Consider the following 72089-nt stretch of genomic DNA (forward strand, 5'->3'; position numbering starts at 1 on the left):
ATGGGTGGCCTCCGCACTCGCCGTGCCCCTGGGATCCCTTCTATCTTGCTGGAGCCCTCCTCTCTGCTCCTGTTCCTCTCCTCACTTTCACAACTCAGCTCCTGCTCCAAACACTGGAGCCAGGAAAAATGGACCCTGCTCCCCTGAGCAGAACTCCAACTAGACTCCTTCTAGATCTTTCCAGGCTTCTTTATATACTGCTCTTTCAGTGCTCCCCTGAACTTCTTCCTCCACCCACACCCACTACATGGTTCCCTCTCTTCTGGTCCCCCCCCCCTTCTAGCCAGGGACAGGGCTCAGCAGTGACCAAGTGCATCTTGCCCCGCCTGCTGGTCTGGAGTGGTGTAGTGTTGGATGTAGGTGTGTGGGTCCCAGGTAGTGCTCCCTCCTTACCTGAGAGTGGGGTACCACACCTCTGGATAAGATGCAGTACCTCTGTGGCAACTAGACCCACAGGGTGCCACAGATGCTTTGCCACCTTTACTGCAGCTGACTTCAGTTGTTATTTGTTTGAGTATCTTTCTGTCTTCATTTTTGTCTTAAGCATGTGAAAAGCTGCTCGATGTGGTTGAGATCTGGTGATTGACTTGGCCATTGCAGAACATTCCGCTTCTTTGCCTTAAAAGACTCCTGTTTTTTTCGCAGTATGTTTTGGGTAATCGATCATCCATCTGTACTGTGAAGCGCCGTCCAATCAACCTTGCTGCATTTGATTGAATCTTAGCAGAAAGGATAGCCCTGTACACTAGAGAATTCATCTGGGTGCTTCTGTCTTCAGTCACATCATCAATAACCACTAGTGACCCCGTGCCATTGGAAGCCATGCATGCCCATGCCATCACACTGCCCCCATCATGTTTTACAGAGGATGTGGTGTGCTTAGGATCATGAGCCGTTTTAAGCCTTCTCCATACTTTCTTCTTCCAATCATTCTGGTACAGATTGATCTTAGTTTCATCTGTCGAAAGAATGCATTTCCAGAACTGGTCTGTCTTCTTAAGATGTTTTTTGGCAACATTCAATCTGGCCTGTTTTCAAGGCTGATTAATGGGTTGCACCTTGTGGTAAACCCTCTATATTTGCTCTCATAAAGTCTTCTCTTTATGGTAGACTTAGACACAGAAACACCTACTTCCTGGAGAGTATTCTTCACTTGGGTGGATGTTGTGAAGGGGTTTTTCTTCATCATGTAAAAGATTCATCAATCATCCACCACAGTTGTCTTCCATTGACATCCAGGCCTTTTTGAGCAGCCAAGCTCCCCAGTGCACTCTTTTTTTTTGCAGAATGCACCAAGTCATTGACTTGACCACTGCTAACATTTCTGCTATCTCTCTAATGGATTTCTTCTTTTCTTTCATCCTAACAATGATCCGTTTCTCTTCATTGAGAGCTTATTTGACCTCATATTGTGGGTTCACAGCAACAACTTCAAAATGCAAATACCACACCTGAAATCATCTCCAGACCATTTATCTATTTAAATGATGATGGATTAAAGAGGGAATAGCACATGCAGTTCATTAAAGAGCTTTTGAGATAATTGTCCAACTACTTAAGGTTTCTTTTAAAAAAGGCAGCTATATATTAATCCCTTCATCACATGACAATTTTCCCTTTTTTCATTTTCGTTTTTTCCTCTTCTTCTTCTAAAAGTCTTAACTTTTTTCCTTTTCAATCAATATAGCTGTTTGAGGGCTTGTTTTTTTGTGGGATGAGTTGTACTTTTGAGTTACACCATTCACTCTACTACATAGTGTACTGGAAAAAAAGGAAAAAAAAATACAAGTAAGTTGAAACTGAAAAAAAAAAGTGTAATTTCGCAATTTTTTTTGTTTTTTTATTTACCATATTCACTATATTTTAAAACTGACCTGGTAATGTTTTAATTTTTCTGGGGCTGTGTGAGGGCTTTTTTTTGCCCCCCTGAGCTGATGTTTTTATTGATACCATTTTGGAGTAGATATGATGTCTTGATAGCCTCTTATTGCATTTTATTTCAATGTTGTGGGGTCAAAACAAGTAATTTTGCCATTTTTATTTTTTTTCTTGATACGCCGTTTGAACTTTTGTATTTTTTTTTTCTGATTTTTATAAACTTTTTTTCTTTCATTTTTACTGTATTTAAAAGTCCCCTTAGGGAACTTGAAGCTGCGATCTCTTGATCGCTTATGCTATACTTATGCTATACATAGCAGTACTACAGCAGGACTATTTAACAGTTAAAATCCCGATCTCCTTTGAACGCCAACCATGGGTTGGCTTGCACAACAGTATCGTAATGACATGCACGGGGATCTTCAGCAGACCTTCGGCTGTCATGACAACCCATCGGTACCCTGTGATCATGTTACAGGCTCGCCAAAGGAAATGTGGAATGACGTGTCCTCTGCCGGTGGGTGCTGAATGCCACTATCTGAGGTTGACAACGAGATTTAACAGGTTAACATCAGAAGACGGAACTCCGCTTCACCCGTGGCTGTTAGAGGCACATGATGGCTGATTAAATCAGCCATCATCTGCTGGGAAAGATGTGGGCTCAATGTGCGAGCCTGAATAAAAGCAGGAACACAACATATAACGTAGGTTTACGTCATATGCCATGAACGGGTTAAAGAGCTGTAATTGCTAAACCCTTACTCCAATTATTATGTGGATGCCCTCAAATTAAAGCTGAGAGTCTGCACTTTAAGCTCACAGTGAGTGTATCTTGAATATGTTTTGGTAAACAGCTAAAATGCTAAAACTTGTGTCATTGTCCAAATATTTCTGGATCAAAAGTGCTTATAAGGCTATGTACCCACGTTGCGGAAATGAAGCATATTTTTTACGTTTCTCCCTGGCAGGAAAAACGCATGCGGATTTTACATGCGGTTTTCCCGCCAGGTTGAAGCATTTGTGAAGCGTCTTCACATGCATTTCCGCATGCGGGTTATCAAGCGCTTTTCCAAGCGATTTTAGCATCACTTGGAAAAGTGCTTGACAACTTGTTCACACTATATAAATCCATGCAACCAGCATGGATTTATAGTAGTGTGATCAAGTTAATTACAAAAAAGAATAAGAATGGTGAAAAAAAAAAAAAAAAAAGTTTATACTCACCTTCCGAATCCGATGTCTTCCCGGTGTTTTGTCTGCTCCGTCCGGTGTCTTGCATTGCTTGCGGTAGTGTTAAGGACCTGCGGTGACATCATTGAGCCATGTGATGGGTCACATGACTCAGTGACATCATGGCAGGTCCCTCACATCAACGCGAACATTGCAAGACACCGTCCCTGAGCAGACAAAACACCGGGAAGACATCGGAAGGTGAGTATAAACTTTATTTTTTATTTTAAATTCTTTTTTTACAGTTTTCTATGGTACCCAGGTCTGGATGAGAGTCTTCTCTCCTCCAGACTTGGGTACCATCCGCACATAGAAACGCATATAATCCGTGAGTACAAATGTACTGACATGGATTATATGCGTCTCAATGCAAGTCAATGGCGGCGATTACGCTGCGTGTCCGCAAAATTTATGGACATGCTGCGGATTTTTGAGCGCAGCATAAACGCTGCGGAAAAATCCGCAACATGGGCATTGAAAGTGCGGCTTGTCATTGGGGACGATGGGGGGCGGATTACCAAGCGTTTCCTAAGCGTTTATGCTGCGGAAATTCCGCAGCATAAACGCTTGTAAAACGCTACATGGGCACACAGCCTTATATTAAATGCCACAAAATCATGCCCCCCCAACGCATATATTAAAATAAAGATAATGTGGCCGACCTGGATAACTCATTCAGCAGCCAGCAATACACAGTGTAAAACAACTGCTATAGGAGGCAAAATGTTTAATGAAACCCAAATTAAAAAATGATGCTTAGCCTCAATTACATGCATTTAAGTAAGAAAAAAGATTGTCCCCAAAGGTGGACAACCCCTTTAATTCTCTTGGCATCTATTGTCAGGCTCCACCCATGTGGGCATTTTTATATTTTATTTTTTTTACTAATACTTTCCCTTCATTTATACTGATATCTGCCTGATATCTTTACTACTAGCTGGAAAGTTGTTATTCGAAAACTTATACTCACCTCAGTACTCACATGTTTGGATCCTCCACTGCCCGCTACTCGCTGTCTGGTCCTGAGAACCACCACTTCTTTCCCATGTCGCAAACCACATCTTCTAGCCTGTTCACTCTAGAACGGGACTTCTGGCTGCAACCAGAGGTCATTGCGTCTTACACATTTGTGATATCATGAAGTGCAACGCACAATGACCTTCAAGGCAAGTAGTGTTGGCATGTTCACGCTCGGTTGGAATTTCCATCTGCGGCCTTGCCTTGAATGTTACTGTGTCTTGTTCTTCATGACGTCACAAACGTATTTGACACATGTGGCTCAAGACTGGGAAAAAAAGAGGTGGCTCAGAAGACCAGATGATGGGTGGTGAGCAGCGAAGTGGCCAGACTGGTGAGAGGCAAACTGAGTAAGGGTTCAGCAAAATGGCTGCCAAAAATCTTGTATTTTCAAAAATCCTATTTGTTTCCAAATGACAACGGTAACTATTAAATATTAAATAAAGTTCAAGTGCTAACTTCCTGAAAAATAGTCACATATATTAAATAGTAAAAGTATAAAGTGCAGTACTTACTCATGCTAGCAGTGAGGCCTTGAGAAAGCTGGAAGTGTAACGCGCGTCGGGGTAGAACGAGAGTTATAGCATTTACTGCCAGTATTGGTAAGCATGTATGGAATTTAAGTCTCTGCTGTGATGGCAATTTCCCTCTTTTTTTGTCTTAATACCCTCATTATTGACCGCTCATTATTTTACTTAGCTTTTCTAATTTATTCTAATAAAAAGTATATTATTGTACTAAGTGGTGGGTGGTCTTTGTTACTCCATTTGGTTCTTTATATGTATTCATATTGTTATGGGAGTATTTTACCCAGTTAGGATTTTATGATGTATATTGATAGAAGACTCTTTAATTTATGCTACTGGCCGGGAAAAACAAGTTGCGCTATGTATATTCAGTATGGTACACATTTTTTAGCAGTCACCAGATGATATATCTCTAGTAGGTAGACGACAATAAAAATATTAATGAAATAGAACTTACCATTTTAGCTTTAGATAAATTCAAAAATATTTTTAATCTTGGTATTCTTTGGATGATGTTGAGAAAAATTGATACTACTTTAAAGTATTTTCCTTCCATTAGTTTACCATATGGACTAAATGTGCCTGCACTTTTTCTCCTTTCCTTCTCTCTTTCCTTTCCCAAAGGTACTGCCTTTCTCTCTTCCTCAATTAGCTTTTTTTTTTATAAATTAATCATTTTCTTTCCTAGTCAGGTGCATTTTGTTTTTATATTTTTCTTTCCTATCTTTGATATTTCCATTTTTTTGTGAAAGCAGCTTTTGTTGCTTTAATAGAAGTTTGATGTACCCTAAAATTGAAATAAGCTTTCCAGGGCCCCCATCCCCATTACAGACTCATTTTCCTCTGTATGTATGCTGCAATTACTCGATGATTTCTTTTCTCACTGGTGGTTTTAAACTATATTTTATAATCATTTTGCTTTTACAACTCTTCATGCCCTGACTTTCTAGCGAGCCTGTGACTTGTGTCCAAACACAGAATCCAATCAGAGGAGCCATAGCTGCTACTTGGAGGCAGAGAATGACAAAATGAACCAATAATAAAACAGGAGGTGTGTCTCCGACTACCTCAGACATCCTCTAGGCTCTGCAGCTAATCCATAGCTTCAGATCACAGCTCTGCCCTAATGATTCCATGCTACAACTCCAATGAAACAGTAAGTGCTGAAGGCTATACATAGTAGAAAAACTTCTGCAATAAGTGCAGATTTACATATAGATTTTAAACTCTGGACATTCACTTTAATTCTACAAACTGATTAAAGATTAAAGGAAGTCTCCATAAAACTGAAAAGATAGAAATCTAGATGAAATTATTTATGAGGCAATGAGTGTATAATTGCATTTGGCAATAGAATATAATATATAATAAAACTTCTTAAAAAGTGATGCAGTGTTAATTATATTAAATAAATAAAAAATGCGCCTTTTGATTATTATCGTTGACACGCATTACCTTTCTCTAACGTTTGAATTTAATACTCTTGGAAGTAAAACTTCAAAAATAAATTGAATTTGCAGATTTACATAGATTGTCTTTTTGAAGTGTTCTCCATGATTTTCCAAGATATATGTGTGAAACTTGCCAGTAATATAAAAATGCAGTAGATTAAAACAAGTCTTTCCTCTGTTTCAGTCTTTGAGCAACCTGCTAGGAAAAAAAAAGTCATATACTTGCATGAAATGTAGAAATATAATTAAATTTTAACTACTGGAGAACTTGTCAAATGCTGTGCTGATAAGTAAAATGAGAAAGTAAGCTAAGTACAGAACCCAGATCAAAGAAAAGTTAATAAGTTGTAATATATTATTATAAACTTTATATGTTTCTTTCGTTATATGAAGCAATGATTCATTAAATGCATCTGTTTAAGTGGTTGTAAGGAGAAGACACTGGTATATTAATGCTTGATCATAATCATGAACTTTACTCCAGATAGAAACCACTTTTTTATCCCCATTTATCTTTTTCCTCCATAATTAAATTGATTGGTCAGACTGAACACCCAGGCAGATTTTTGGGGACCGCAGTGTTTTGGCCATCGACCCTTTAATTCTTCCTTAGACTGCAAACAGGCATGCACACTCAGCGTTCACTACTGCATGCAATGAAAGATTACGTCCTGAAACTAGCCAGTGTCAGTGTCAGGACGTTCTTTGTGGGCAGAGTTAGCGAGCTCTGTTCTCCCGCCAGGTTTCTAGTAATGAAGGCAATGATCACAGTGTCTTCTATGTAATGTATACAGCAGTCTTACTGTATGCTTTCTGATGTATGTAAACCAGTCCCAGTGTCTCTCATGTGATATATTTATATGTATATACAGTACAGACCAAAAGTTTGGACACACCTTCTCATTTAAAGATTTTTCTGTATTTTCATGACTATGAAAATTGTACATTCACACTGAAGGCATCAAAACTATGAATTAACACATGTGGAATTATATAATTAACAAAAAAGTGTGAAACAACTGAAAATATGTCTTATATTCTAGGTTCTTCAAAATAGCCACCTTTTGCTTTGAAGACTGCTTTGCACACTCTTGGCATTCTCTTGATGAGCTTCAAGAGGTAGTCACCGGAAATGGTTTTCACTTCACAGGTGTGCCCTGTCAGGTTTAATAAGTGGGATTTCTTGCCTTCTAAATGGGGTTGGGACCATCAGTTGTGTTGTGCAGAAGTCAGGTGGATACACAGCTGATAGTCCTACTGAATAGACTGTTAGAATTTGTATTATGGCAAGAAAAAAGCAGCTAAGTAAAGAAAAACGAGTGGCCATCATTATTTTATGAAATGAAGGTCAGTCAGTCCGAAAAATTGGGCAAACTTTAAAAGTGTCCCCAAGTGCAGTTGCAAAAACCATCAAGCGCTACAATGAAACAGGCTCACATGAGGACCGCCCCAGGAAAGGAAGACCAAGAGTCACCTCTGCTTCTGAGGATAAGTTTATCCGAGTCACCAGCCTCAGAAATCACAGGTTAACAGCAGCTCAGATTAGAGACCAGGTCAATGCCACACAGAGTTCTAGCAGCAAACACATCTCTACAACTGTTAAGAAGAGACTTTGTGCAGCAGGCCTTCATGGTAAAATAGCTGCTAGGAAACCACTGCTAAGGACAGGCAACAAGCAGAAGAGACTTGTTTGGGCTAAAGAACACAAGGAATGGACATTAGACCAGTGGAAATCTGTGCTTTGGTCTGATGAGTCCAAATTTGAGATCTTTGGTTCCAACCACCGTGTCTTTGTGCGACGCAGAAAAGGTGAACGGATGGACTCTACATGCCTGGTATCCACCGTGAAGCCTGGAGGAGGTGTGATGGTGTGGGGGTGCTTTGCTGGTGACACTGTTGGGGATTTATTCAAAATTGAAGGCATACTGAACCAGCATGGCTACCACAGCATCTTGCAGCGGCATGCTCTTCCATCCGGTTTGCGTTTAGATGTACCATCATTTATTTTTCAACTGGACAATGACCCCAAACACACCTCCAGGCTGTGTAAGGGCTATTTGACCAAGAAGGAGAGTGATGGGGTGCTACGCCAGATGACCTGGCCTCCACAGTCACCAGACCTGAACCCAATCGAGATGGTTTGGGGTGAGCTGGACCACAGAGTGAAGGCAAAAGGGCCAACAAGTGCTAAGCATCTCTGGGAACTCCTTCAAGATTGTTGGAAGACTATTTCCGGTGACTACCTCTTGAAGCTCATCAAGAGAATGCCAAGAGTGTGCAAAGCAGTCATCAAAGTAAAAGGTGGCTACTTGGAAGAACCTAGAATATAAGACATATTTTCAGTTGTTTCACACTTTTTTGTTAAGTATATAATTCCACATGTGTTAATTCATAGTTTTGATGCCTTCAGTGTGAATGTACAATTTTCATAGTCATGAAAATACAGAAAAATCTTTAAATGAGAAGGTGTGTCCAAACTTTTGGTCTGTACTGTATATTGTGGCAAGGCGACTCGCTCGGCTCTCCCGGAGGCAGACTCAGGACACACATTCTCAGGTTACCTTTCTGCTGGTTTATTATCTGGCAGAAACTCATGCAGGGTTCCACAGGAAAAATAAACAAGACCCCTCTGGGTTAAACGGGAAAACAAAACAAAATATAGCTCAGTCCATAGGTGAGCGGGTTTCGCCCTCTCTCGGTAGTATAACTGCACAGGCCAAGTCCTTGTAACAAGCTCTGCAGCTTCCACAACACTGTCTGGAGACTTCACTCTCCAGACCACACTCCAGAGGAAAAAAAAAAAGGACTGAGCTTTTACACATTGTTCAGCCACACCATGAGGGGAGGTAGGGGGAATGGCATCCCGCCCTCTTTGCCATTCCCATAAAACCGCACACCCTTTAACAGAGTAAACCCACCAGCATATAACACGCTGGCAGAAACTAAAATAGGTCTTAGTTCACACAGGAGAGCATCCTGAGTGACACATACCTCCCCTCACATATAAAACAAGTGACACTTTCACAATATATATGTATATAAATATATCTAATATATACTTACCTTGTAATATCTTCACATCCGGTTCCGTCCAGAAGTGTCTGGATCCCAGAATTCCAAGCGGCGGAAGTTCGTCAACCGCCAGATTGGGACACCCAAGTGATGGGTGTCTCAATATGAAAACCGCTGGCGGTGCCAGCCTCTTGTGCGGTACCACCAGTGAAACACCATCGCTAACACGCCACACACGCCGCCGCCGCCAGGATCAGTCGAATGATTCACTGACTGCCGCCATCTTTGTACAGAAGGAGCACATGCGCAGTTTTAATGTGACCGCCGCTATCTGCCTGCACAAAGATGGCGGAGGTCTGGGGTGAGAGCACATAGGAAAGAGAGGACAGAGAGGACACACAGGAGGGAGACAGCTCAAATGAGAGAACACATGAGGGAAGAAGACAGCACAGGGGTGGAGAGAGAGCAGACAAGGGGGAGAGCACATAGGGTACACAGGTCAAAGAAGAGATCACATGAGAGGAGAAGATAGCAGATGGGGAGAGAGAAAGCGCACAGGGGGAGAGAGACAGAGCACAGGGGGGAGACAGCTCAAACAGGACAGCACATGAGAGGAGAGCACAGCACAGGAAGGAGAGAGACGGCAGACAAGGGGGATAGCACATGGGGTAGACAGGTCAAAGAAGAGAGCACAGACGGGAGAAGTCACCACATGGGGGAACAAGAGAGTGGATAGGTGGGTGAGCACATGAGGGGGAGAGATTCTCAACGCTGCAAAGCCTGCCCCCATTGTGACATTACCGCCCTCCCAATGCAATAGCATCGGGCCTCCATCTCGTATATATATATTTATATACACTGCTCAAAAAATAAAGGGAACACTTAAACAACAGAATATAACTCCAATTAAATCAAACTTTTGTGAAATCAAACTGTCCACTTAGGAAGCAACACTGATTGACAATCAATTTCACATGCTGTTGTGCAAATGGAATAGACAATAGATGGAAATTATTGGCAATTATCAAGACACACTCAATAAAGGAGTTGTTCTGCAGGTGGGGACCACAGACCACATCTCAGTACCAATGCTTTTTGGCTGATGTTTTGATCACTTTTGAATGTTGGTTGTGCTTTCACACTCGTGGTAGCATGAGACGGACTCTACAACCCACAGAAGTTGCTCAGGTAGTGCAGCTCATCCAGGATGACACATCAAGGCGAGCTGTGGCAAGAAGGTTTGCTGTGTCTGTCAGCGTAGTGTCCAGAGGCTGGGGGCACTACCAGGAGACAGGCCAGTACACCAGGAGATGTGGAGGGGGCTGTAAGAGGTCAACAACCCAGCAGCAAGACCGCTACCTCCGCCTTTGTGCACAGGAGGAGCACTGCCAGAGCCCTGCAAAATGACCTCCAGCAGGCCACAAATGTGCATGTGTCTGCACAAATGTTAGAAATTGACTCTATGAGGGTGGTATGAGGGCCGGACGTCCAGCCCAACACCGTGCAGGACGCTTGGCATTTGCCACAGAACACCAGGATTGGCAAAGTTGCCACTGGCGCCCTGTGCTCTTCACAGACGAAAGCAGGTTAACACTGAGCACATGTGACAGACGTGACAGAGTCTGGAGACGCCGTGGAGAGCGATCTGCTGCCTGCAATATCTTTCAGCATGACCGGTTTGGCAGTGGGTCAGTAATGGTGTGGAGTGGCATTTCTTTGGAGGGCCACACAGCCCTCCATGTGCTCACCAGAGGTAGCCTGACTGCCATTAGGTACCGAGATGAGATCCTCAGACCCCTTGTGAGACCATAAGCTGGTGCGATTGGCCCTGGGATGCTCCTAATGCAGGACAATGCCAGACCTCATGTGGCTGGAGTGTGTCAGCAGTTTCTGCAAGATGAAGGCATTAAAGCTATGGACTGGCCCGCCCGTTCCCCAGACGTGAATCCGATTGAGCACATCTGGAACATCATGTGTCGCTCCATCCACCAATGTCACGTTGCACCACAGACTCTCCAGGAGTTGGAGGATGCTTTAGTCCAGGTCTGGGAGGAGATCCCACAGGAGACCATCTGCAACCTCATCAGGAGCATGCCCAGGCATTGTAGGGAGGTCATACAGGCACGTGGAGGCCACACACAATACTGAGCCTCATTTTGACTTGTTTTAAGGACATTACATCAATGTTGGATCAGCCTGTAGTGTGGTTTTCCACTTTAATTTTGGGGGTGACTCCAAATCCAGGCCTCCATTGGTTAATAAATTTGATTTCCATTGATGATTTTTGTGTGATTTTGTTGTTAGCACATTCAACTTTGTACAGAACAAAGTATTCAATGAGAATATTTCATTTATTCAGATCTAGGATGTGTTATTTGAGTGTTCCCTTTATTTTTTTGAGCAGTGTATATATATATATATATATACATACAGAAGTCTCAGTCTATCCTTTGTTATGTATATACAGCAGTTTCAGTGTCTTCTATGTAATGTATATAGAGAAGACTCAGTGTATTCTATGTAATGTATATACAGAAGTCAAAGTGTCTCCCATGTGATGTATATACAACAGTCATGGTATATACTATGTGATGTGTATACATAAGTTTCAGTGTCTTGTATGTCAGGTATATACAGTAGTCTCAGAGTACCATATGTGATGTACATTCAGTAGTCTCAGTGCCTCTGATGTGGAGTATAAACAGCAGTCTCAATGTCTCCTATGTGATGTATATATAGTAGGCTCTGAGTATCCTATGTGATGTATAATCAGCGCAGTCTCAATGTCTCCTATGTGATGAATATCCAGTAGTCTCAGTGTCTGTAATGTGAAGTATATACAGTAGTCTCCATGTATCCTATGTGATGTATACAGCAGTTTCATTTTATCCTATATGATGTATATTCAGCAGTCTCAATGTGTCCTATGTAATGTATACTGCAGACCGCCTACTGGTTGAGTTTTGTAAATGTTACTTGAGCAGTGATAAATTTATGAAATTTGAGGAGACATGCATTGTAATATGCATCTGTGTTTGGAACAACTTACTGCTTTGAATCATTCTTTTCAAAACTTATATGATAACAAAGAGTTGACTGTGCTCCAGTCCAACCTAAACTGGAAAAGCAGTTGTGCATAGCAACATCATCAATATTACCTAACATCACACATTTCACCAAAGAAAAGCAGTTCAAGCCATCATATTAGGGGTGAGTTAATGAATTGTTTGACCAAATATAGCAGGCTATTTTTTAAGTTGATAATTTTGCATGGCCTACGAATGACAGTATAAATATTCAAATAACCATTAGCCATAAATGGTTGCTTTGTGTGCAATCTTGCATTGTCTTGACCTATAAAGCTTTTTTGATTGAAAGCAATGATGACTGCACGTGTTTCCTTTGAAGTAAGCATGGTTAAAGAGGTTGTCGACCTTCAGGACAGTGGGCCACAACTGTGCAAAATATCAAATTCAGCAAGTACTCATCCTCCCTGGGTCCAGTGCTGTCGCTTCTCTGGTCCTGGTGTTTTGTCTGCAGCGGTGACATGACATCAACAGCATGCGTCGCCACTCTAGCGAGTCACTGGGTTCAGCGACTGGTGCAGTGAGATCAGCAGCTGTCCTGAGGTTGATGGCACATGCTACTTAGCTCACTGCACAGATACTAATCTCAGTGACTGGCTAGAGCGGTGACACATGGGAGCAGTGAGTTTGCTAGTTTAACTATTTTATACAGTTTGGGACCCAATTTCCAGAAAGTGGAGAATCGCTTGAACAGAAGACAAGCACCCACTTTTACAGCAAACAGACTGCTTTTATAATTCAATCAGCATAATAGAGTGTTATCAGCTGCCTTCTCCTCATTAACACTTTCTCCTGAGCTAGCGAAATGATCACTGAAATAATGTAAGTGGGTCATTTAGTGGCAGGACTGAAAGTCAATGGAAATTTTTTTTGTGATTAATTTAAGTTTCATGGCAAGGAATGATTGCATTTTTCTGCAATTCATCTGATCCCTCTTCATAACAATCTAATGTTAAAGGGGTTGTCCACTACTTTAGACTACCCCCCCAATGTATCCCCCCAGGGCCCCTAAGACTTTTTGTAAATAACTTCCATTGCAGACAATGCCTGTGAGCGGCGTTATCATTGGCCGCTCACAGGCATCACGTGACCCCTGGCTGCTGCCGGCTCTGACATCCGCTGATGTCACGACAAGTGCTGGCAGCAGCCGGGGGTCTTTTTCTTCCTGGTTCCATGGAAGATGCCAGGCTGTAGGCGGGGTTACGGGGTTAGCTCTGCATCACACCCGGCATAAACCGCGTACTCTGCCTCTCCCCATTCATTGGGAAAGCGCATGGTCGATGCTGGGTGTGACGCGGGGGGGTAACCCGGCCCACAACCCAGCAGCCACCGTGGGGACCCCAGCGCTGAGTCACGCCTTACAACACAACATAGAAGCCAGCTGTCGGCCCTCACTATTCTTAGAGAGCCATCAGCCGGCTATGCTTTGCTGTTCCCATTACTAAAGAGTGGGTCTCCTATACTGTTATTGCATATGCAGTGAGTGGCAGGGCTGCCCAAAATTTAGATGCACCGCAATACCCCTTTGAAGAGACTTAGAGGAGGGCCTCCTGAAAACAATATTCAACTTATTAGGAAGTGGGTCTCCCATACTGTTTGCCTATGCAGTGAATGCAAGGTCTGCCAAAAATTTGGACCTACTCCAATGCCCCTTGGAAAAGATGTAAAGGAGGGCCTCCTGAAAACAATGTTCCCGTTATTAGGAAGTGGGTCTCCCATTGTATTTGCCTATGCAGTGAATGCAAGGGTTGCCAAAAATTTGGTGGCACTCCAGTGCCCCTTGGAAGAGACATGGAGGTCAGAGGGCCTCTTGAAAACAATATTCCCATCATTAGGAAGTGGGTCTCCCATAGTTTTGGCCTATGCAGTGAATTCAAGAGTTGCCAAAAATTGGGCGGCACTCCAATGCCCCTTGGAAGAGACGTAGAGGGCCTCCTGAAAAATGTTCCCATTATTAGAAAGTGGGTCTCCCATACTGTTGGCCTAAGCAGTGAATGCAAGGGCTGACAAAAATTGGGAGGCATTCCAATGCTTCTTGGAAAAGGCGTGGAGGAGGACCTCATAAAAAAAATGTTCCCATTAGAAAGGAGCGGGTCTCCTATACTTGTAATGCCCATGTACTAAGTGTATGGGCTGATAAACATTTACCCCTGGGGGGTATACATGAACATACTGTATAAAAACACCCTTTAAAAAAAATTATGTGGGTGTTGCATCACGGACCATGGTCACACTGGTGATATGGTGGTGGAGGATGAGGATGAGGAGAAGAAGGAGGACAAGAGCAAATAGCCAAAATCAGGAAGCGTATACCCATGTGTGGGTTTGAAAAGGTGCATGGGAATACACCTCCCAAAAAAATACATTGGATTTGAGTTTATGTTGCGCTACTACAACCCCTGGCAAAAAATTATGGAATCACCGGGCTTGGAGGATGTTCATTCAGTTGTTTAATGTTGTTGAAAAAAAGCAGATTACAGACATGGCACAAAACTAAAGTCATTTCAAATGGCAACTTTAGGGCTTTAAGAAACACTAAAATAAATCAAGAAAAAAAATGTGGTACTCAGTAAGGGTAGTTTTTTGCAGACCAAGCAGGGGGAAAAAAATATGGAATCACTCAATTCTGAGGAAAAAATTATGGACTCATGAAAAACAAACACACAAAAGAACACTCCTATACATCACTAGTATTTTGTTGCACCACCTCTGGCTTTAATAACAGCTTGCAGTCTCTGAGGCATGGACTTAATGAGTAACAAACAGTACTCTTCATCAATCTGGCTCCAAATTTCTCTGATTGCTGTTGCCAGATCAGCTTTGCAGGTTGGAGCCTTGTCATGGACCATTTTCTTCAACTTCCACAAAAAAATTTCAATTGGATTGAGATCCAGACTATTTGCAGGCCATGACATTGACCTTATGTGTCTTCTTTCAAGGAATGTTTTCACAGTTTTTGCTCCATGGCAGGATGCATTATCATCTTGAAAAATGATGTCATCATCCCCAAACATCCTTTCAATTGATGGGATAAGAAAACTGTCCAAAATATCAATGTAAACTTGGGCATTTATTGAAGGTGTAATTACAGCCATCTCCCCAGTGCCTTTACCTGACATGCAGCCCCATATCATCAATGACTGTGGAAATTTGCATGTTCTCTTCATGCAGTCATCTTTATAAATCTCATTGGAACGGCACCAAACAAAAGTTCCAGAATCATCACCTTGCCCAATGCAGATTCGAGATCCATCACTGAATAAGACTTTCATCCAGTCATCCACAGTCCACGATTCCTTTTCCTTAGCCCATTGTACCCTTGTTTTCTTCTGTTTAGGTGTTAATGATGGCTTAGGTTTAGCTTTTCTGTATGTAAATCCCATTTCCTTTAGGCAGTTTCTTACAGTTCAGTCACAGACATTGACTCCAGTTTCCTCCCATTCGTTCCTCATTTGTTTTGTTGTACATTTTCTGTTTTGGAGACATATTGCTTTAAGTTTCCGGTCTTGACGCTTTGATGTCTTCCTTGGTCTACCAGTATGTTTGCCTTTAACAACCTTCCCATGTTGTTTGCATTTGGTCCAGATTTTAGACACAGCTGACTGTGAACAACCAACATATTTTGCAACATTGCCTGATGATTTACTTTCTATTAAGAGTTTGATAATCCTCTCCTTTGTTTCAATTGACATCTCTCAAGTTGGAGCCATGACTCATGTCAGTCCACTTGGTGCAACAGCTGTCCTTTTCGGATGCAGGCTAACGACCAGATCTAATTTGATGTAGGTGTTAGTTTTGGAAATGAAAATTTACAGGGCGATTCCAAATTTTTTTCCTCAGAATTGAGTGATTCTATAATTTTTTCCCTCTGCTTCGTCTGAAAAAAATTACTCATACTGAGTACCACATTTTTAATCTTGATTTCTTTTAGTGTTTCTTAAAGCCCTAAAGTTTCCATTTGAAATTACTTTAGTTTTGTGCCATGTCTGTCATCTGCTTTTTTTCAACAACATTAAGCATCTGAATGAACATCCTCCGTGCACGGTGTTTCCATAATTTTTGCCAGGGGTTGTATTAGTGATGAGCGAGCACTAAAATGCACTAAGGTGCAAAGAATTTAAAGACACATAGAGTAGGGTCACAGTAACAAGGTACGACATGTTCCCATCAGAAAGTAGAGGGTCTGCTATACAGTTATAGGGTATGCAGTGAGTCCAACGGCTGACCAATTTTAGGAAAAACCCCACTAAGAATTTAAAGACACACAGAGCAGGGCCACAGTAACAAGGTATGACATGTTCCCATTAGAAAGGAGAGTGTCTGCTATACAGTCAAAGGGTATGCAGTGAGTCCAACAGCTGACCAATTTTAGGAAAAACCCCACTAAGAATTTAAAGACACACAAAGCAGGGTCACAGTAACAAGGTATGACCTGTTCCCATTAGAAAGGAGAGGGTCTGCTATACAGTTATAGGGTATGCAGTGAGTCCAACGACTGACCAAATTTAGGAAAACCCCACTAAGAAATTAAAGACACATAGAGCAGGGCCACAGTAACGACAAATTCCATTTAGAAAGGAGAGAGTCTGCTATACTGTTATATAGTACGCAGTGAGTCCAACGGCTGACCAAATTTAGGAAAAAACCCACTAAGAATTTAAAGACACACAGAGCAGGGCCACAGTAACAAGGTATGACATGTTTCTATTAGAAAGGAGAGGGTCTTCTATACAATTATAGGGTATGCAGTGAGTCCAACGGCTGACAATTTTAGGAAAAACCCCACTAAGAATTTAAAGACACATAGAGCAGGGTCACAGTAACAAGGTATGACATGTTCCCATTAGAAAGGAGAGAGTCTGCTATACAGTTATAGGGTATGCAGTGAGTCCAACAGCTGACCAATTTTAGGAAAAACCCCAGTAAGAAATTAAAGACACATAGAGCAGGGCCACAGTAACAACAAATTCCCATTAGAAAGGAGAGAGTCTCCCATAGTGTTGGCCTATGCAGTGAATGCAAGGGCTGTCAAAAATTTGGAGGCACTTCAATGCCCCTTGGAAGAGACGTGGAGGAGGGCCTCATAAAAAAATGTTCCCATTAGAAAGGAGCGGGCCTCCGATACTTGTAATGCCCATGCACGAAGTGTATGGGCTGACAAACATTTACCCCTGGGGGTACATATGAACATACTGTATAAAAAAATTTTTTTACAGGCATCATAAACACCCTTTAAAAAAATTATGTGGGTGTTGCATCACGGTTCACAGTCACCCTGGTGATATGGTGGTGGAGGAAGAGGAGAAGGAGGAGGACAAGAGCAAATAGCCAAAATCAGAAAGCGTATGGGTGGGTGTGAAAAGGTGCATGGGAATACACCTCCCAAGAAAAGACACTGGATTTGAGTTTATGTTACGCTGCTATCATTCGGTGGTGTTGAGAAGTCTGGCACAATCCAGCCCTTGTTCATTTTTATAAGAGTCAGCCTGTCAGCATTTTCAGTTGACAGGCGGATGCGCTTATCAGTTATAATTCCACCAGCGGCACTAAAAACTGGATCTGATAAAACGCTAGCGCCAGGGAAGGCCAGTACCTTCAAGGCATAGAGAGCCAGTTCATTCCACGTACCCAGCTTGGATATCCAATAATTATAAGGCACAGAGGATTCAGGGAGGACGTTGACAGTGTTCCCCTGCCTCTGCTGGATTGGAGTTTTGTCTCTCTCGCCTGTACTCCTTGGTTGTCCAACGTACTTATACTTCTGCCGCCAGCATTTTCAGATGGGAATTTTTTTAATAGTTTCGCATCAAGGGCCTTCTGGTACTGCCCCATTTTTGTAGACCTGTCCACCTCAGGATTAAGAGATATAAAGTTCTCCTTGTAGCGTGGGTCTAGAAGCGTCACCAACCAGTAATAATTGTCACCCAAAATTTTGAGAACGCGAGGGTCACGGGAAAGGCAGCGTAACATAAACTCAGCCATGCGTGCCAGACTGCTAACAGGCAAGACTTCCATGTCCTCACCAAGAGGACGACTTACCATGCTCTCCTCCTCCTCCTCCTCCTCCCTATCCTCAGGCCATCCAAGCTGAACATATGGTATGACAGTTGTGCAGGTAGTACCGTCTATAGCGCATTAAACTAGCTCCTGTTCTTCCTCCTCCTCTTCCTCTTCCTCTTCCTCATTGTCACCCTATCCACATTGGAATGAGATGAGGCTGGACTGTGTGTAATCACCCTGTATGGTTCCTTGCTCCATCTCATCGTGCTCTGCCTGCAAAGCATCCTCTTTGATTGTGAGCAGAGAGCGTTTCAGAAGACAGAGAAGCGGGATGGTGACGCTAATTATGGTATCCTCGCCGCTCACCATCTTGGTGGAGTCCTCAAAGTTTTGGAGGTTTGTACATATGTCTGACATCCATGTCAACTCCTGAAGTCTTACGTGTGGAGCCTGAACTGAATACCGACGGCCTTGTTGATGCTGGTAGTCAACAACTGCACTCTTCTGCTCACAAATCCTTCCCAACATCTGCAGTGTAGAGTTTCAATGCGTGGGAACATCACACACCAGTCTGTGAGCCGGAAGCTGCAAACCCTGCTGAAACACGGCAAGGGTGGTGGAAGCTGTAGTTGACTTTCTAAAATGGGCACACAGGCGGCGTACTTTAACAAGCAGATCCGACAGATGAGGGTAGGATTTGAGAAACCGCTGAACCACGAGGTTAAGCACATGGGCCAGGCATGGTTTGTGTGTGAGCTCGCCTCGCCTCAGAGCCGCCACCAGGTTCCGTCCATTGTCACACATGGCCATGCCTGACTGTAGGTTCAGCGGTGTGAGTTACAGATCTGCCTGCTCTTTCAGAGCTGTCCACAACTCTTCAGCATTGTGCGGTTTGTCACCTAAACATATTAGCTTCAGCACAGCCTGTTGCCGCTTGGCCGAGGCAGTGCTGCAGTGCTTCCAGCTTGTGACTGGTTTCGTCATTTCTGAGATAGGGGCTAAAGAGGAGGAGGAGACTGAGGAGTATCAGGTGCATGAGCTGTAGACTGTGGGGGCAATCCTGATTGGCCTAGGGTCCGCAATCCTCGACGTCGTGAGGATGTGTTCTGTCCCAAAGTCCGGCTGGATCCCGGCTTTCACTATATTAACCAAGTGTGCCATCAGCGAGATGTACCATCCCTGCCCACAAGCACTTGTCCACGTGTCCGTGGTTATGTGGGCTTTCCCAGTAACTGCGTTGTTGAGGGCAAGGCTAATGTTGTGGGACACGTGCTTGTGTAATGCGAGGACGGCACACAGGGAGAAATAGTGCTGGCTGGGGACGGAACACCGAGGGCCTGCCGCTGCCATCAGGTTGCGGAAAGCTTCCATCTCCACGAGCCTAGAAGGCAACATTTTGAGCGCAAGAAGTAGCAAATTGTGGGAATTTAGCAGTGTGGCCTGTGGGGCATTGGCAGCCTAGTTGCGTTTGCGTTCCAAGGACTGGAGTATGGACAATTGAACGCTGTGCTGGGACAACGACGTGCTTGCTGATGGTGCTAGTTGAGAGTGTGCAACGACAGGGCGGGAGGCATCTTTGCATGCACTACAGACAGGGGGATTGACTTGCATGCACAACAGCGGAAGAGGCAGTGGTGTCACCCGCAGACACTGTTCCTGGACCCTGGGGTTCAGCCCACAAATTCGGGTGATTCGCTGCCATGTGCCGGATCATGCAGGTGGTAGTCAGGCTCGTAGTTCTGCTACCCCTGCTGATGCTGGCCTGGCAGATGGTGCAAATGGCCTTTTTGGGGTTATTGGCAGAGTCTTTAAAAAACAACCAGACTCGGGAAGGTCATACAGTTGTACTGGCAACTTCTGTCGTGTTGGTGCTACGGGGAACGGTTGCCCGCCTTCTGTCTGCGGCTACCACACTGTTTCTTCCTGCCTGTTGGGGTGCTCTGCCTTCCTCCCCCTGTGTGCTGCTGTCCTCGCTCTGCATGTCCTCTTGTCAGGTTGGGTCAGTTACTATATCATCCAACACCTCGTGTTCCACTTCGGCACCCAGGTACTCCTCCTGACTTTCTGGCAATTGTGTCTCATCATCATCCACCTCTTGTGACACTTTCCCAACGTCGCCTTCTTGTGATCATGGCTGCTCAAATATTTGGGCATCGCTACATGCGATCTCCTCTTGCCCCGCTTCAAGTGGACCTGGCGAGAGGCCCGAATCTATAAATGGAAAAGTGAACAGCTCTTCGAAGTGTCCAAATGTGGGATCAGTTGTCTCCAGGCATTTGACATGGTGGGAGGAAGGAGGATCAGGGTGAGGAATATGTGGTCCAGACTCACGGCTACTGAGACTTGACCGTGTGGAAGACAGAGTGGTGGTGGTGGTGGCAAAGTGACTGGAAGCATTATCTGCTATCCAGACAAAAACCTTTTGGCCGTGTTCTGGATTCAATAATGGTGTGCTGCGGTCCCCTAGTAATTGGGACATTAAGGTGGGGCGAGAAGATGTGGGTGTTTGTTGTGGCACAATTTCAGCTTACCCACGGCCTAGGCCTCTGCATGCACCATCATCATCACCATCATGTCCAGTTCCACGTCCCTTGCCACGCTCCTTGCCCATTTTAAATGGAGGACAATATCATCCACTACAAATGGCTGAATTTGGAGCGAACTTATATGTGATCCATGTGACGGACAAACCACAGTTATAAATAGCTGTCCTGTATGTAAATTTTTTTAACAGCAAACTGGTGTCAAAAGCTTAGCTCAGGGTTCCCCAACTCCAGTCCTCAAGGCCCACCAACAGGTCATGTTTTCAGGATTTCCTTAGTATTGCACAGGTGATGGAATTATTGCCTGTGCAGGTGATGCAACTATCACCTGTGTAATACTAAGGAAATCCGAAAAACATGACCTGTTGGTGGGCCTTGAGGACTGGAGTTGGGGAACCCTGGCTTAGCTGACCCACTAAAGCAAAATTTCAATGGAGGTCAGAAATGGCAGAATTTTCAGCTAACTTATATTTGATCCGTGTGATGGTCAAACCACAGTTTTAAATAGCTGGCCTGTAGGTAACTATTTTTAACAGCAAACTGGTGTCAATAGCTTCACTGACACACTGAAACAAAATTTCAATGGAGGTCAGAAATGGTGGAACTTTCAGCTAACTTATGTTTGATCCGTGTGATCGACAAACCACAGTTTTAAATAGCTGGCCTGTAGGTAACTATTTTTAACAGCAAACTGGTGTCAATAACTTCACTGACACACTGACTCAAAATTTTAATGGAGGCCAGAAATGGCAGAATTTTCAGTGAACTTATATGTGATCCGTGTGACGGATAAACCACAGTTTTAAATAGCTGGCCTGTAGATAACTATTTTTAACAGCAAACTGGTGTCAATAACTTCGCTGACACACTGAAATCAAATTTTAATGGAGGCCAGAAATGGCAGAATTTTCAGAGCAATTATATGTGATCCGTGTGACGGACAAATCACAGTTTTAAATAGCTGGCCTGTAGGTAACTTTTTTTAACAGCGACTTCGTGTTAATAACTTCGCTGACACACTGCAACAAAATTTCAATGGAGGCCAGAAATGGCAGAATTTTCAGCGCAATTATATGTGATCCATGTAACGGACAAACCACAGTTTTAAATAGCTGGCCTGTAGGTAACTATTTTTAACATCGCCGACCTTGTGTCAATAACTTCACTAACAAACTGCAACAAAATTTCAATGGAGGCCAGAAATGGCAGAATTTTCAGCGCAATTATATGTGATTTTTGAGACGGACAAACCACAGTTTTAAATAGCTGGCCTGTAGGTAACTATTTTTAACAGCGACCTCGTGTCAATAACTTCGCTGACACACTGCAGCAAAATTTCAATGTAGGCCAGAAATGGCAGAATTTTCAGCGCAATTAGATGTGATCCGTGTGATGGACAAACCACAGTTTCAAATAGCTGACCTGTGGATAACTATTTTTATTAGCAAACTGGTGTCAATAACTTCACTGACACACTGAAATAAAATTTTAATGGAGGCCAGAAATGGTAGAATTTTCAGCGCAATTATATGTGATCCTTGTGACAGACAAACCACAGTTTTAAATAGCTGGCCTGTAGGTAACTATTTTGAACAGCGACCTTGTGTCCATAATTTTGCTGACACACTGCAAAAAAAATTTCAATGGAGGCCAGAAATCGCAGAATTTTCAGCGCAATTATATGTGATCTGTGTGACGGACAAACCACAGTTTTAAATAGCTGGATTTTTAGCCCTGTAATATGGAAAGGACCTCCTGTATTCTGTAGTGCCAACAAGCAAGTGGCGTAGAAAAATAGTGTTCTCTGATTGCTTTTTAAGCAAATAATCAGGATTAAGATCAAAAAGAAATTATTCCTGGCCCCTGATACCTGGGGCTATTTTGAGAAATATCTGTAAAAGCACTAGCAGACAGAACTGGAATAAACCCTCTTGCTATATGCACTGCAGTCTGCTATATACTCTGCCTGCCTGCCTAGCACTGATATCTGTGCAGCTGGATTAGTCCTCAGAAGGACTGTTAGTTGAGATGGATATGTAGAGAATCTTGTGGAATACCTACACTAACTAATAAACAACCAAATCTCTCCCTCGTTCTGCAGCACCCCTCCCTATACTGCCTGATTGCGGAGTAGACTGTGACTGTCTTTTATAGACCTGATGACGCTGTGCGGCCAGCCAATCACTGTAATGCCACAACCAACATGGCTGCGGCATTACAGTGTGTGGCAGACAATCCCTGCATGTTGTTTGGCACTCTAAAGAGCACCAAACATGCAGGGAGGGGACCTGAGCATCCGCCCGAGCATCTCTGAGTACTGAGATGGTGGGGCAAGTACCGAGTACTTGCGAGTATGCTCGCTCATCACTAGTTATGACCTCTCACGTGACTGGTACCAGTTCGGTAGGAAGGAAACCGTGGATTTCCGAAATGCGTCAGTCCTTGATCCTCCTAGGCTTCCATACTGGTAACAGTCACATGATGTGAGTACAGCGCAGGTCCTTATGCACACAGAACACCAGCGCCAGGAGAAGCGGTTTTTGGAGCAGAGGTTTCCGGCTGGAACCCTGCCCTCCCCTACTCAAGAACAACCAGACTCATCTCAGCAACAACAGTCGTCTTCATCCCTTGGACCACGACGATCAGCAGACCGCGATCTCCTAATAGTGAGTTGCCAGCTGATTTCATCGGTGAAGTGCACACCCTGGGACTAGCGAAACCGCGCTCTATCTGCACCAACGAGATCTCTTTCATTTCACTCTCTCTACCCGCTCAGAGATCGAGTGTCCGCTACTTGGGTAAACCTCTTCCCTACTCTCTTTGGGATAAATTCCCGAGTGCCCTCCAGGCACACACTAAAATGCGGGACCTGAGCTTCATTCATTTATAACTCTACAGGGAACTTTAATTATCTCCCTTGGATAAAACTATCACCCACAGCGGGTGTAACCTATATACTGTATATCCCGCACTTCAGCCCGAAGGGATAAAATCCTCAGGCATTCTTGGTACCATTCCAAGCGGCAGTTCCTGCCAGCTAGCATAATACCGGCATTCTAATTCCAAATATTCCTCCCTTCTTATGTTTCATCGATTTTACTACCATTTGTCATTCCCACAGATTGTCTCCACCTGAGAAATGCACCTAAACTGGTTTAATTTTTCTATTGTGTATCTTGCTGTACCCCTATTAGATCACAGCCACAGGGTACATTACCTGCCCTCCAACAGTACTTTACCTTGACTTTAAATATATTAGAGGTCATAACCATCAATCTAATTACCCACAGCTCCAGGGGAACCCCAACAGTAAGTTGAACTAAAAACCCCCCTTCTTCTACCACCTATTCAGGTAAATATAGCCGTCTTAAACCTGATAAATCTAATTCAAAACCCTAATAAATATGCCTCTATTTTTAGAAAGGGATAATCTTCAGGCCGAACCTCTGCTGAGTACATACACTCCGTTATCCTCGACCTACAGGTAAATATCCATCCCCTCTCCCCCTCTGAGGTTATTACCATATAACTGTTATTTATTACCTTACTCCTTACTCTTCTTCCCATAGGATACCACCCCTATGCAGAACTCCCTACTGCTATACTAAGAAGCATTCTGTACTTTACCCAGGACCAACAGGATCTTCCTTAACGCTCACCTTTCATTCTTGTTTTTTTTTTTAAATAATATTTTAAAATTAATTGTTCTATATAAACTTGCCTTTTATTTATTTAACCTGTTCCCCCTTGTCTTTTTATAACATTGGTTTTATAGAATTGGTTATATTGCTATAGACTTTGCTACCAGCGCAGGCCTATATACTTTATCTCTATATTATAAACTGATCCTAGAGCAATATTGACTAATCTTTTGCCATCTTTAGCTTTTCAGGATGTATGGTGTACAGTGTATGTATGGAAGTGAAAGGTTTCATTCAAAACTTTATTTCTATTATTTTGAAAGTGGGTTGAAAAAAGATTTATCGCCCTCCTACACTAATATCAAATGGACACCACTAGAGAAGAGCAACTCTTTTGAAATTCGAATTCGTAAACTTCAATGAAATTTTCCCAGGAAATTTGATTTGTTGTGAAAAGAACTCAAAATTGCTTTAACAAGACGTATATGACACTGAAGTCTCCTAGGACTCTATCCTAACCCTTTTAAGCTATTTAACACAAACACAGCCTTAGTAGCCTTAATAATGTCAAAGCAAAGTGAGTTGCTATGGATAACCAGGTTGACGGATATAACAAACAACCTGTATAACTCCTTATTGCCAGTTAGTTTTTACCTTCCTGACAAAGCCCCATTTTTCAAACCTTACTTGTCACTTTATGTGGCAATAACTCTGTAGTGCTTCTATATCGTGTATATCTTAATGATTCTGAAAATGTTTTTTTCGTGACACATCGTACTTTATGTTATTCGTAAATTTAGTTTCATACGATTTCTGTTTATTTTATGAAAACATCTTACCTACAATTTAGAAAATTTTGAAAAACCTTGAAATTTTAAGACCTCAAAACAGTTAGTCATGGCACCAGTGATCTTGCCATTGTCAAAGATCCGGATCTCCAGCCCCCAAATTTTTCCCAGTGTCCCATATCTCTGGTGAGCGCCACTTCGAACTGTATCAGCATCAATATGACGCCAATACAGTTCAATCCTGTGATAAAGAAAGGACCCACAATCTACCTGCCCTATTGACATTTTATAGACCATAAGCTGCTGTAGTCCTGTAGCTTACAAGATGTCAACTTACCAGCACTGCATTGCTCCTCCAATGCTGACCCACTATTTATGTAAGTCGTGAGTGGAGATGGAGGCTGCATTAGGTGAGTATAAAGTATAAACTTCATTGATTTTTATATTATAGAGCCCATGAGTTGGGGAGACTGTGGTGGCAATCATACTGTGTGGAGGCCATGGGGACCATCATATTGTGTGAGAGAGCTGTGGAGGCATTATAATGTTTGGTGTGGCTCTTGTGGCATCATAATGTGTGTGGGGGAATGTGGGACATCAGAATGTGAGGGGCAATGGGGATCATACTGTGTAGGGAGCTGTGGTGTCATCATTCTGTGTGGAGGGGCTGTGGTGGCATCTTACTGGATAGCTGGCTGTGGTGGCATTATACTGTGTGTGGGGGTGGCCATTGTATTGGGTATAGTGCTCTGGTGACATCCAACTGTGTAGGTGGCTGTGGTGGCATCATGCTGGGTGGGAGACTGTGAGGACATCCTACTGTGTGGGGGACTGGACAGACATGATACTGTGGGAAAGTCACTATGTTGACATGTTATTGTGTTGGGGGGCTGTGAGAGCATTATACTATATTTGTGTCACTATGGGTACAACATATTGTTTTGAGGGCACCATGGGGGCATCATACTGGCTTGGGAAGCACTGTGGCAGTATCATACTTTGCTGGAAGCACTATGGGACATCATATTTTGCTGGGAACACTGCAAATCATTATACTGTGTGTGTTGGAGATACTGGGGGATTATCATACCTGTGTGTAGGATGCATTTTTGGGTGCATCAATCATACCCTATTCGGATCACGAAAGAGATACCACAGTGGGTAAAAAGGCTAAGAGACTTCAAAATTGGCGAAATTATTGTGTAAGTGCCTCAGTACATGTTATACTTCTTGAAATGTTGGAAGGCATGCCCTTCTGTGTCTGGGCCACAATAACAAACTGAGCTGTTTATCAGACTCCCCAGGTCCAGCACTACCTTTGAGCTTCTGCTCTTATCTTTAGTGTTTACTGTAGCACTGACATCACGTCTATAGTGCTTGTTAAAACTGCTATAGCCAACTACTAGTCACAGTAGTTCTGTCGATGTAGACAGCTCGAGCCATGAGCCTAGTGACTGGCTGCAGCACTGGAAACATGACGTCAAAACTGAAGCAGCAGTGGAAATGCAGTGCCTCATCCAGGTAGGGTAAGTAACAGCTCTTTTTTTTTTCTTAGATCTTTACATGCCTTTGTTTGCTTCATTTGGTTCCAATTTTCCTAATACTCACACTTAGAATACAATTCTAAATAGTGTACCTTTTCTGTATGGTGTGGTTTAGTGTAGTTTGCTATATTTTATGCTTATAACCGTAATCAATCCTGAACTTGTCAACTGATATTTGCTACTTGTTGGGGATGTGATTTATGCTCACTTTTTTACATAGTTACATAGGTTGAAAAAAGACCTAGATCCATCAAGTTCCTCCACCAATTGTACATTTTGTCACTAATTTAACTATAACCCACAATGTTATGTGTATCGAGGAAGTAATCTGGCCCTTTTTTGAAAGCTGTTATAGTGTCGGCCATCACTACCTCTTGTGGTCGGCATTCCACAGTCCGACTGCTCTAACTGTAAAGAACCCTTTCCTATTTGGCTGCTGGAATCACCTTTCTTCCACCCGTAATGAATGCCCCATGGTCCTTAGTATGGTCTTTGGAAGGAATAAGTCATGTGCCAGTCCATTGTGCTGGCCACACACATATTTATACATGTAAATGAGATCTCCTCTGAGATGTCTTTTTTCTAAGCTAAACAAGCCGAACTTTTCCAACCTGTCATCATATAAGAGGCCTTCCATCCCTTGTAATATTCTAGTTGCCGCCTTCGAACTGACTAACTTCTGAATATCCTCGCTCATATGTGGGGCCCAAAACTGGATCCCATATTCTCGATGTGGCCTCACTAGTGATTTATAGAGGGGTAACAATACATTGGGATCGCAGGATTTTATTTCTCTTTTTATATACCCTAAAATCTTGTTTGCTCTTACGGCAGCTGCCTGATATTGAGTGCTGCTGCTCAGCTTACTTGTAACCAGAATACCCAAGTCCTTCTCCTGTTCTGTAGTCCCAAGTATACTCCCATTTAATGTATACGCAGCAATAGGATTACTCCGTCCTAGGTGCATTACTCTACATTTATCTACATTAAACATCATCTGCCAAGTGTTTGCCCATTCAGACATCTTATCCAGATCTTATAGCCTGTAACAGAGGTTGAGTGCTGGATTGAGTGAGAGGAGATAAATTAACCCTTGCGGACACATCCACGTCACCTGCTGGGAAGTGTGTACTTGACAATCCCATAGACAAAAAATTGAAAAAGACAAGTAAATAGTAAAGTCTAGATTTTTATAGAGATAAGTGACATAAATAGTCATAACTCAATGCATATTTGCCACCACTACAATCCTTGAAAAGAAAAAAGTCAAATAAATAAATAAAAGTAGTGAGAAAATGGATATAACAGACTTAGCCCCATTGATACTGGGTTTATACAAGGTAAAATCGACAAAGTTTAAAAAGATGTGAAATCCAAAGAGGATACGTGGTCATGTGTTTGGAGAACATCCCTCATTTATACTCTACAAGAGGATTACGGTCATGTTATTTGGATAGATCAGAGCTGCGGAGTGAGCGGTGTTTGCTGAGACCTCAGCTGGCTGCAGTTGACACAAAAGAGAGTTTTGTCACATACCTACTGGAAAGAGTGTTATCAGAAAATACTGTAATTGCTTTCAGTTAAGTCCTCAGTTCAAAAGTGCTTTACACAAGGAAGATTAATTTGAAATAAGCATTTTTTGGTGTTTTTATTATTTTTTTTAAAGCCCAGCTGTTTGTGGGCTCGAAATGCATTCCAGCTGCTGCTCTCATGGGGCTGGCTATTAGCCTGATTGTTAGGCATGGAGAGATGTTCTAAAGACAGATTAATAGAGTAAATTACCATGTGCTATGGGCTGTAATTTTAAGGAAGCTCTAGATGTCTGTGCTTGTGTGTGTATATACGAGTGCTCTTTCTTCTTGGAACTAGTGCTGCATTTCCTTCTCAGTGCTTCGAAATGGCAAATCTGGCTTTATCACCTCTTAATTTCTTTGTGATGCCACCAAAGGCGATATGATATATTGCACAGTTTCCGTTTTAATCAATGTGCAATCTGTGTTATGCATAGGGATGCGGAATCTTCGATACCTTTGAAGGTTTATTTATTTTCTGTGTTTGGTTCTACCATAACTCCCCAGCAGCACACTCACCATCATGGGGTTATATTTGACTCTTTCCTTCATTCCCTATATCCAATCATTCGCTCGCTGATGTCACCTAAACCTCAAAATATATCCCTAGGATTCGACCTTTTCTTGCCTTTGTCTCTGCAAAAACTCTTACTGTTGCTCTGATTCATTCTGGTCTGGACTATTGAAACTCTCTACTGGTCGGTCTCCCTCTTATTAAACTCTCCCCTCTCCAATCCATCCTGAATGCAGCAGCCAGGATCATATTTCTGTCCAACTGCTACACCAATGCCTCCATCCTGTGCCAGTGATTGCACTGGTCACCCATCCGTTACAGATTTCAATATAAATTTATCACTCTTCACACAAAGATCTTCACAGTTCTGCACCACCATATATCTCCACTCTCACCTCTGTCTACCACCCTACCAGTCGTCTCCATTCCACAAATGACCGAACACTAACATCCTCTATAATCTGAACCTCCCACTCTCGTCTCCAGGACTTAGATCATACTGCACCAGTTTTCTAGAATGCACTACCCCAGAATCCCAGACAATCTGTCTAATTCCGCATATTCACGGTTTCAAATGTGCTATAAGAACACATTTCTTTAGACTGGCCTATCACTTTACCTTACTAATCTAACTAACTATCCCCTGTTCTCTCTTCCACGTATTCAGCAGCACTTTGTTTCTGTACTTGTACAAATACTGGCTGGTGACAGCTTAATGCAGCGTTATTTGAATGTCCCTATTTATTATACTGAAGGAAGGACCTTACATGACAAGCACTTTATATTTACCTATACATGTCCCCATGCTGTGGTATATGTTGGCACTATAGAAATAAAAATCATTATTATTCTTTGAACATTACTATTAATAGTTATAATAATAATACTAATTCTTATACTGTGGACAGCCAAGCTGTGTTTCACTTGCAATTATAGTATGGAAAATCTTAAGATATTATTTTTTATTTTTTAATGTTAATGGGCTTTTCTTTTTCCAAAAAGTAGTCTCCAAACAATTAGATACTTGTAAAAAAACACACAGCAATTACACACCATCCCCTAAATCCAGCATCGACATTCCACCTCTGCTCTGGTCTCTGTCTTTTGGCTACATAGGTAACATCATGACTACAGCACACATTACCACGGCAGTCAATCTCTGAGCTCAGTGACTCTGTTGATACAGACTGCACGACCACTGAGCTGAGTGATTGGCTGCAGTGGTAATGTGCGCTGTAGTCGTGGTGTTACCATTTCAGCCAAATCACAGAGATCAGAAAGACTGAGTGGCCTGGGGAAGAGTGAGTACCTGTTGTGATTTACATTTAACCAGTCGTTTGGGGCCATTTAACTCAACAGAGCTCAAGTATTTTTCAAATAATTTAGGTCTCATAATAATATAGTAAAACAATTTTATTAAATATTCTTCTTTTTCTCTACTTTATATATAAAGGATACATATGATTAGTGGATTGTTTGCTGATCACTGGAAATCCAAACACTGGGACTCACAGCAATCCCGAGATTGGGATTTTAGAATAACATGGCTATGAAATTTTGTCCTTTATGGAGGTGCTCATGCATGTCCTCTTCTTCATTTAATGCACATGCGACAATCTTTGGGTTGGAACTTCCAATGGTCAGACGCCCGGCAATTATCAAATTATCCCCTATCCATTGGGATAACTTTTTTGGGGGGACACAGACAATAAGGTGGGACTAGTAGATACTGTAACAGTAGTTGCTACTTGTATGGTAGCAAAGATAACCAGTTCCAGCTAATGAAAGCATTTCACATTTACTTTCACGGGCATTAGTGCTAAATGTTAGAATTTTATTGTAGATTTTTTTAAATAATACTGTACATGCAGTGAAATGTGATTACAAAAAAAAAAATCCAAAATAAAGATATCTTGTGAATATTCTTTTCTGGGTATAAAAGGAAGCTGGTTATATTGTGATCAAACCTATGGTCAATGTTATATGCCTTTTTCTTTTTGTTAGCTAAGTTCTATGTATAATCCTAGAAAAAGATGCACATGCTAACTACATAGTAACATAGTTTTTAAGGTTGAAGGAAGACTAAGTCCATCTAGTCCAACCCATAGCCTAACTTGTTGATCAAGAGGAAGGCAAAAAAAAACCATGTGGCAAACACTAAGCTCCACATTGGGGAAAAAAATTCCTTCCCGACTCCATACGACAATCAGACTAGTTCCCTGGATCAAAGCCCTGTCAAGGAATCTAGTATTTATAACCTGTAATATTATACTTTTCAAGAAAGGCATCCATGCCCTTCTTAAATTTTAACAGTGAATCACTCATTACAACATCATGCGGCAGAGAGTTCCATAGTCTCACTGCTCTTACAGTAAAGAATCCCCGTCTGTGATTATGTTTAAACCTTCTTTCCTCCAGACGTAGAAGATGCCCCCTTGTCCCCGTCTCTGGCCTCAGAGTAAAAAGATCTGTAGAAAGGTCTTTATACTGTCCCCTCATATACTTGTACATAGTAATAAGATCACCCCTAAGCCTTCATTTTTCCAAAGTAAATAACCCAGGTCTTTTTCAGTTACAGTTTTGCCCAGTGTATTACAATTAAGCATATAATTATACATTTTATTTCCTCTGCCCAAGTGCATTACCTTACATTTATCCACATTAAAGCTCATTTGCCATTTATCAGCCCAAGCTTCTAGTTTACATAGATCCTCCTGTAATATAAAATTGTCCTCTTCTGTATTGATTACCCTGCAGAGTTTAGTGTCATCTGCAAATATTGAAATATTACTCTGTATGCCCCCTACAAGGTCATTAATAAATATGTTAAAAAGAAGGGGGCCCAATACTGACCCCTGTGGTACCCCACTGTTAACTGAGACCCAGTCTGAGTGTTTTCCATTAATAACCACCCTTTGTTTCCTATCACTGAGCCAATTCTTAACCCACACACATATATTTTCCCCTATCCCCATTGCTCTCATTTTATGTATCAACCTTTTGTGTGGAACCGTATCAAAAGCTTTTGAAAAGTCCATATACACAACATCCAATGCATTTCCTTGGTCCAGTCCAGAACTTGCCTCCTCATAAAAACTGATCAGATTAGTTTGACAGGAACGGTCCCTCGTAAACCCATGTTGATATTGGGTCATGAGGTTATTCTTCTTCAGATACTCTAGCATAGCATCTATTAGGAAACCCTCCAGGATTTTACCCACAGTAGAGGTTAAGCTTGCAGGCCTATAATTTCCAAGTTCGGTTTTTGTCCCCTTTTTGAATATTGGCACCACATTTGCTATACGCCAGTCCTGTGGTACAGACCCTGTTATTATGGAATCTTTAAAGATTAAAAATAATGGTCTATCTATGACGTTACTTAATTCCTGCAGTACTCGCGGGTGTATCCCATCCGGGCCCGGGGATTTGTCAACTTTAGTGATTTTTAGACGCCGCCGTACTTCCTGCTGGGTTAAGCAAGTGACATTTACTGGAGAATTTTTGTTATCACTAATCATGTTTTCTGTCATGCGATTTTCTTGTGTAAATACGGTTGAAAAAAAATCATTTAGCATATTGGCTTTTTCCTCATCCTCTTCCACCATTTCACCCAGACTATTTTTAAGGGGGCCAACACTATCATTTTTTAGTTTTTTACTATTTATGTAGTTAAAGAATATTTGGGGGTTAATTTTACTTTCTCTGGCATTGATTCTCTCTGCCTCAATCTTTGCTGCCTTGATTTGGTTTTTACATAATTTATTTAATTTTCTATATTTATTTAATGCCTCATCACTACCTACTTGCTTTAGTTCTCTAAATGCTTTCTTTTTGTCACTTATTGCGCCCCTTACAGCTCTAATTAGCCGTAGTGGTTTCCTCCTATTTCTAGTATGTTTATTCCCATAGGGTATATATTGTACACAGGTCCTATTCAGGATGTTAATAAATGTCTCCCATTTGCTTTGTGTAGTTTTATGTCTCAGGATATCGTCCCAGTTTATTGCACTAAGATCATCTCTTAACCGTTGGAAATTTGCCTTCCTGAAGTTTAGTGTCCTTGTAACCCCTCTACTATACATCTTATTAAAGGTTACATGAAAACGTATTATTTTGTGATCACTATTACCCAAGTGACCCCCAACTCGTATATTTGATATGCGGTCTGGCCTATTGGTTTATATTAGGTCTAGCAGTGCCCCCCTTCTTGTTGGGTCCTGAACCAGTTGTGAAAGGTAATTGTCTCTCATAGTAGTCAAAAACCTATTTCCTTTGCTTGAACTACATGTTTCTGTCCCACAATGTATTTCAGGGTAGTTGAAGTCTCCCATAATAATGACTTCTCCTTGAGTCGCTGCTTCATCTATTTGCTTCACGAGCATATTCTCCGCTACTTCCATTATTTTTGGAGACTTACAACAAACTCCTATCAGTATTTTATTATTTTTTCCCCCTCCCCTTATCTCCACCCACAGGGACTCTACATTTTCATTAGATTCACATTTATCCTCCCGCAAGACAGGTTTTAAGGATGATTTTACATATAAACACACACCCCCCCCTCGCTTGTTTGTATGGTCATTTCTGAACAGACTATAGCCCTGTAAATTAACTGCCCAGTCATGGCTCTCGCCCAGCCACGTCTCAGATATCCCTTCCCTACCATATCATAATTATTTTCCAATAAAATTAATTCTAATTCCTCCATTTTGTTGGTGAGGCTTCTGGCATTAGTGTACATGCATTTTATGTATCTCTCTGTACCTCTATTCCTTCTTACTTTATTGACTGTTCTAACTCCACCCCCAATTTCTTTATTTGTGCCCAGGTCATTATCTGCACTATCTTCTCCACCTATAAAATGAATACCCTCCCCCCCAATCCCTAGTTTAAACACTTCTCCAACCTTCTAGCCATTTTCTCCCCCAGCACAGCTGCACCCTCCCCATTAAGGTGCAGCCGGTCCCTAGCATAGAGTCTGTAGCCAACTGAGAAGTCGGCCCAGTTCTCCAGGAACCCACATCCCTCCTTCCAACACCAGTTCTTGTGCCACTTATTTATCTCCCTAATCTCCTGTTGCCTCTCTGGCGTGGCACGTGGTACCGGTAGTATTTCAGAGAATACCACCTTGGAGGTCCTTGCTTTCAGCTTGCAGCCTAATTCCCTGAAATCATCTGTAAGGACCTTCCACCTACCTCTAACTTTGTCATTTGTGCCAATGTGCACAATGACCGCTGGGCCCTCACCAGCCCCTCCCAGTAATCTGTCAACCCGATCAGCGATGTGCCGGACTCGAGCGCCAGGTAGGCAGCAGACTGTTCGACGATCCCTGTCTTTGTGACAGATTGCCCTATCTGTTCCTCTAATAATTGAGTCCCCCACTACCAGCACCTGCCTGGCCTGCCCTACTCTCCTATTTCCCTCTTTACTGGAGCTGACACTCCTCCGGCTTTCAGGGGACATGCCTTGCTGCAGTAGTGCTACCCCTGTACCGTCACTCCCCTCATCTGCCAATTTTGCAAACTTATTGGGGTGTGCCAGATCAGGACTAGCCTCCCTGGCACTCTTCCCTCTACCACCACTTCTAACTGTCACCCAACCAGCGACCTCACTTTCCTGCAGCTTCCGACTACCACCCTCCCCCACATCTACCTCAGTGAGCTGCTGCTCAGTGAGCAGCAGACTCCTTTCCATGTTGTCAATGGATCTCAGTATTGCCAGCTGATCATTTAGATCCAGTATCTGGGCTTCCAAACGCACAACATGCACACATCTCGCGCAGCAGTAAGCAACCTCGACCGGCTGTTCAAGGAATACATACATGTGGCAAGATGTACACTGGATAGCATTGTCAATAATGGAGCTCATTTCCTAATGGGGATTGCAATATACAGAATGTTAAGTAAAAAGTAAAGTAAAGAAATTAATGAAATACAGTCAGCAATTCAGTCCAAAGTCCTCCCTTCCAAACTCCCTGAATCCAAAGTCACTGAAAAACAAGTCACACACTTACTTTCGTTCGCACTTACGCTCCGGACACACGCAGCTCGTTCACACTCGCAAACTAAGAGATTTAAAGAGTTTTTTTTTTTTTTCTTCCCCTTTTCCAGCAATGCACCCTTCACCTCAATGCACTTCTAAAGGACTGAATGCCCAACCAGCTGCCCCTTATAAACCCTTAATTATGACCCCTTCCCCTTAATTAACCCCTTGTGAGTAAAGCTACACCTCAGGATTTTAGTGCAATGTAGTTAACCCTTAAATACACAGGTAGTAAACTAAGAAACTAAAACTGTAGTGAGAAAATAGGTTTTAAAAAGCCCAATAAATCTAAACAGGTAGAAAAGCACTCAGCAGTAGAGATGAGCGTTGTTCTACTCGAACTGTTCGCCAATCTCAAATTCGAGCTGTTTTGGGCGGTGTTCGAGCCGTTCGGCGAACACGAACAATTTGAGAAAAATTCGGCTGTTCAAGGTTATGTTCGATAACTGTTCGTGCACCAAAATCATAACTGGATTTTTTCTCAGTAATGATGAAAATTAATGTTAATACGCAGTTTGAGTGTACAGCGGGGTGGGGGGAGGGGCAGGGGATGGATCTCTGCAGGAACAATGAAGATCTCCATTTTTTTTTTCTCTTTCCCGCATTTACAGTGGGGAGGTGCAATCTGTCAGCCTATCAGCAGCGCACACACGGAGCGAAGTGCTTTTTTTCACACAAGCAAGGGCATGTGTCATTGGCAGTGTATGTCACATGTCCTTGCCCTATAAGACCAAGCCATTTTCCCCGTCGCCACCATTTTCTCACTGCTGCAGCTGCGTGTTAGACGGCACCGCTGTTGCTGTGTGCGCTATACCTTGTTAATTTCAAGCCAATTTTCGCACAAATCTACAGATAGCTTGGGAGTAGGGAATAGTTGTGATTGCAGTCCTTTTAAGGACTAGGTTACAGCATTTCCTACGACTTTTATCAGGCAGGTCTGTGCTCTTAAATAGATAGATTGTGGGAGTAAAGACTAATTGTAATTGGAGTCCTTTTCAGGACTAGGTTACATCAGTTCCTATCAGTTTTTGCCAGGCAGGTCTGTGCCAGTGCTGTGCAAGTTTTTTTCACAGCATTTGGCTGAATCTAGCAAAGCTAATCCTTTTTGGCCTATTGCAGAGTGTGTTAGTCAGTGGAGTAGCCGATCTGTGTTGCAAGATATACCACCTGTGTATAGAATACCAATTTTTTTACTGCACCTAGTGATGTAAAATCTTTTGGGCATAGCATCATTCTATTAGTCCATCTATACTGACCTCCATCAGGTTGCAAATTGAATATAATTTTTTTCTGCATCTAGCTCTGAAAAAATATTGGGCTTCTAGCTGTGTGTGGGACTTGTTGTATTAGTCCATCTATACTGACCTCCATCAGGTTGCAAACTGCATATATTTTTTTCTTCATCTAGCTCTGAAAAAATATTGGGCTTCTAGCTATGTGTGGGACTTGTTCTATTAATCCATCTATACAGACCTCCATCAGGTTGCAAACTGAATATATTTTTTTCTGCATCTACCTCTGAAAAAATATTGGGCTTCTAGCTGTGTGTGGGACTTGTTGTATTAGTCCATCTATACTGACCTCCATCAGGTTGCAAACTGAATATATTTTTTTCTGCATCTACCTCTGAAAAAATATTGGGCTTCTAGCTGTGTGTGGGACTTGTTGTATTAGTCCATCTATACAGACCTCCATCAGGTTGCAAACTGAATATATTTTTTTCTGCATCTACCTCTGAAAAAATATTGGGCTTCTAGCTGTGTGTGGGACTTGTTGTATTAGTCCATCTATACTGACCTCCATCAGGTTGCAAACTGAATATATTTTTTTCTGCATCTACCTCTGAAAAAATATTGGGCTTCTAGCTGTGTGTGGGACTTGTTCTATTAATCCATCTATACAGACCTCCATCAGGTTGCAAACTGAATATATTTTTTTCTGCATCTACCTCTGAAAAAATATTGGGCTTCTAGCTGTGTGTGGGACTTGTTCTATTAATCCATCTATACAGACCTCCATCAGGTTGCAAACTGTATATATTTTTTTCTGCATCTAACTCTGAAAAAATATTGGGCTTCTAGCTGTGTGTGGGACTTGTTGTATTAGTCCATCTATACTGACTAGTGTTGAGCCACCCCCGTAGTGTTCGAGTTCGGTTCGGTTCGTCGAACACCCGTGTGTTCGCCGAACTGTTCGTCGAACTGTTCGTCGAACACCTTCGAACACCGTTAAAACCAATGGCAGGCAAACAAAAACACATAGAAACACATAGAAAACACCTTCAAAGGTGTCCAAAAGCTAACAAACTGCTCAGAAGACATAACTAACACATGGAAAAGTTGTTATGTTCTGCTACCAAAGCTAAGGAAAGAGAGGAGATCTGTCCCTACTATAGGACTCAGCTGAATCCCTACGATGTAACAGGGAACCTGATCCTGCGATCAGACCTGCTAAAGTCCTAATCTAGTCTGTACGGAGACCTATAGATAGGGGGAGGGAATCCCTACAAGTACTAAGGACTGGGAGGAATATGGGACACCTCCTAACAGAAATAGTAGCAGACAGACGAACAAACAAAATAGATAGAACATAGAGGTCCGTAGACCAAGCAAACTAACAGAGTTAGATACAGAGCACAGGCTAGCTAGAAAGTAGATATACAATGAAGTCCAGCAAAGCCAGAAGGGCGGAGCAGGATTAAATAGGCCAACAAGGTCATGTGACCAGCAAAGGAAAAAAGACCTAAGAGCAAGGTTCTAACAGTACCCCCCCTTCTAAGAGTATCCTCCGGATCCCCTAGGACCAGGCTTATCAGGAAATCTCCTGTGAAACGCTCTGATAAGTCTGGACGCGGAAACATCATCTGACCTCACCCAAGAGTTATCCTCGGGTCCGAAACCTTTCCAGGCCACAAGATACTGCAAACTACCTCTATACCGTCTAGAGTCAAGGATGCGAGAAATTTCATATTCCCCGTCCTCCACCACCGGAGGAACAGAGGCAGAGGCGTCACCATCCGACACAACAGCTTTTTTTAACAGAGAGACATGAAAGACCGGATTAATTCTCCAGGAGGTAGGAACCTCCAACCTAACAGCAGATTGGTTGACAACCTGAAGCACCTTAAAGGGCCCTACAAACTTGGGACCCAATTTCTTAGAAGGAATCCTCAACCGCAGATTCCTAGAGGACAACCAAACCATGTCACCAACAGCGAACAAAACCTCCTGTCGTTTCCTATCAAAGTAGTCTTTAGATTTTCTGTTGGCCTCCTGAAGATTACCACGCACATCCGTCCAAACTCTTTCCAAATCACCGGAAAAATTCTCCTCCTCAGGCACGGCAGATCCCAACTTGGAGAACGACCCAAACGACGGATGTCTCCCAGAACAACAAAAAAAAGGCGAACAACCAGCAGAAGAAGATGTATGATTGTTCAGAGCAAATTCGGCAAGTGGCAGAAACTCAGACCACCCCTCTTGATTGTCTGCCACAAAACAACGCAAGAACTGCTCAACATCCTGGTTTTTCCTTTCTGTCTGGCCATTAGATTCAGGATGATATCCGGACGAAAACGACAAATGAATTCCCAACCTGTCACAAAAGGCACGCCAAAAACGAGCCACGAACTGAGGACCCCTATCAGAAACAATGTCAGTAGGAACGCCATGAAGTCTGACAATTTCCTTGACAAAGGCCTTAGCGAGAGTTTTAGCGCAGGGCAGTTTGACGAAGGGAACCAAGTGACACATCTTGCTAAAACGGTCCACGACCACCCAGATGACAGTAAAACCCTCAGAGGGGGGAAGGTCAGTTATAAAGTCCATAGCCAAATGTGTCCAAGGAGCACTGGGGACCTCCAAAGGACAAAGCAACCCCGCAGCAGGAGTATGTGAGGACTTAGATCTAGCACATATAGTACATTGGCGCACCCACTTAATGACTTCCTTCTGCCATCCAGGCCACCAAAAACTGCGACCCACCAGTCTCTTGGTCTCAGAGATTCCGGGATGACCTGCCAACCGAGATTCGTGACACTCAACAAACAAATCTCTCCTAAAGGTCCCAGGCACAAACAACCTCCCATGAGGAGTGTTAGATGGGGCATTCTCCTGAGCTTTAAGAATCTCATCTTCCAAAACGGAGTCTAAAGCAGCTATCACAACACCTTCTTGTAAAATGTTTTCCTCTTTCTCAGCACCGACTATGGGAGAAAAACTGCGAGACAAGGCATCCGCCTTAACATTCTTAGTACCAGGGATGTAAGTAACGGAGAAATTAAACCGCGAGAAAAACAGTGCCCACCTAGCCTGACGGGCATTCAGGCGCTTGGCAGCATCAAGATATATCAGATTTTTATGATCCGTAAGAACCTGAACGGGAAATTCCGCACCTTCCAAGAAGTGGCGCCAGTGTTCAAATGCGAGTTTAATAGCCAATAATTCCCGATTACCAATATCGTAATTCAGTTCAGTCTCCGAAAATTTTTTTGAAAAAAAGGCACAGGGATGTAATCCATCCCCGTTATCCTGAGACAATACTGTGCCAACCCCCACAGAGGAAGCATCAACCTCAACCAAAAACGGCCTAGTAACATCAGGCTGCATAAGGATGGGAGCAGAGGTGAACCTCTCCTTGAGATACACAAAAGCTTCAATGGCCTCAGAAGACCACTGAACCGCATCAGCACCTTTCCTGGTGAGATCAGTCAGAGGTTTGACAATACTAGAAAATTTTTTTATGAATTTTCTATAGTAATTGGCGAAACCCAAAAACCTCTGTATCGATTTCAAACCAATAGGCCTAGGCCATTCCTGCACAGCCTGAACCTTAACCGGATCCATCTCAAAACCTTTGCTGGAGATAATGTAGCCCAAAAAACTAATTCTCTGTACAGCGAACTCACATTTCTCCAGCTTAGCAAAAAGCGAATTGTCCATTAATAACTGTAATACCTCACGCACGCTCCGCCAATGAGACTCCAGATCTGGCGAATAAATCAAAATGTCATCCAAATACACAACCACATTTTTACCGATCAAAGGTCTAAGGATGTCATTAATAAGATTCTGAAAAAATGCAGGAGCATTAGTAAGACCAAAAGGCATAACTAGATTCTCAAAATGACCCACAGGAGTGTTAAAAGCAGTCTTCCATTCATCACCCTCCTTCATGCGCAACAGATTGTATGCCCCCTTAAGGTCAATTTTAGAGAACCACTTGGCCCCCAATAACTGGTTAAACAGATCAGGAATCAATGGCAGTGGGTAAGGATTGCGTACCGTAATTTTGTTAATCTCACGAAAATCCAGACAAGGACGTAAACCGCCGTCCTTTTTTTTTACAAAAAAAAATCCAACCGCCACAGGAGACTTAGAGGGCCTAATGTGACCGGCGGCCAAACTTGTCTGTATGTATTCCTCCAAAGCCTTCCTCTCAGGAATAGTAAGGTTAAATAAACGACTTTTAGGAAGAGTCGCTCCAGGGACAAATTCAATAGAACAATCATAGTCTCTATGGGGAGGCAATACCTGCGATTCTTTCTCAGAAAAAACTCTCCAAAAATCCTGAATAGGAACAGGCAATTCTCCCCTATCCAAAGCTGCAATACGCCCGTTACAACACTTGTCATAACATTTATGGCTCCAGGAATTAATTTCACTGGTAGACCAATCCAGTACAGGATTGTGAAATTTTAACCAGGGCAAACCCAATATTACTGGAGAAGGCAAGTTATTCAACACTACCAAATCCAATTTCTCATGGTGAACACCATTAATAGTGAGAGGAAATTCACTGACCTTGAGAGTAATATTCTTCAAAGGGGAGCCATCCACAGAAACCACAGAAATGGGGGATGATAAAGGTTCAGGTTTTAAATTGAGTTTTTCCACGAATCCCCCATCAATTACATTCAGTGTAGACCCGCAATCAACAAACACCCGAAATTCCATTAATTTTTCCTGCGCAATCGTGGAAGCAGCTAAAAATATACCCTTGGAATTTAAACAGGCAATACGGGCGTGACTGGCCATTTTTTTTTCTTTCTTCATACGAAGCTCACAGCCTTTAATCAAATGACCAGATTTTCCGCAATAGAAACACAAGCCTTCCGAAAAACGACGGTCTTTTTCTTGAGAGCGAGGTGCCACCGATCCAATCTCCATCGGTTCACCACTGTTAGTACACACATTATCATAACCAGAAACTGACATAGCAGAGGATTTGCTCTCATTAACCCTAGCACGCAGTCTTCTATCCACCCGTATAGCTAATTGCATAGCCTGTTGCAAATCCTCAGGTGTAGGATAAGCAATTAGCAGGTCTTTAACCCTTTCACTGAGCCCAGCAAGAAATAGACTTTTCAGAGCAGAATCGTTCCACCCTGTTTGAGTGGACCAACGACGAAAATGAGTACAATATTTTTCCACATTACCTGATCCTTGTTTTAAACGTCTCAACTCAGTCTCAGCTGATGCCACACGGTCAGGATCATCATATAATAGTCCTAAAGCAGAAAAAAAAACTATCCACTGATCTGAAGCATGTATCACTAGGTTGCAAAGAAAAGGCCCACTCCTGAGGCTATTTGCGCAAAAGTGACATTATGAACCCTACGCGCTGGGATTCATCCCCAGAGGACTTGGGTCTCAAACGAAAATACAATAAGCAAGCATTTTAAATGAAAAAAATTCTCGATGTTCACCAAAAAATAAATCCGGCAAACATACCTTAGGCTCCAAGAAATATGCTCCAGGACAGTTACTCACGTGCTGACGGAGCTCGGCCACTTCCAGAGAGAGTCCCTGCAGGTGTTTAGCCAAATCCTGAACCGACACCATGATGGAACAAAAAAAATCTTTCCTTAGAGAATTTGCAGGCTGGACTTACTGTTATGTTCTGCTACCAAAGCTAAGGAAAGAGAGGAGATCTGTCCCTACTATAGGACTCAGCTGAATCCCTACGATGTAACAGGGAACCTGATCCTGCGATCAGACCTGCTAAAGTCCTAATCTAGTCTGTACGGAGACCTATAGATGTGGGGAGGGAATCCCTACAAGTACTAAGGACTGGGAGGAATATGGGACACCTCCTAACAGAAATAGTAGCAGACAGACGAACAAACAAAATAGATAGAACATAGAGGTCCGTAGACCAAGCAAACTAACAGAGTTAGATACAGAGCACAGGCTAGCTAGAAAGTAGATATACAATGAAGTCCAGCAAAGCCAGAAGGGCGGAGCAGGATTAAATAGGCCAACAAGGTCATGTGACCAGCAAAGGAAAAAAGACCTAAGAGCAAGGTTCTAACAAAAGTGACAAGTACATATAGTCATGCGAAAATAAAAGAGGTGGAGGAGTAAAAGGAGGGGGAGACACAGATAAAGGCATGTCATGGCCTTCTAAAATCCAAAAAGTGAGAAGCCGACACGGCCAGTCCGCTCCTGCCCGTGCCACCTCCGTGTCGCCGGGTTTGTGCCAGAGCCGCGGTGAACCCTGACGGCCAGCCCCCCTCTCCCAATACTGGTGCCTGTCCGCTGGTGGGTCGAGCGAGCCCCCCTGTGGTGGAGGCAGCTCTAAGCTTTTTAATTTAAATTGTCTCTCTAATTTGAATGAATACACTTTAAATCCATTTACAAGGATCTATTGGAGGGCAAGTCTCATGCCAGCAGCCGCGGTAATTCCAGCTCCAGTAGCGTCCACTAAAGCTGCTGCAGTTAAAAAGCTTTTATAAGGATCGAGCTCGGCTGTCCACCGCAAGGCATCCTACTGCCAGTCCCAGCCCCTATGCCTTGGGGTGCCTCCTGATGCTCTTCACTAAGTATCCCATGGTCCCGAAGCATTTCCTTTGAAAAAATTAAGTTTGCTTAACAGCCGGGATAATCCGCTGACTAGCAGACACTGCTACTAGGCACAAAGTATTTCCTGGGCTAGATGCAGTTAAAAATTTGTAATTAGATACTCTCGTTGGATGCTGAGAAAGCATTCCATAGAGTCTCCTGGCACGCCATATATGATTCTCTTAAAAAGCTTGGGGTAGGGGTCTAGGGGACCCTTTTATAGCCAAAATCACGGCCCTGTATCGCAATATGTCACCTAGGCTGAAGATAAATGGAACTGTAGCACCCTGAGGGCTCGGTTGTTACAGACGTATTGCACCTCACCCAGAGGTGTGATATCTCACTCTCAGGTAAGGATGGAGTGTGGATCAGGACCCGACACCTGCATGTATTACACCACATTGCCGTGGGGCAGGGCGACCAATATGCCCCTGAGATGGGCACGACAGTCCCTGTCCCTGGCTGGAGTGGGGGGAGGGAACACTGAGGAAGGGGAACCCTGTAGTGCAGGAGCAGGGAGGAAGCAGTTCCTGGGTGCATTGAGAAGGGAGTATAAAAGGTGGGCACCATCTTAGTTCAGTGCAGAGAAGTCTGAGCAGAAGTGGCAGGGAGCAGGGGCTCTGCATGAGCTCTGCTCCGGAGGCGGGCCTAGTAACAGAGGCCCAGGCCTGGAAGAGGGAGAAGGAAGGAAGAGAAGCAGAGAAGGCTCCAGGAACGAGGAATGAAGGGATCCCAGGGGTGCGGACGGGCGAGTCGCCACCGCACGCCCGAATCCACCTGCGTGGAGGGGTCAGGCCAAAGGGGGAGACCGGTCCCCGAACTAGTGGAGGCAGGAAACGACCCTCAGCTAGAAACCGGAGGCTCTGACATTTTATGTGGCGCAGCCCCTCGCTACACCCGCTAGGAAGGCACCACATAGTGTCAGGGAAACTGGCGCCAAGTTTACCAAGAGGAGGCCCGAGGCAGCCGGACAGAAGTGTTGGTAAGAAAGGCCAGACAAAGGACACACAAAGGGGGTCCTGTGAAGTGCTCCAAAGTTATCTGGGAGTTGTCTGAGCCCCTCACCTGGTGAGCACAGTACGACGTGGGCAGCCGTTACCTGCAGACGTGGTCTCGATAATAAGAACTGTGAGTAAAGGCCCTGAACTGCATCACTGACTCCGTGTCGTTACTGCTGCTGCCCTGCACCATCACAGCCATCCTCCGCATACACTGCCCTGAGGCTATACTCCTCCCATGGGGAGTTATGCTACGCTCTGCTGCACCCACAACACCAGCCTCAGCGGTCTGCCCTGTAGCGGCGGTTCACTCTGACCGCAATCCACGGGTGGCGTAGTCAGAAATTTAAACATCAAAACCACATAAATAGTTCCGCCACTGGTTTGACCGCCCTGAGCCACGGAACCGGGTCGCCGCCACGAAGACTACAACCACCAGCATCCACCAAAAAGGGTCCGGCTCCGGGTGTCCCAAGGCCCAGGGGGTGCGTCAGAACATTTTCATCACCTTTCACAATCACCAATGGGACAAGGCAGTGATGTCCTCTGTCCCCTCTCTTATACATCCTAGTGACGGAGCACCTGCTCTCATCAATTCGCCATAACCCCAATATTAGGTGGATTGAGGTGGGAGGCACCGAGTACAAGTGCTCTCTATTTGCTGATGATGTCCTAGTATATATCACTCAATCACATATATCCATCCATGCTGTTATGGCTGAAATAGATCACTTTGTTACATGGTAAAATTTTAAAATCAATGCAGCGAAGTCTGAGGCCCTCGATGTCTCCCTCCCCAAATCCATATAGGATTCCATCCAGTTCAACTTTCCCTTTGCCTGGCCCTCACAGGGTATCAAATACTTAGGAATTCCTATTCATAGAGACCTCTCCCATCTATGTTATCTTAATTTTGGGCCCTTTATTGAACAACTCCATACAGACCACGGTTGGCAAGTTAGAACTGTAAGATTCACTACGTGAACCACTGGTGTTTTGTGGAAAAGCACATGTACACTGCGTTCCAAATTATTATGCAAAAAGTGTTTAGGAGTGATAAGGGAAGAATTTGTTTGTTTGTCAGTTAAACTCATTGATGGTGATGTGTGTCAGGGCTCTTTATATCACTGTAAGCAATTGCAGACACCTGTGCTAATTAGTTTGGCAGGTGTGTCCAATGAAAGGCAAGACTACTTAAGAAGGCTCTCTCACATTATTAAGCAGCCTACATTTTCTGCCAAAATGGGAAAGAAAAAGGATGTGTCGGCTGCTGAGAAGCAACAAATTGTGGAGTGTTTAGGTCAAGGCATGACTACAATCAACATTGTGCGATGATCAGGATGAAGTGTCTTGGCAATCAAGAAGTATGTAGCTGATTCACAGTACACACGTGTGCGTGCTGATAAGGGCAAATTGAGGACTCTTTCCTACAGGCAATTACGTCAGGTTGAAAGAGCAGCGGCAAAAAAGCCTTGTCATAGCAGCAGACAAGTTTTTGAAGCTGCTTGTGCCTCCAACGTCCACCGAACAACAAGATGCAGGGTCCTTCAGAGGTTTGCAGCTGTGCATGCGCCATCCTGTCGACCTCCTCTATCCACTTCACACAAGCAGAAACGGCTCCAGTGGGCCAAACATTACATGAAGACTGATTTCAAAACTGTTTTGTTCACGGATGAGTGCCGTGCAGCGCTCGATGGTCCAGATGGATGGAGTGGAGGATGGCTGGTTGATGGACACCCCACGCAAACACGGCTACAGCGCCAACAAGGAGGAGGTGGAGTAATGTTTTGGGCTGGAATCATGGGGAGAGAGATTGTCGGCCCCTTTAGGATCCCTGAAGGCGCTAAAGATGAACTCCATAATGTATGTGGATTTTCTCAAACAGCACTTCCTGCCATGGTTCAAGAAGAAGAACCGTGTATTTCACAGCAAGATCATTTTTCTGCATGATAATGCACCATCTCATGCTGCACATAAAACATCTGCATCTCTGGCTGATATGGGCATAAAAGGGGACAAACTTATGGTGTGACCCCCATGCTCCCCTGACCTCTACCCCATTCAGAACCTTTGGAGCATCATTAAAAGGAGTGTCTATGATGGCGGGAGGCAGTTCACATCTAAGCAACAGCTCTGGGAGGGTATTCTGTCCTCATGCAAAACAATTGAAGCAGAAACCATCCAAAACCTGACAAATTCAATGGACGAGAGAGTTCAGAAGCTCCTTTCGAACAAGGGGTCCTATGTGAAAATGTAACATCACCTAGAATAAAGTTTTAAGTTGAAAACTGTTTGATTTCAGTTTCTAACAACCTGCTAATGCTTATAATTTCAAAAATGACCATTTTTTTGGTCTTTATTAAAATGAAAAGGTTGATCGAAAAGTTTGGGGGATCTAAGAGTGTGGCAACCCAGTAGTCATGATTACTTCAAATTCTGACAATATGAGGGTCATGCTGCAGGTAGTGCAGCAAGAAGGCACTTATGTGCCTTGCGCATCTCGGAGCCCCAAAATTATTTTCCGGGCTAGATGCAGCTAAAAATTATTTTTAATTTTAAATCTGGTGAAGCTTTAGTATAGATGGCCTAATAGGATCAGTGCTGCACACTGCTACAAAGCCCAAATTATTTTCCAGTCAAGATACAGATAAACATGATTAGTAATTTGAAAGCTTAAAACGGTTGGTAGGGTGATTTTAACCAATCATCAAGCTTTTACTCTCCCCAGGATGACACAGGGGTAGAAAAGTCGTTTCGGATCCATGATTTGTTCATCTTTATGAACGTGAGTCTGTCTACATTATCAGTGGAGAGCCGCGTGCGCTTATCTGTCAGCACACCACCAGCAGCGCTGAACACACGTTCAGACAGAACGCTGGCTGCGGGGCATGACAAGATCTCCAAGGCGTAAGTGGCTAGCTCCGGCCATTTATCCAGATTGGAAGCCCAAAAAGAGCAAGGGTCCAGTGACACAGTCGTGGCTTCAATGTTTACTTGGAGATACTCCTGTACCATCGTCTCTAGGCGTTGACTATGTGTCAGACTTCTTGTCTCCTGTGGCCTTGCAAAGGATGGGCTAAAAAAGTGGTGAAATGATTCTGCAAAATTGATGTTACCAGCAGATACTGTGGTTCTGTTACGGTTTGAGTGCTGAACACTTGACGGTCCCACGGTTGGCAAGTTGGAACTGTGAGATTCACTACGTGCACCACTGGTATTTTGTGGAAAAGCACATGTAAGATTCTGCAACAGCCTCTGCTGATACTCCTGCATGCGTGCATCCCTTTCTATGGCAGGAATAATTTCTGCAAATTTACTTTTGTACCGGGGATCTAACAGTGTGGCAACCCAGTAGTCAGGATTATTTCTAATTCTCACAATTCGAGGGTCATGTTGCAGGTAGTGCAGCAAGAAGGCACTCATGTGTGTTGCGCATCCAGGAGCACCAAGTCCCTGTTGTGTTGGTGGCGAGGTAACAATCATGCTTCCTTCCTCTGTCCTCTCCCCCCAACCTCGCACAACAGAAATGTGATCAAGGTCTCCCTCATCTGATGAGTCTTCCATCAGTTCGTCCTCCACTTCTTCCTGGGCTCCTGCACCTTCCTCACTAGTTTGGCTGCTACCATGCGCCCTGGTAAAACCATCTCCCCCACCCTCACATGCCTGCCGCCTTGGTGCTGCCGACCGTCTGGACCTTGCAGATGTTAGCCCTTCCGCATACAACTCCTCCTCCTCTACTTCCTCCACCTCCTCTTGTGCCACCACCTGACTCCGAATTCTGTTTAACATGTGCTCCAGCATGTAAATCACCGGAATAGTCATGCTGATAATGGCATCGTCAGCACTAAACATCTTCGTCGCCATTTCAAAACTGTGCAGAAGGGTGCATAGGTCCCTGATCTGAGACCACTCCTCCAGCGTGATTTGCCCCACCTCTGAATCTCGTTGGCCCAGGCTATACGTCAGAACGTATTGCACCAGGGCTTGTCGGTGCTGCCACAGTCGCTGCAACATGTGCAGAGTTGAATTCCACCGGGTAGGCACATCGCATTTTAGCCGGTGAAGTGGCAGGCCCAACGACTTCTGTAGAGATGTAAGTCGCTGAGCTGCGGGATGCGAACGGCGGAAGTGAGCACACAGCGACCGTGCCCTCTGCAGAAGGCCATCTAGTCTGGGATAGTGGGCTAAAAATTGCTGGACAGGTTCAACACGTGAGCCATACAAGGCACGTGTGTGACATTGCCCCGGCGAAGGGCCGCACCCAGGTTTGCAGCATTGTCGCACACGGCCTTCCCTGGTTTCAGGTCCAGTGGAGACAACCATTCATGAAATTGGTTCTCCAGAGCTGACCACAACTCCTCAGCTGTGTGACTCACATTTCCCAGACATTTCAATGTAAAAACCGCCTGATGACGTTGAGCCCTACTGCCAGCATAGTAAGGAGGTGTGCAGGATCCCTTCTGCGCAGTTAGAAAGCTTGTGGCATGACCAGACAGGCTTTGGGTGCAGGTGGAAGACCGAGAGGAGGTTGAGGAGGCAGAAGCAGTGGAGGAACTTTGACATAAAGAGGATTGACGCACAACTCGTGGGGACGGCAAGACTTGGACAGCAGCCCCTTGTCCTGCTGTCACCATAGTTACCCAGTGCCCAGTCAGCGACATGTAACGCCCCCTGGAGCGCAGGCACACCTTTCTTTGAGAAGTAGTGCCGACTGGGCATCTGGTACTGGGGCACTGCGACGGACATAAGGTCTCGAAAATCCTCTGTGTCCAGCAGGCGGAAAGGCAGCATTTCTGTAGCCAAGAGCTTGCAGATGGTGAAATTCAACCTCTTAGCTTTCTCATGGCTAGGAGGAAATGGTCTTTTACTTGTCCACATCTGAGGGACCGAAGGCTGGCTATTGTGCTTAGACGGGGTTGATAAGGGTGTCCCCGGCAAACTGCTGGTCTGTGAGGAAGATGCAGGTGGACATGTTAGGTTGCCTTGATCCAAAGGTGGTGCTATCGATGTCGGACAGCGCTCAACACCAGCTGGTGTTACCACCTCCAAAGAAAATGATGACCTGCCAATCACGCTGGCTGTTGCGGGTAAAGAGGTGGCAGGTCTGCGCCCCAAAACAGGTGTGACTGCTGTCCCCCCAGTCACAGAGGATGAAGAGGCCGCGGATGCACAAGATATGGCAGACGGTGGTTGGCCCGGCCGGCTAGGCCGCATTGTAGCACACTGAGCTTCCCACTGCAACTTATGCTTCATGTCCATGTTCCGGTTCATGCATGAAGTACTCAAACTATGTATTTTTTGGCCTCTACTTAGCTTTTGCTGACAAATGTTACAGATAACACGAGTTGGGTCATCTTTATCGATCTGAAAAAATGCCCAGGCTATGCAAGGCTTAGCACCCATGCGACCTGAAGAGCCACCACGACTTGTGGTGAGAGGCAGAGTTGTGTTTGAGGATGCAGTTGTTGACGTGCTTCCAGCACTACGTCTCTGACCAGGAAGGCGCAACCTGACCTCGTCGTCACTAGCATCTTCCTCCACCTCCTCTGCTGACCTCATCTCTTGGCTGACTGTGGGTTGACAGTAAGTGGGATCTCCGACCTCATCATCATCACCCTGTGCGTTATCACACCCGTCGTCCTCAGAGCCAACCTGTTCCCGCCCTGACAAAAAACTTAAGTTGTCGCTCCAATCAGGTATTTGAGTCTTATCATCGTCTTCCTCATTGTCTCCACCAACAGGAGTTACAGTTTGGGAATGAGGGTCTACATTATGGTCAGAACCTTCTGCGTCTGGTCCTGGATCCGACTCATAAAGATTCTGGGCATCAGTGCAGATCATTTCCTCGTCTGGATTCACAGAAGCGCTGGAGTCGACCTCTGATTCCCAGGCTATAGTATGAGTAAACAGCTCTGCAGACTCAACCATCTGTTCTACCTCATACTCAGACGGGCAGCTGGAGATTTGGGAGCTGTGAGGAAGCAAGTGCGATTTGGGTGACACCTTTGAGGACTGGAGTATTTGTGATGTTGAAGTTGATGTGGAGGAGAGCCCACTTAAAGGAGCACTTGATATCCGTTGAAGCACCTGCTGTTTTTGTGCCTCATCTGGAATTTGTAGCGATTGGCGTGGCCGTAAGAAAGGGATCTTATCACATTGTCCGCTAAAAGAAGTAGACATTTTAGTTTGGCTGGAAGATGGTCTTTCTTCTGCAGATGTTACTGTTGCTTTAACACCTACTCCACGGACACAACCTTTTTTCCCCTTCCCAACACGCCTATTCCCCTTTCCACCAGCAGCAGGCCTTTTTCCACTCATTTTGGTGGTTAATTAATTCACAACTCTGGAGTTGTTTGCACAAAAAAACAATGGATGGTAACCGAGCAGAGCTGAGTGGCCAAACTGTGGTATTAGGCCAAAACTATTGGCTGGGTTAGATGCAGAAAAAAATTATTTTGAATTTGCAACCTGATGGAGGTCAGTATAGATGGATTAATAGAACAAGACACACACACAGCTAGAAGCCCAATATTTTTTCAGAGGTAGATGCAGGAAAAAAATATATTCAGTTTGCAACCTGATGGAGGTCAGTATAGATGGACTAATACAACAAGTCCCACACACAGCTAGAAGCCCAAATATTTTTTCAGAGGTACTGTAGATGCAGATAAAAATTAGTTTTAATTTGCAACCTGATGGAGGTCAGTATAGATGGACTAATAGAGAAAGTCCGACACACTACTAGAAGGCCAAATATTTTTTCAGAGCTAGATGCAGAAAAAAATTATATTCAGTTTGCAACCTGATGGAGGTCAGTATAGATGGATTAATAGAACAAGACCCACACACAGCTAGAAGCCCAATATTTTTCAGAGGTAGATGCAGAAAAAAATATATTCAGTTTGCAACCTGATGGAGGTCAGTATAGATGGACTAATACAACAAGTCCCACACACAGCTAGAAGCCCAATATTTTTTCAGAGGTAGATGCAGAAAAAAATATATCCGGTTTGCAACCTGATGGAGGTCAGTATAGATGGACTAATACAACAAGTCCCACACACAGCTAGAAGCCCAAATATTTTTTCAGAGGTACTGTAGATGCAGATAAAAATTAGTTTTAATTTGCAACCTGATAGAGGTCAGTATAGATGGACTAATAGAGAAAGTCCGACACACTACTAGAAGGCCAAATATTTTTTCAGAGCTAGATGCAGAAAAAAATTATATTCAGTTTGCAACCTGATGGAGGTCAGTATAGATGGATTAATAGAACAAGACCCACACACAGCTAGAAGCCCAATATTTATTCAGAGGTAGATGCAGAAAAAAATATATTCAGTTTGCAACCTGATGGAGGTCAGTATAGATGGACTAATACAACAAGTCCCACACACAGCTAGAAGCCCAATATTTTTTCAGAGGTAGATGCAGAAAAAAATATATTCAGTTTGCAACCTGATGGAGGTCAGTATAGATGGACTAATACAACAAGTTCCACACACAGCTAGAAGCCCAATATTTTTTCAGAGGTAGATGCAGAAAAAAATATATTCAGTTTGCAACCTGATGGAGGTCAGTATAGATGGACTAATACAACAAGTCCCACACACAGCTAGAAGCCCAAATATTTTTTCAGAGGTACTGTAGATGCAGATAAAAATTAGTTTTAATTTGCAACCTGATGGAGGTCAGTATAGATGGACTAATAGAGAAAGTCCGACACACTACTAGAAGGCCAAATATTTTTTCAGAGCTAGATGCAGAAAAAAATTATATTCAGTTTGCAACCTGATGGAGGTCAGTATAGATGGATGAATAGAACAAGACCCACACACAGCTAAAAGCCCAATATTTTTTCAGAGGTAGATGCAGAAAAAAATATATTCAGTTTGCAACCTGATGGAGGTCAGTATAGATGGACTAATACAACAAGTCCCACACACAGCTAGAATCCCAATATTTTTTCAGAGGTAGATGCAGAAAAAAATATATCCAGTTTGCAACCTGATGGAGGTCAGTATAGATGGACTAATACAACAAGTCCCACACACAGCTAGAAGCCCAAATATTTTTTCAGAGGTACTGTAGATGCAGATAAAAATTAGTTTTAATTTGCAACCTGATGGAGGTCAGTATAGATGGACTAATAGAGAAAGTCCGACACACTACTAGAAGGCCAAATATTTTTTCAGAGCTAGATGCAGAAAAAAATTATATTCAGTTTGCAACCTGATGGAGGTCAGTATAGATGGATTAATAGAACAAGACCCACACACAGCTAGAAGCCCAATATTTTTTCAGAGGTAGATGCAGAAAAAAATATATTCAGTTTGCAACCTGATGGAGGTCAGTATAGATGGACTAATACAACAAGTCCCACACACAGCTAGAAGCCCAAATATTTTTTCAGAGGTACTGTAGATGCAGATAAAAATTAGTTTTAATTTGCAACCTGATGGAGGTCAGTATAGATGGACTAATAGAGAAAGTCCGACACACTACTAGAAGGCCAAATATTTTTTCAGAGCTAGATGCAGAAAAAAATTATATTCAGTTTGCAACCTGATGGAGGTCAGTATAGATGGATTAATAGAACAAGACCCACACACAGCTAGAAGCCCAATATTTTTTCAGAGGTAGATGCAGAAAAAAATATATTCAGTTTGCAACCTGATGGAGGTCAGTATAGATGGACTAATACAACAAGTCCCACACACAGCTAGAAGCCCAATATTTTTTCAGAGGTAGATGCAGAAAAAAATATATTCAGTTTGCAACCTGATGGAGGTCAGTATAGATGGACTAATACAACAAGTCCCACACACAGCTAGAAGCCCAAATATTTTTTCAGAGGTACTGTAGATGCAGATAAAAATTAGTTTTAATTTGCAACCTGATGGAGGTCAGTATAGATGGACTAATAAAGAAAGTCCGACACACTACTAGAAGGCCAAATATTTTTTCAGAGCTAGATGCAGAAAAAAATTATATTCAGTTTGCAACCTGATGGAGGTCAGTATAGATGGACTAATAGAGAAAGTCCGACACACTACTAGAAGGCCAAATATTTTTTCAGAGGTAGATGCAGAAAAAAATTATATTCAGTTTGCAACCTGATGGAGGTCAGTATAGATGGATTAATAGAACAAGACCCACACACAGCTAGAAGCCCAATATTTTTTCAGAGGTAGATGCAGGAAAAAAATATATTCAGTTTGCAACCTGATGGAGGTCAGTATAGATGGACTAATACAACAAGTCCCACACACAGCTAGAAGCCCAAATATTTTTTCAGAGGTACTGTAGATGCAGATAAAAATTAGTTTTAATTTGCAACCTGATGGAGGTCAGTATAGATGGACCAATAGAATGATGCTATGCCCAAAAGATTTTACTTCACTAGGTGCAGTAAAAAAATTGGTATTCTATACACAGGTGGTATATCTTGCAGCACAGATAGGCTACTCCACTGACTAACACACTCTGCAATAGGCCAAAAAGGATTAGCTTTGCTAGATTCAGCCAAATGCTGTGAAAAAAACTTGCACAGCACTGGCACAGACCTGCCTGGCAAAAACTGATAGGAACTGATGTAACCTAGTCCTGAAAAGGACTCCAATTACAATTAGTCTTTACTCCCACAACCTATCTATTTAAGAGCACAGACCTCCCTGATAAAAGTCGTAGGAAATGCTGTAACCTAGTCCTTAAAAGGACTGCAATCACAACTATTCCCTACTCCCAAGCTATCTGTATATTTGTGCGAAAATTGGCTTGAAATTAACAAGGTATAGCGCACACAGCAACAGCGGTGCCGTCTAACACGCAGCTGCAGCAGTGAGAAAATTGTGGCGACGGGGAAAATGGCTTGGTCTTATAGGGCAAGGACATGTGACATACACTGCCAATGACACATGCCCTTGCTTGTGTGAAAAAAGCACTTCGCTCCGTGTGTGCGCTGCTGATAGGCTGACAGATTGCACCTCCCCACTGCAAATGCGGGAAAGAGAAAAAAAAATGGAGATCTTCATTGTTCCTGCAGAGATCCATCCCCTGCCCCTCCCCCCACCCCGCTGTACACTCAAACTGTGTATTAACATTAATTTTCATCATTACTGAGAAAAAATCCAGTTATGATTTTGGTGCACGAACAGTTATCGAACATAACCTCGAACAGCCGAATTTTTCTCAAATTGTTCGTGTTCGCCGAACGGCTCGAACACCGCCCAAAACAGCTCGAATTTGAGATTGGCGAACAGTTCGAGTAGAACAACGCTCATCTCTAATACTGACCTCCATCAGGTTGCAAACTGAATGTTATGCACACGCCCGGGCTGAGCGGCGTGTGCGTGTGATTGTAGTGATTCCACTGGACCATGAACCGGAGAGTGCCTGGAGGGGCGTGACTAAGTATCTGGCCGATCCGACCAAGATGGCACGACGGCATACGATGCCAGTGCACCAGGGAGAAACCGGGCAGAGGGACCAGGTGCTACTCCAGGTCAAACTCCGGACACGGGGGTTGACCCACACAGGGATTACTGGATCAGGCTGGTTAGGCTGGCGCACAGACTGGAGGGTATAGGCAGGCACGACTGGTATGCAGGCAGGCGGGTAAAGGCAAGCGCAGCTAGAGTGCAGACAGGGAGGCACTAGCAGGTAGGAACACAGGCGGGATAGGACCCAGTACACACTGGGACTCAGGAACAATACAGGTAGAGGGGTACAGGCAAGCACAGCTAGAGTGCAGACAGGGAGGCACTAGCAGGTAGGAACACAGGCGGGATAGGACCCAGTACACACTGGGACTCAGGAACAGGCAGGTTAGGCTGGCACAGACTGGTGGATATAAGCAAACACGGCAGGTATGCAGATGGGTGGATACAGACGAGTATGCAGGCAGGGAGGTACTGGCCGAAAGGACGGGCTGGAGCACAGAAAGGTTAAGACCCAGTACAGACTGGGTCACAGAACCGCAGATGCGGTAGACAACCACAGCAGAGAGGGAACGCCCGAAGCGGTGGGCAAGAACAGAGCAGGACGGGGCTGCAGGAGCAGCGAGCACAAGCAGGGCAGGACAGGACTGCCGGAGCAGCGGGCAGAAGCAGGGCAGGACAGGACTGCCGGAGCAGCGGGCAGAAGCAGGGCAGGACAGGACTGCCGGAGCAGCGGGCAGAAGCAGGGCAGGACAGGACTGCCGGAGCAGCGGGCAGAAGCAGGGCAGGACAGGACTGCCGGAGCAGCGGGCAGAAGCAGGGCAGGACAGGACTGCCGGAGCAGCGGGCAGAAGCAGGGCAGGACAGGACTGCCGAAGCAGCGGGCAGAAGCAGGGCAGGACAGGACTGCCGGAGCAACAGGCAGAAGCAGGGCAGGACAGGACTGCCGGAGCAGCGGGCAGAAGCAGGGCAGGACAGGACTGCCGGAGCAGCGGGCAGAAGCAGGGCAGGACAGGACTGCCGGAGCAGCGGGCAGAAGCAGGGCAGGACAGGACTGCCGGAGCAGTGGGCAGAAGCAGGGCAGGACAGGACTGCCGGAGCAGTGGGCAGAAGCAGGGCAGGCTAGAACCGCCGGAGCGGTAAGCAAAGGAGTCAGAGCAGACTAGAACCGCCGGAGCGGTGAGCAAAGGAGTCAGAGCAGGCTAGAACCACCGGAGCGGTGAGCAAAGGAGTCAGAGCAGGCTAGGCTGAGTAGGGGGGACAGGGCTCTGTTCACACAGAACAGACAGGAAGGGAAAGGCAGAGCCAGACACCCACAGGGTACTAGCAGAGAAGTAGCGAGTGGACCACAAACTCACAAACGGGAGTACAGAGACAACAAGCAGGAGTTAGGTACGAGTTCAGACTCTGCAGAAAAAGGAAGGGAACGGACATAGAGGCAAAACAGGTAAAGGATAGGAGAGAGTTCAGACTGGAACTGAGTGTACGGAGGAGACCGACACTGCAGCGGAATACAGGAGCTGGTCTGGGAATACGGCCCCCAGAGAGGCAGGACGAACAGGGAAGGTGCGTGTTCAGACAGGACAGACAAGATACAGGAGCAGGTCTAGGTAATCGGCCCCTAGAAGGCAGGAGGAACAGGCTAGGAGCGTGTTCAGACAGGTCAGACAAGATACAGGAACGGGTCTAGGTAATCGGCCCCTAGAAGGCAGGAGGAACAGGCTAGGAGCGTGTTCAGACAGGCCTGGAAATACAGCCTCCAGGATAGGCAGACAAGAGAACACAGAACGGGACCTGGCACCTTCAGCATGCAAGCACACACTGAATGAAACACTATGCTCAGGCAGGGATAGATGGGAGCAGCTGAGCAATATACCAGGTGACAGACAGCAATAGGCTGAGGACGCACAAGGGGTGTGACCCACAGCAGGTACAAAAAGCAGGAAGTGATCGGGCGCCGCCCTTAAGCAGCAGAAACAGACACAAACAGACAGCATGGAGGGAAGCCAGAGAGACATTCCGGACAGGAGATCAAGTGCGCGCTCTTGCACAGTGGGAGATGGACCACTATGCAAGGACGCCGCCAGGTATGTTACACTGAATATATTTTTTTCTGCATCTACCTCTGAAAAAATATTGGGCTTCTAGCTGTGTGTGGGACTTGTTCTATTAATCCATCTATACAGACCTCCATCAGGTTGCAAACTGAATATATTTTTTTCTGCATCTACCTCTGAAAAAATATTGGGCTTCTAGCTGTGTGTGGGACTTGTTGTATTAGTCCATCTATACTGACCTCCATCAGGTTGCAAACTGAATATATTTTTTTCTGCATCTACCTCTGAAAAAATATTGGGCTTCTAGCTGTGTGTGGGACTTGTTCTATTAATCCATCTATACTGACCTCCATCAGGTTGCAAACTGAATATATTTTTTTCTGCATCTAGCTCTGAAAAAATATTTGGCCTTCTAGCAGTGTGTGGGACTTTCTCTATTAGTCCATCTATACTGACCTCCATCAGGTTGCAAATTGAATATAATTTTTTTCTGCATCTAACCCAGCCAATAGTTTTGGCCTAATACCACAGTTTGGCCACTCAGCTCTGCTCGGTTCCCATCCATTGTTTTTTTGTGCAAACAACTCCAGAGTTGTTAATTAGTTAACCACCAAAATGAGTGGAAAAAGGCCTGCTGCTGGTGGAAAGGGGAATAGGTGTGTTGGGAAGGGGAAAAAAGGTTGTGTCCGTGGGGTAGGTGTTAAAGCAACAGTAACATCTGCAGAAGAAAGACCATCTTCCAGCCAAACTAAAATGTCTACTTCTTTTAGCGGACAATGTGATAAGATCCCTTTCTTACGGCCACGCCAATCGCTACAAATTCCAGATGAGGCACAAAAACAGCAGGTGCTTCAACGGATATCAAGTGCTCCTTTAAGTGGGCTCTCCTCCACATCAACTTCAACATCACAAATACTCCAGTCCTCAAAGGTGTCACCCCAATCGCACTTGCTTCCTCACAGCTCCCAAATCTCCAGCTGCCCGTCTGAGTATGAGGTAGAACAGATGGTTGAGTCTGCAGAGCTGTTTACTCATACTATAGCCTGGGAATCAGAGGTCGACTCCAGCGCTTCTGTGAATCCAGACGAGGAAATGATCTGCACTGATGCCCAGAATCTTTATAAGTCGGATCCAGGACCAGACGCAGAAGGTTCTGACCATAATGTAGACCCTCATTCCCAAACTGTAACTCCTGTTGGTGGAGACAATGAGGAAGACGATGATAAGACTCAAATACCTGATTGGAGCGACAACTTTAGTTTTTTGTCAGGGCAGGAACAGGTTGGCTCTGAGGACGATGGGTGTGATAACTAGAGATGAGCGGTGTTCGACTAGAACTGTTCGCCAATCTCAAATTCGAGCTGTTTTGGGCGGTGTTCGAGTTGTTCGACGAACCCGAACGATTTGCAAAAAATTCAGCTGTTCGAGGTTATGTTCGATAACTGTTCGTGCACCAAAAGCGTGTCCTGCATGTCTGGCGCTATTTAGAGCACCAATCATGCAGGGATTGTCTGCCACTCACTGTAATGCCACAGCCATGGTGGTTGTGGCATTACAGTGATTGCCCAAATCGATGGGAACAGTGCCAACAGTGAAACATGAAAAGCGGCAATTCAGCAGCGGCATACACCGGTACCCGACAATTTAGAACCGAAAGAATAGAGCTTCACACATAGATTAGATAGATAGAAACATGTCAGTCACATATATATGAAGTACAGTGACAGTGTTGATTACTGTACTTGTCATTTAGCGTAAAGGATTTATCAAAAAAAATAATAGTGTTTTCATGCACCGTCTCTTTAAAAAAGCCGGCTGGCAATTCAGCAGCGGTACCCGACAATTTAGAATAGAAGGAATAGAGAATCACACATAGATTAGATAGATAGAAACATGTCAGTCACATATATATGAAGTACAGTGACAGTGTTGCTTACTGTACTTGTCATTTAGTGTAAAGGATTTATTAAAAAAAATAATAATGTTTTCATGCACCGTCTCTTTAAGAAAGCCGGCCGGCAATTCAGCATCTGTACCCAACAATTTATAACAGACAGAATAGAGCTTCACACATAGATTAGATAGATAGAAACATGTCAGTCACATATATAAGAAGTACAGTGACAGTGTTGGTTACTGTACTTGTCATTTAGTATTAAAATAAAGGATTTATTATTAAAAAAATTGGCGTGGGATTCCCCTTAATTTTAGGCTCTAGCGGAGGTTAAGCAGACAGCTGGGGCAGATGTTTGAAGCCTGGGAAGGGGGTAATACCCACGGAGCTTCCCAGGCTACTAATATCAGCCCCCAGCTGAATACCTAGCCTTTACTAGCTATTAAAATGGGGGACCCCCCCAAAAAAATGACGTGGGGTCCCCCCTAATTTAATAGCTAGCAAAGGCTAGGCAGACAGCTGGGGGCTGATATTAATAGCCCAGGAAGGGAGCCATGAATATTGTCCCCCTCCCAGGCTAGAAACACCAGCCGTCAGCCGCCCCAGAAATGGCGCATTCATAGGATCCGCCAACTCTGGCACTTAGCCTCGCTCTTCCACGCTGCCCTGGTGCGGTGGCAGGGGGTAATAGGGCTGGGGTTGAATGTCACCTTATAATGCCAGCTGACATCAAGCCCAGGTTAGTAATGGAGAGGCGTCTATAAGACACCCCCATTACTAACCCCATAGTCAAAGTTAAAAAAAACACAAACACCCAGAATAAAGTCCTTTAATTGAAATAAAGACACAATTCTTTATTGTTCTAAATTAAACCATACTTACCATCACGCCCATTCCAGCTGAAGCCAACGATCTCCTGCAATAAAAGAAAAATAATAAAGCAACCTCATCCTTACCTTTCCATGGTTCCCACGACAGCTTCAGCTCTGCTACATCGAGATGACAGGCTGGACCGCAGCAGAACGCTACCATCCAGCCTGTCATCCTGCAGACACTGAGAAGCGCAGGCTTGCTTGCGCTCTGCAGTGTCTGGCTGTGACGGCATAAAGATGAGCCGAGGTCATGTCCAATGAACTCGGCTCACCTCATGCACGTCAGTGACAGCGTGGGAGAATTCTCCTGCACTCAGCACTTCAGCGTGAGAATTCTCCCACGCTGTCAGTGACGTACATGAGGTCAGCTGAGTTCATTGGACATGAATGAGCTCACCTCATGCACGTCACTGACAGCGTGGGAGAATTCTCACGCTGTAGCGCTGAGTGCAGGAGAATTTTCCCACGCTGTCAGTGACGTGCATGAGGTGAGCTGAGATCATTGGACATGAATGAGCTCACCTCATGCACGTCACTGACAGCGTGGGAAAATTCTCCTGCACTCAGCGCTTCAGCGTGAGAATTTTCCCACGCTGTCAGTGACGTGCATGAGGTGAGCTCATTCATGTCCAATGAACTCAGCTGACCTCATGTACGTCACTGACAGCGTGGGAGAATTTTCACGCTGAAGTGCTGAGTGCAGGAGAATTCTCCCACGCTGTCAGTGACGTGCATGAGGTGCGCCGAGTTCATTGGACATGAACTTGTCTCATCTTTATGCCGTCACAGCGAGACACTGAGGAGCGCAAGCATGCCTGCGCTTCTCAGTGTCCGCGGGATGACAGGCTGGATGGCAGCTTTCTGCTGCGGTCCAGCCTGTCATCTCGATGTAGCAGAGCTGAAGCTGTCGTGGGAGCCATGGAAAGGTAAGGATGAGGTTGCTTTATTATTTTACTTTTATTGCAGGAGATCGTTGGCTTCAGCTGGAATGGGCGTGATGGTAAGTATGGTTTAATTTAGAACATTAAAGGATTGTGTGTTTATTTCAATTAAAGGACTTTATTCTGGGTGTTGTGTTTTTTTAAATACATTACTAGAAATTCATGGTGGTCATGTCTAATATTGGCGTGACCCCATGAATTTCGGGCTTAGGGCCAGCTGATAATGCCAAGCTGGCCTTAACCCCTTTATTACCCAGTGAGCCACCGCACCAGGGCCCTGGATGAGTTGGGTACAGCGCCAGAAGATGGCGCTTCTATGAACGCGCCATTTTCTGGGGCGGCTGCGGACTGCAATTTGCAGCGGGTGGGGCCCAGAAAGCTTGGGCCTCCCTGCGCTGTGGATTCCAGCTCCCAGCTGCCTAGTTGTACCTGGCTGGGCACAAAAATAGGGCGAAGCCCCACGCATTTTATTTTTAAATTATTTCATGAAATTCATGGAATAATTAAGAAAAAAAGGGCTTCCCTATATTGTTGTGTCCAACCAGGTACAAATAGGCAGCTGGTGGTTGGGGCAAGCCCGTCCCTGCCTGCTGTACCTGGCTGGACACAAATATAGTGCGAAACCCCACGTCAATTTTTTTTAAATTATTTCATGAAATAATTTTTTTAAAAAAGGGCTTCCCTATATTGTTGTGTCTGGCCAGGTACAAATAGGCAGCTGGTGATTGGGGGCAGCCCGTTCCTGCCTGCTGTACCTGACTGGACACAAATATAGGGCGAAGCCCCACGTCAATTTTTTTTCAATTATTTCAGGAAATTCATGAAATAATGAAAAAAAAATTGATGTGGGGCTTCGCACTATATTTGTGTCCAGTCAGGTACAGCAGGCAGGAACGGGCTGCTCCCAACCACCAGCTGCCTATTTGTACCTAGCCGGACACAACAATATAGGGAAGCCCTTTTTTTCTTAATTATTTTAATACTAAATGACAAGTACAGTAACCAACACTATCACTGTACTTATTATATATGTGACTGACATGTTTCTATCTATCTAATCTATGTGTGAAGCTCTATTCTGTCTGTTATAAATTGTCGGGTACCGCTGCTGAATTGCCGGCCAGCTTTTTTAAAGAGACGGTGCACGAAAACACTATTATATTTTTTAATAAATCCTTTACACTAAATGACAAGTACAGTAAGCAACACTGTCACTGTACTTCATATATATATGTGACTGACATGTTTCTATCTATCTAATCTATGTGTGATGCTCTATTCCTTCATGTCTAAATTGTCGGGTACCGGTGTATGCCGCTGCTGAATTGCCGGCCGGCTTTTTTAAAGAAAGCGTCTTCTGAGCAGTTTGTGAGCTTTTGGACACCTTTGAAGGTGTTTTCTATGTGTTCCTATGTGTTTTTGTTTGCCTGCCATTGGTTTTAACGGTGTTCGACGGTGTTCTAAGGTGTTCGACGAACAGTTCGACGAACAGTTCCTCGAACATCCCGGTGGTCATTTGATTAAAGGCTGTGAGCTTCGTATGAAGAAAGAAAAAAAAATGGTCAGTCACGCCCGTATTGCCTGTTTAAATTCCAAGGGTATATTTTTAGCTGCTTCCACGATTGCTCAGGAAAAATTAATGGAATTTCGGGTGTTTGTTGATTGCGGGTCTACACTGAATGTAATTGATGGGGGATTCGTGGAAAAACTCAATTTAAAACCTGAACCTTTATCATCCCCCATTGCTGTGGTTTCTGTGGATGGCTCCCCTTTGAATAATATTACTCTCAAGGTCAGTGAATTTCCTCTCACTATTAATGGTGTTCACCATGAGAAATTGGATTTGGTAGTGTTGAATAACTTGCCTTCTCCAGTAATATTGGGTTTACCCTGGTTAAAATTTCACAATCCTGTACTGGATTGGTCTACCAGTGAAATTAAATCCTGGAGCCATAAATGTTATGACAAGTGTTGTAACGGGCGTATTGCAGCTTTGGATAGGGGAGAATTGCCTGTTCCTATTCAGGATTTTTGGAGAGTTTTTTCTGAGAAGGAATCGCAGGTTTTGCCTCCCCATAGAGACTATGATTGTTCTATTGAATTTGTCCCTGGAGCGACTCTTCCTAAAAGTCGTTTATTTAACCTTACCATTCCTGAGAGGAAGGCTTTGGAGGAATACATACAGACAAGTTTGGCCGCCGGTCACATTAGGCCCTCTAAGTCTCCTGTGGCGGTTGGATTTTTTTTTGTAAAAAAAAAGACGGCGGTTTACGTCCTTGTCTGGATTTTCGTGAGATTAACAAAATTACTGTACGCAATCCTTACCCACTGCCATTGATTCCTGATCTGTTTAACCAGTTATTGGGGGCCAAGTGGTTCTCTAAAATTGACCTTAAGGGGGCATACAATCTGTTGCGCATGAAGGAGGGTGATGAATGGAAGACTGCTTTTAACACTCCTGTGGGTCATTTTGAGAATCTGGTTATGCCTTTTGGTCTTACTAATGCTCCTGCATTTTTTCAGAATCTGATTAATGACATCCTTAGACCTTTGATCGGTAAAAATGTGGTTGTGTATTTGGATGACATTTTGATTTATTCGCCAGATCTGGAGTCTCATTGGCGGAGCGTGCGTGAGGTATTACAGTTATTAATGGACAATTCGCTTTTTGCTAAGCTGGAGAAATGTGAGTTCGCTGTTCAGAGAATTAGTTTTTTGGGCTACATTATCTCCAGCAAAGGTTTTGAGATGGATCCGGTTAAGGTTCAGGCTGTGCAGGAATGGCCTAGGCCTATTGGTTTGAAATCGATACAGAGGTTTTTGGGTTTCGCCAATTACTACAGAAAATTCATAAAAAATTTTTCTAGTATTGTCAAACCTCTGACTGATCTCACCAGGAAAGGTGCTGATGCGGTTCAGTGGTCTTCTGAGGCCATTGAAGCTTTTGTGTATCTCAAGGAGAGGTTCACCTCTGCTCCCATCCTTATGCAGCCTGATGTTACTAGGCCGTTTTTGGTTGAGGTTGATGCTTCCTCTGTGGGGGTTGGCGCAGTATTGTCTCAGGATAACGGGGATGGATTACATCCCTGTGCCTTTTTTTCAAAAAAATTTTCGGAGACTGAACTGAATTACGATATTGGTAATCGGGAATTATTGGCTATTAAACTCGCATTTGAACACTGGCGCCACTTCTTGGAAGGTGCGGAATTTCCCGTTCAGGTTCTTACGGATCATAAAAATCTGATATATCTTGATGCTGCCAAGCGCCTGAATGCCCGTCAGGCTAGGTGGGCACTGTTTTTCTCGCGGTTTAATTTCTCCGTTACTTACATCCCTGGTACTAAGAATGTTAAGGCGGATGCCTTGTCTCGCAGTTTTTCTCCCATAGTCGGTGCTGAGAAAGAGGAAAACATTTTACAAGAAGGGGTTGTGATAGCTGCTTTAGACTCTGTTTTGGAAGATGAGATTCTTAAAGCTCAGGAGAATGCCCCATCTAACACTCCTCATGGGAGGTTGTTTGTGCCTGGGACCTTTAGGAGAGATTTGTTTGTTGAGTGTCACGAATCTCGGTTGGCAGGTCATCCCGGAATCTCTGAGACCAAGAGACTGGTGGGTCGCAGTTTTTGGTGGCCTGGATGGCAGAAGGAAGTCATTAAGTGGGTGCGCCAATGTACTATATGTGCTAGATCTAAGTCCTCACATACTCCTGCTGCGGGGTTGCTTTGTCCTTTGGAGGTCCCCAGTGCTCCTTGGACACATTTGGCTATGGACTTTATAACTGACCTTCCCTCCTCTGAGGGTTTTACTGTCATCTGGGTGGTCGTGGACCGTTTTAGCAAGATGTGTCACTTGGTTCCCTTCGTCAAACTGCCCTGCGCTAAAACTCCCCCTAAGGCCTTTGTCAAGGAAATTGTCAGACTTCATGGCGTTCCTACTGACATTGTTTCTGATAGGGGTCCTCAGTTCGTGGCTCGTTTTTGGCGTGCCTTTTGTGACAGGTTGGGAATTCATTTGTCGTTTTCGTCCGGATATCATCCTGAATCTAATGGCCAGACAGAAAGGAAAAACCAGGATGTTGAGCAGTTCTTGCGTTGTTTTGTGGCAGACAATCAAGAGGGGTGGTCTGAGTTTCTGCCACTTGCCGAATTTGCTCTGAACAATCATACATCTTCTTCTGCTGGTTGTTCGCCTTTTTTTTGTTGTTCTGGGAGACATCCGTCGTTTGGGTCGTTCTCCAAGTTGGGATCTGCCGTGCCTGAGGAGGAGAATTTTTCCGGTGATTTGGAAAGAGTTTGGACGGATGTGCGTGGTAATCTTCAGGAGGCCAACAGAAAATCTAAAGACTACTTTGATAGGAAACGACAGGAGGTTTTGTTCGCTGTTGGTGACATGGTTTGGTTGTCCTCTAGGAATCTGCGGTTGAGGATTCCTTCTAAGAAATTGGGTCCCAAGTTTGTTGGGCCCTTTAAGGTGCTTCAGGTTTCAACCAATCTGCTGTTAGGTTGGAGGTTCCTACCTCCTGGAGAATTAATCCGGTCTTTCATGTCTCTCTGTTAAAAAAAGCTGTTGTGTCGGATGGTGACGCCTCTGCCTCTGTTCCTCCGGTGGTGGAGGACGGGGAATATGAAATTTCTCGCATCCTTGACTCTAGACGTATAGAGGTAGTTTGCAGTATCTTGTGGCCTGGAAAGGTTTCGGACCCGAGGATAACTCTTGGGTGAGGTCAGATGATGTTTCCGCGTCCAGACTTATCAGAGCGTTTCACAGGAGATTTCCTGATAAGCCTGGTCCTAGGGGATCCGGAGGATCCTCTTAGAAGGGGGGGTACTGTTAGAACCTTGCTGTTAGGTTTTTTTTCCTTTGCTGGTCACAAGACCTTGTTGGCCTATTTAATCCTGCTCCGCCCTTCTGGCTTTGCTGGACTTCATTGTATATCTACTTTCTAGCTAGCCTGTGCTCTGTATCTAACTCTGTTAGTTTGCTTGGTCTACGGACCTCTATGTTCTATCTATTTTGTTTGTTCGTCTGTCTGCTACTATTTCTGTTAGGAGGTGTCCCATATTCCTCCCAGTCCTTAGTACTTGTTGGGATTCCCTCCTCACATCTATAGGTCTCCGTACAGACTAGATTAGGACTTTAGCAGGTCTGATCGCAGGATCAGGTTCCCTGTTACATCGTAGGGATTCAGCTGAGTCTTATAGTAGGGACAGATCTCCTCTCTTTCCTTAGCTTTGGTAGCAGAACATAACAGTGTTGGCTCTTCAGGTCGCATGGGTGCTAAGCCTTGCATAGCCTGGGCATTTTTTCAGATCGATAAAGATGACCCAACTCGTGTTATCTGTAACATTTGTCAGCAAAAGCTAAGTAGAGGCCAAAAAATACATAGTTTGAGTACTTCATGCATGAACCGGCACATGGACATGAAGCATAAGTTGCAGTGGGAAGCTCAGTGTGCTACAATGCGGCCTAGCCGGCCGGGCCAACCACCGTCTGCCATATCTTGTGCATCCGCGGCCTCTTCATCCTCTGTGACTGGGGGGACAGCAGTCACACCTGTTTTGGGGCGCAGACCTGCCACCTCTTTACCCGCAACAGCCAGCGTGATTGGCAGGTCATCATTTTCTTTGGAGGTGGTAACACCAGCTGGTGTTGAGCGCTGTCCGACATCGATAGCACCACCTTTGGATCAAGGCAACCTAACATGTCCGCCTGCATCTTCCTCACAGACCGGCAGTTTGCCGGGGACACCCTTATCAACCCCGTCTAAGCACAATAGCCAGCCCTCGGTCCCTCAGATGTGGACAAGTAAAAGACCATTTCCTCCTAGCCATGAGAAAGCTAAGAGGTTGAATTTCACCATCTGCAAGTTCTTGGCTACAGAAATGCTGCCTTTCCGCCTGGTGGACACAGAGGATTTTCGAGACCTTATGTCCGTCGCAGTGCCCCAGTACCAGATGCCCAGTCGGCACTACTTCTCAAAGAAAGGTGTGCCTGCGCTCCACCAGCATGTCGCACACAACATCACCGCTTCTTTGAGAAACTCTGTGTGTGACAGGGTGCATTTCACCACAGACACTTGGACGAGTAGGCATGGACAGGGGCGTTACATGTCGCTGACTGGGCACTGGGTAACTATGGTGACAGCAGGACAAGGGGCTGCTGTCCAAGTCTTGCCGTCCCCACGAGTTGTGCGTCAATCCTCTTTATGTCAAAGTTCCTCCACTGCTTCTGCCTCCTCAACCTCCTCTCGGTCTTCCACCTGCACCCAAAGCCTGTCTGGTCATGCCACAAGCTTTCTAACTGCGCAGAAGGGATTCTGCACACCTCCTTACTATGCTGGCAGTAGGGCTCAACGTCATCAGGCGGTTTTTACATTGAAATGTCTGGGAAATGTGAGTCACACAGCTGAGGAGTTGTGGTCAGCTCTGGAGAACCAATTTCATGAATGGTTGTCTCCACTGGACCTGAAACCAGGGAAGGCCGTGTGCGACAATGCTGCAAACCTGGGTGCGGCCCTTCGCCGGGGCAATGTCACACACATGCCTTGCATGGCTCACGTGTTGAACCTGGTTGTCCAGCAATTTTTAGCCCAATATCCCAGACTAGATGGCCTTCTGCAGAGGGCACGGTCGCTGTGTGCTCACTTTCGCCGTTCGCATCCCGCAGCTCAGCGACTTACATCTCTACAGAAGTCGTTGGGCCTGCCACTTCACCGGCTAAAATGCGATGTGCCTACCCGGTGGAATTCAACTCTGCACATGTTGCAGCGACTGTGGCAGCACCGACAAGCCCTGGTGCAATACGTTCTGACATATAGCCTGGGCCAACGAGATTCAGAGGTGGGGCAAATCACGCTGGAGGAGTGGTCTCAGATCAGGGACCTATGCACCCTTCTGCACAGTTTTGAAATGGCGACGAAGATGTTTAGTGCTGACGATGCCATTATCAGCATGACTATTCCGGTGATTTACATGCTGGAGCACATGTTAAACAGAATTCGGAGTCAGGTGGTGGCACAAGAGGAGGTGGAGGAAGTAGAGGAGGAGGAGTTGTATGCGGAAGGGCTAACATCTGCAAGGTCCAGACGGTCAGCAGCACCAAGTCGGCAGGCATGTGAGGGTGGGGGAGATGGTTTTACCAGGGCGCATGGTAGCAGCCAAACTAGTGAGGAAGGTGCAGGAGCCCAGGAAGAAGTGGAGGACGAACTGATGGAAGACTCATCAGATGAGGGAGACCTTGATCACATTTCTGTTGTGCGAGGTTGGGGGGAGAGGACAGAGGAAGGAAGCATGATTGTTACCTTGCCACCAACACAACAGGGACATGGTGCTCCTGGATGCGCAACACACATGAGTGCCTTCTTGCTGCACTACCTGCAACATGACCCTCGAATTGTGAGAATTAGAAATAATCCTGACTACTGGGTTGCCACACTGTTAGATCCCCGGTACAAAAGTAAATTTGCAGAAATTATTCCTGCCATAGAAAGGGATGCACGCATGCAGGAGTATCAGCAGAGACTGTTGCAGAATCTTACATGTGCTTTTCCACAAAATACCAGTGGTGCACGTAGTGAATCTCACAGTTCCAACTTGCCAACCGTGGGACCGTCAAGTGTTCAGCACTCAAACCGTAACAGAACCACAGTATCTGCTGGTAACATCAATTTTGCGGAATCATTTCACCACTTTTTTAGCCCATCCTTTGCAAGGCCACAGGAGACAAGAAGTCTGACACATAGTCAACGCCTAGAGACGATGGTACAGGAGTATCTCCAAGTAAACATTGAAGCCACGACTGTGTCACTGGACCCTTGCTCTTTTTGGGCTTCCAATCTGGATAAATGGCCGGAGCTAGCCACCTACGCCTTGGAGATCTTGTCAAGCCCCGCAGCCAGCGTTCTGTCTGAACGTGTGTTCAGCGCTGCTGGTGGTGTGCTGACAGATAAGCGCACGCGGCTCTCCACTGATAATGTAGACAGACTCACGTTCATAAAGATGAACAAATCATGGATCCGAAACGACTTTTCTACCCCTGTGTCATCCTGGGGAGAGTAAAAGCTTGATGATTGGTTAAAATCACCCTACCAACCATTTTAAGCTTTCAAATTACTAATCATGTTTATCTGTATCTTGGCTAGAAAATAATTTGGGCTTTGTAGCAGTGTGCTGCACTGATTCTATTAGGCCATCTATAATAAGCTCCACCAGATTTAAAATTACTAATCATGTTTATCTGTATCTTGACTGGAAAATAATTTGGGCTTTGTAGCATTGTGCAGCACTGATCCTATTAGGCCATCTATACTAAAGCTTCACCAGATTTAAAATTAATAATAATTTTTAGCTGCATCTAGCCCGGAAAATAATTTTGGGGCTCCGAGATGCGCAAGACACATAAGTGCCTTCTTGCTGCACTACCTGCAGCATGACCCTCATATTGTCAGAATTCGAAGTAATCATTACTACTGGGTTGCCACACTCTTAGATCCCCCAAACTTTTCGATCAACCTTTTCATTTTAATAAAGACCAAAAAAATGGTCATTTTTGAAATTATAAGCATTAGCAGGTTGTTAGAAACTGAAATCAAACAGTTTTCAACTCAAAACTTTATTCTAGGTGATGTTACATTTTCACATAGGACCCCTTGTTCGAAAGGAGCTTCTGAACTCTCTCGTCCATTGAATTTGTCAGGTTTTGGATGGTTTCTGCTTCAATTGTTTTGCATGAGGACAGAATACCCTCCCAGAGCTGTTGCTTAGATGTGAACTGCCTCCCGCCATCATAGACACTCCTTTTAATGATGCTCCAAAGGTTCTGAATGGGGTAGAGGTCAGGGGAGCATGGGGGTCACACCATAAGTTTGTCCCCTTTTATGCCCATATCAGCCAGAGATGCAGATGTTTTGTGTGCAGCATGAGATGGTGCATTATCATGCAGAAAAATGATCTTGCTGTGAAATACACGGTTCTTCTTCTTGAACCATGGCAGGAAGTGCTGTTTGAGAAAATCCACATACATTATGGAGTTCATCTTTAGCGCCTTCAGGGATCCTAAAGGGGCCGACAATCTCTCTCCCCATGATTCCAGCCCAAAACATTACTCCACCTCCTCCTTGTTGGCGCTGTAGCCGTGTTTGCGTGGGGTGTCCATCAACCAGCCATCCTCCACTCCATCCATCTGGACCATCGAGCGCTGCACGGCACTCATCCGTGAACAAAACAGTTTTGAAATCAGTCTTCATGTAATGTTTGGCCCACTGGAGCCGTTTCTGCTTGTGTGAAGTGGATAGAGGAGGTCGACAGGATGGCGTATGCACAGCTGCAAACCTCTGAAGGACCCTGCATCTTGTTGTTCGGGGGACGTTGGAGGCACAAGCAGCTTCAAAAACTTGTCTGCTGCTATGACAAGGCTTTTTTGCCGCTGCTCTTTCAACCTGACGTAATTGCCTGTAGGAAAGAGTCCTCAATTTGCCCTTATCAGCACGCACACGTGTGTACTGTGAATCAGCTACATACTTCTTGATTGCCAAGACACTTCATCCTGATCATCGCACAATGTTGATTGTAGTCATGCCTTGACCTAAACACTCCACAATTTGTTGCTTCTCAGCAGCCGACACATCCTTTTTCTTTCCCATTTTGGCAGAAAATGTAGGCTGCTTAATAATGTGAGACAGCCTTCTTAAGTAGTCTTGCCTTTCATTGGACACACCTGCCAAACTAATTAGCACAGGTGTCTGCAATTGCTTACAGTGATATAAAGAGCCCTGACACACATCAACATCAATGAGTTTAACTGACAAACAAACAAATTCTTCCCTTATCACTCCTAAACACTTTTTGCATAATAATTTGGAACACAGTGTACATGTGCTTTTCCACAAAACACCAGTGGTTCACGTAGTGAATCTTACAGTTCTAACTTGCCAACCGTGGTCTGTATGGAGTTGTTCAAGAAAGGGCCCAAAATTAAGATAACATAGATGGGAGAGGTCTCTATGAATAGGAATTCCTAAGTATTTGATACCCTGTGAGGGCCAGGCAAAGGGAAAGTTGGACTGGATGGAATCCTATATGGATTTGGGGAGGGAGACATCGAGGGCCTCAGACTTCGCTGCATTGATTTTAAAATTTGACCATGTAACAAAGTGATCTATTTCAGCCATAACAGCATGGATGGATATATGTGATTGAGTGATATATACTAGGACATCATCAGCAAATAGAGAGCACTTGTACTCGGTGCCTCCCACCTCAATCCACCTAATATTGGGGTTATGGCGAATTGATGAGAGCAGGTGCTCCGTCACTAGGATGTATAAGAGAGGGGACAGAGAACATCCCTGCCTTGTCCCATTGGTGATTGTGAAAGTTGATGAAAATGTTCTGACGCGCCCCCTGGGCCTTGGGACACCCGGAGCCGGACCCTTTTTGGTGGATGCTGGTGGTTGTAGTCTCCGTGGCGGCAACCCGGTTCCGTGGCTCAGGGCGGTCAAACCAGTGGCGGAACTATTTATGTGGTTTTGATGTTTAAATGTCCGACTACGCCACCCGTGGATTGCGGTCAGAGTGAACCGCCGCTCCAGGGCAGACCGCTGAGGCTGGTGTTGTGGGTGCAGCAGAGCATAGCATAACTCCCCACGGGAGGAGTATAGCCTCAGGGCAGTGTATGCGGAGGATGGGGGTGATGGTGCAGGGCAGCAGCAGTAATGACACGGAGTCAGTGATGCAGTCCAGGGCCTTTACTTATAGTTCTTATTATCCAGACCACGTCTGCAGGTAACGGCTGCCCACGTCGTACTGTGCTCACCAGGTGAGGGGCTCAGACAACTCCCAGATAACTTTGGAGTGCTTCACAGGACCCCCTTTGTGTGTCCTTTGTCTGGCCTTTCTTACCAACCCTTCTGTCCGGCTGCCTCGGGCCTCCTCTTGGTAAACTTGGCGCCAGTTTCCCTGACCCTATGTGGTGCCTTCCTAGCGGGTGTAGCGAGGGGCTGCGCCACATAAAATGTCACAGCCTCCTGTTTCTAGCTGAGGGTCGTTTCCTGCCTCCACTAGTTTCGGGGACCGGTCTCCCCCTTTGGCCTGACCCCTCCACGCAGGTGGGTTCGGGCGTGCGGTGGCGACTCGCCCGTCCGCACCCCTGAGATCCCTTCGTTCCTCGTTCCTGGAGCCTTCTCCGCTCCTCTTCCTTCCTTCTCCCTCTTCCAGGCCTGGGCCTCTGTTACTAGGCCCACCTCCGGAGCAGAGCTCATGCAGAGCCCCTGCTCCCTGCCACTTCTGCTCAGACTTCTCTGCACTGAACTAAGATGGTGCCCACATTTTATACTCCCTTCTCAATGCACCCAGGAACTGCTTCCTCCCTGCTCCTGCACTACAGGGTTCCCCTTCCTCAGTGTTCCCTCCCCCCACTCCAGCCAGGGACAGGGACTGTCGTGCCCATCTCAGGGGCATATTGGTCGCCCTGCCCCACGGCAATGTGGTGTAATGCATGCAGGTGTCGGGTCCTGATCCACACTACATCCTTACCTGAGAGTGAGATATCACACCTCTGGGTGAGGTGCAATACCTCTGTAGCAACTGAGCCCTCAGGGTGCTACAGTTCCATTTATCTTCAGCCTAGGTGACGTATTGCGATACAGGGCCATGATTTTGGCTATAAAAGGGGCCCCTAGACCCCTACCCCAAGCTTTTTAAGAGAATCATATATGGCGTGCCAGGAGACTCTATGGAATGCTTTCTCAGCATCCAGCGAGAGTATCTAATTACAAATTTTTAACTGCATCTAGCCCAGGAAATACTTTGTGCCTAGTAGCAGGGTCTGCTAGTCAGCGGATTATCCCGGCTGTTAAGCAAGCTACACCACCTGTAGTTTGGACACTTCATTTTTTCAAAGGAAATGCTTCGGGACCACGGGATACTCAGTGAAGCGTATCAGGAGGCACCCCAAGGCATAGGGGCTCGGACTGGCAGTAGGATGCCTTGCGGTGGACAGCCGAGCTCGATCCTTATAAAAGCTTTTTAACTGCAGCAGCTTTAGTGGACGCTACTGGAGCTGGAATTCTGCGGCTGCTGGCATGAGACTTGCCCTCCAATAGATCCTTGTAAATGGATTTAAAGTGTATTTATTCAAATTAGAGAGACAATTTAAATTAAAAAGCTTAGAGCTGCCTCCACCACAGGGGGGCTCGCTCGACCCAC

The sequence above is a fragment of the Phyllobates terribilis genome, unplaced genomic scaffold, assembly GCF_046119375.1.
Source record: "Phyllobates terribilis strain yellow unplaced genomic scaffold, ASM4611937v1 Scaffold_8__6_contigs__length_399053987, whole genome shotgun sequence".
Lineage (NCBI taxonomy): Eukaryota > Metazoa > Chordata > Amphibia > Anura > Dendrobatidae > Phyllobates > Phyllobates terribilis.